This window comes from Urocitellus parryii, unplaced genomic scaffold (genome assembly GCF_045843805.1).
Source record: "Urocitellus parryii isolate mUroPar1 unplaced genomic scaffold, mUroPar1.hap1 Scaffold_48, whole genome shotgun sequence".
Lineage (NCBI taxonomy): Eukaryota > Metazoa > Chordata > Mammalia > Rodentia > Sciuridae > Urocitellus > Urocitellus parryii.
In genome coordinates this window covers 3,342,098-3,404,025 of record NW_027554049.1, presented here as the reverse complement: position 1 = coordinate 3,404,025, position 61,928 = coordinate 3,342,098, and the positions used below count along the sequence as shown (strand labels likewise).

At 36.3% G+C, this 61,928-nt stretch overlaps 1 protein-coding gene and 1 pseudogene across 1 annotated transcript; one reads left to right on the top strand and one right to left on the bottom strand.

Moving 5' to 3' along the window:
• Window positions 1-1,481: 1,481 nt before the first annotated feature.
• LOC144252587 (1-phosphatidylinositol 3-phosphate 5-kinase-like) lies at window positions 1,482-29,822 on the bottom strand. The gene is given in 13 exon segments (XM_077794820.1): window positions 1,482-1,660; window positions 2,198-2,345; window positions 3,704-3,815; window positions 4,179-4,336; window positions 6,625-6,763; window positions 14,401-14,490; window positions 15,795-15,966; window positions 15,969-16,001; window positions 22,441-22,612; window positions 23,535-23,653; window positions 28,170-28,321; window positions 29,654-29,735; window positions 29,738-29,822. Coding segments are annotated over 13 exon segments (1,641 nt in total).
• A 12,234-nt stretch (window positions 29,823-42,056) lies between these two features.
• On the top strand, window positions 42,057-58,213 carry LOC144252588 (isocitrate dehydrogenase [NADP] cytoplasmic-like; annotated as a pseudogene).
• Window positions 58,214-61,928: the final 3,715 nt, after the last annotated feature.

The window sequence follows — 61,928 nt, the reverse complement described above, 5'->3', positions numbered from 1 at the left end:
AGCAAGTCACAAATGTATTTTATATTCTGCTTTTAGTGAAATGAAACTGCCAATACATATGTCCAGAACAGATGTCCTCTGTCATGGTATACTCTGCCTCTGATCCACATCTGTAAATTAATACTCAAAAGCATCACAATATCCTCCAGGTGACAGTTAATTCTCACAAAAGTGTCATGTCTGCTTCACTGTCCTTTCATGCACACCCATATTTTCTCCATCATTCATCCAATTTCTGTTTTGAGGGTTTCCATAAAGATGTATACCTTACTTATGTTCCTTGCTAGTCAAATCTTCTCCTATCCCACACTCTCTAAATTTCTTATTTTTAAATAAAATACAGCTTATTATTTTAACTCTTAAAGACATTCTACCACATCTTGATAATAACTTACATTGACAATTAAGAGAAATTTGGTTTAGAAATGTAAATTTCTTTCAAATTATTTTAATAAAGATATTTAAGTTCAAAATCTTCCCATTTGTTACATTTTTCTTAAGCTCAAAACAGAGAGGAACAAAGAATTAGGAAAGCAGTCCAGATCTAAGTTCAGAGACAATCTGACCTGAGAAAACTAAATGCTTAAAATTCAAACTTCAGGTAAAATCATACAATAAAATACTTTATAATAATGACTTTTCAGTTATTATGACATAATAAACTACCATAATTATTCATTTAATCATTCATTTTTTTTTCATTTATGTACTTTTACATAATGCCATGTTAGGGCTATAATTTAAATTGGTTTTGATTATATCCAATAATGTAAATCTCACCATTCATTTTTTTTAAAGGCATTTTATTTTTTATGTACTGCTATCTTAGATTTTAAAAATGATTTATCTAATTTTTCCTTTTACATCAAATGCAATTTGGATATGGCTATTATTATTATTATTATTATTATTATTATTATTATTATTATATAAGTAGACTAATATCAACATAACTAAAAATAACAAATTAATTCACTTTTTATTAGAGAAGAATTTTTTAGTAAATATACTATATGTATAATAGGCCTTTTAAACTCCAGTAGAAAGATGTTTTAAATGTGTGAATAATTTCCCCCAATTTAATTCAATCATCTGAACAGGTTTAAATAAATGTTATTATAAAATAGCATAGGTGAATAGGCTTTAAAATGTTAAACAAAGAGAAAAGAATAGAGCAGAACATCCATGTTATAAATGCAAAGAAATGCCACCTTGGAAGTTGCACATTATGGGAAAAGCAGTCAGATGTAGGTCCTTTTAAAAGACTACAAGCTTTAAACTGGGCATGGTGATACTGAGGGAGAAAACAAGAAATAAAAAGAACCAACCAAAACGATGTAGGGAGGAGGTATGGGGAAAATGAGAAAGGGTGAAACAAAACCCACATCAAATCCCCTCAGCCATACTGGAACAGAGGAAGCCAGAAGGACAAGCTGGCATGAGAGCCCAGCTCTCCAGCCTATTTGGATTCCAGATGGTGACTACCTCCTACCTTTTTGGTCAGCAGGGTGAGGGGGCACATGTGGGTACTTGGAGGGCTTCTTGATATGGAAGTTGACGTTGTCCAGCTCCACGTTCAGGCTGATAGACGCAGCTGAGTCACTGTCCACTGTGGACTGGAAACTGCTGACTGAGGTGCGCTTGCTAGGACTGGCAGAATCTTTTAGTGTTGGGGAGGGGAAAGAAATATAGGGAGAGGAGGGGAGTAAAAATGGGTTTTATCAGGGTATTAGAGGAAAGTAGAAAAATGTTTTTAATATACAAGCCCAATGTGCAATACCAAAATGGATACAGTATTTTCATGTACTTCTGTGTAGACTTAATAAAATTTGAACAAATTTAAATATAAAATCAATTTTTAAAATGAATAAGTATATTGGAGGTTCTGCAGAAAGAAAGTCTGATATCATAGGGAAGAGGTGAGAAAGTTATCTGCTATGATATTATTTGCTCAGAGTTATTTTTAAGCTGCTGCAAACTATAGACTACGGTAAAATCTGAAAACATACGTTGCCTAACAAGTTAGTATCTCAAGAAAATACTGTATCTAAGACAAGGATTGCTACTAGATGTTTACATCCGGTTGAAGCCATAAATTTTAAAGCAGATTTTTTTTCAACGAAATAAGTAATGCACTCATTTTACCATACACACATAATGATCCATAAAAACTAAAATGTTAGAAAGTAAAACTCACTAGCCAAATTATCGTCACCTTCTTCAGCTATCTGTTCTGTGTCGCTGTCATCAAACTTTATGTCTTTAAACCAGGATGGCTCAGAGTGTCCTTCCACAGAGTTCACAGAGTCACTGTCCGGAGAAGGTGTCTCAGAAAATTCTGTACTCTGAAAGTATCAAGACAGGATCCAAGCAACTGACCCTCAATGTCAACGATGCTGGGGGTATCACACAAGAAATAAATTGTACCCAATATTTTTATAAACATAACTGAGTAAATTTATTTAGAAAAATAAACAAATTAACAAGAACTAAGCTATAAAATATTATCATACAGGCAATTCCATTGTTAAACTGTAATTTTAATTAACTAGAAGTCTTAGGTTAGCATGTTACAAACACAATATTTCTTTGATATAGATTTTACAGGGTTTTATGTCATCCTTTAGTTATCAGAAAAGACTACACAGCATCTAGTCTAACCCTAAACAAACTCTGGGTCACATCCTGAAAAAATAACTGTCATACTTTAACAAATATACACCAGTCTTCAGGGTCATTTCTAACTACTGAGTTTCTCATTTTAGGTGCTAGGGATGTGCCTCAATGGTAGAACACTTGCCTGGCAGGGGTCAGGAAAGACATGCATTTAATCACTAATACCTCAAAAAAATTTTTTTAAAGTTATTTAGTAAACATACACACACAACATATATATTTAGTGTGTGTATGTACTTTATATATATATATATATATATAAATATACATATATGGTTATATAAATATTTTTAAAATTTTCTATCTTTAAGTAATTTTCATTTCCCTTGAGTTAGAAAAAGATATTATTTTATCATCAGTGCACAGTTTAATAGTACTAAAGAGTCAAAATCTGTTTCTATTTACTTTCCATTTTTCAATCATTTTGTTATACATGCAACTTTTAGTTATAAAAACATAAACAGTAAAAGTGAAAGCTATTAAATGACAAACTATAAGTTAACTATAAAACTAAGCCAAGTTTAAGCAAAACCACACCAAATAAAGTATTTAATCCTAATAGCAGGTTTTCATCTTTATTACCTTACTTTAAAAAAAAATATTTTGGGCTGGGGATGTGGCTCAAGCGGTAGCGCGATCACCTGGCATGCGTGCGGCCCGGGTTCGATCCTCAGCACCACATACAAACAACGATGTTGTGTCCGCCGAGAAATGGAAAATAAATATTAATTCTCTCTCTCTCTCTCTCTCTCTCTCTCTTTCTCTAAAAAAAAAAAAAAAAAAAAACTTAAAAAAATAAAATAAAATAAAAATTAAAAAAAATATATTTAAAAAGGAGAAAACAGCATTGGGACTAGTGGTATAGCTCAATAAAAAAAAAAGTTGTAACTTTCCTCAAACAGCAAGGAAAATCTATTAGAAAAAAAGTTTCTTTGGTTAATTCAATTACTTTTTATTCTCACTGATGAAGAAAGACTTCAAAACAAGCTTGTTACATTCTCATTAGGAGTAAAAAAATGAAGATTACCTGCAGTGGTCTGTAGAGTGCATACTCATCCCTGAAAAGCTGGTCATGATGACTAACACAATCCAGCCAACGTCCATCAACCATTGCTTGTCCAATTGCTATAGCTTGTGCCCTGAATTAAGAGCAAGAAACATGAAATATTTTAAAAGTCAGTCAGAATAATTTTATAGTATGACATAATCTTTTTTTTTCCAGTTCAGAGTTCGAATTTCAAATTATCCTTGGACAGATAAGGAATAAAACAAGAGACTGGGGAGACTGGATGCAAATTAAAAAATTCGTCTAGATACCATAGTAAAGGATGAGAACCTATGGTAAGGCAGTCCTAAAAACCTTATTTTAATTACAGGAAATACTCAATGCATGCACACACCCCTCTCCATAACGGAAGAGTAAAAACATGCTAAAAACAGCATGCCTCCTACAAAGAACTTACAGTCTTGATGAAAAAACCTCTTTCTTAAGATCACAATACCTGGTAGCAGTATGACCATTTCGGATTAGCCAGTTAACCAATTCCTTTCCTACAATGCAATTGGGATGGGTTCTCAGCCAGTACCGGTGATCCTGAAACTCCATTCCACTACTGTCATGGCAGATTTTTTTCAACAGGTCCTTTAACTGAACACTGTCCTGCAATACATTGAGAGCAAGTGTTACTCATAAGAATGCTATTTACCTGTACAGATGCTTTCCTGTGATTTTCACATTCATAAAAGGAACTTTGATTTGCATTTCTTTAGAGCAACTAATTTTTTTAAAGATTCTTTTTTTATTGGTTGTTCAAAACATTACAAATCTCATGATACATCATCTTTCATACATTTGACTCAATTGGGTTATGAACTCCCATTTTTACCCCAAATACAAATTGCAGAATCACATTGGTTACACACTCACACTTTTACATAATGGCATATTAGTGACTATTGTATTCTGCTACCTTTCCTATCCCCTACTATCCCCCCTCCCCTCCCCTCCCATCTTCCCTCTCTACCTCCTCTGTGTTGTTCAATTCTCTCCCTTGTTTCCCTCACCCTTTCCCCTCACGACCTCCTATATGTAATTTTGTGTAACATTGAGGGTCTCCTACCATTTCCATATGCTTTCCCTTCTCTCCCCCTTTCTCTCCCCCCACTCGTCTTTGTTTAATATTAATCTTTTCCTCATACTCTTCCTCCCTGTTCTGTTCTTAGTTGCTCTCTTTATATCAAAGAAGACATTTGGCATTTGTTTTTTAGGGATTGGCTGGCTTCACTTAGCATACTCTGCTCTAATGCCATCCATTTCCCTGCAAATTCTATGATTTTGTCATTTTTTAGTGCTGCGTAATACTCCATTGTGTATAGATGCCATATTTTTTTTATCCATTCATCTATTGAAGGGCATCTAGGTTGGTTCCACAGTCTAGCTATTGTGAGTTGTGCCGCTATGATCATTGATGCGGCAGTACCCCTATAGTACACTCTTTTAAGATCCTCAGGGAATAGTCCGAGAAGGGCAATAGCTGGGTCAAATGGTGGATCCATTCCCAGCTTTCCCAGGAATCTCCATACTGCTTTCCAAATTGGCCTCACCAATTTAGAGCAACTAATTTATATGATTTAATATAAATGATGCATACATGAGGAACAACTTGAACTAATTCCAAGCATGACTTTTCTGTTAAAAATCAATGATCCCAAGTACTATATTTTTGGATCAATGGCACATATTATCCATCTCCTAGTTAAGTACAAAATATATTCTTCTTTTTTGGAAACTGGATAACGGTAGAAGATGTGACAACAGGCAAATCACAATAATCTAAGGTAACTGTTCCTGGTAGCCTTTATGCCACCATATTCATTCCACCCTTTTCAGCACCACCCAACTGCTAGATAAATCTTCAAAAAAAAAAAAAAACTTTATCCATTGCTCAGCAACTACAGATTCAAATCTAAACTTGAGTGACCAAATTCATTGCCTTTCACTGGATAGTCCCAAATAACTGCACTCTCAATGCCCACACTCTCCAACTTAAATTTTCTCCCAATTAATAAATCCTACTTTATTCCATGGAAATGCCATGCTTATTCTTATCTCTATACCTTTCCTTACATCTATATATAAGATTCACTTTCTTTACTACTTATCCAAATCCATTTCGTCCTTCAAAACATAGAGCTCAATACCTTTTCTGACACCCTAATTAATGATCAATTTTTTAAATTTTATATCATTCGTGACGCTTTTTAGTATTAAGACATATATGTATTTATTTTACCGTTAAAAACATTTCTATTGATTTGATTTCTACCTCCTGAATTAAAAGTTGAGGATAGAAGCCATATCTTTCATTTCTTTGAATCACTCTGTGGATTGAACACATGATTTTATATATAAGCAAATGGAAGAAACTAAATATTATCTCACATAAACTGAATAAACTGTCTCAAAGGCTTCTCCATGTGTATAAGAAACTTGTTTCAGGGGGCTGGGGATGTGGCTCAAGCGGTAACGTGCTCACCTGGCATGTGCAGGGCGCTGGGTTCAATCCTCAGCACCACATAAAAATAAAAGATGTTGTGTCCACCGAAAACTGAAAAATAAATATTAAAAGAAATTCTCTCTATAAAAAAAAGTTAAAAAAATAATGCTTCAAATTTTAAACAGCAAGCTTAACCTAAGAGTTAAGCTCTCTTATATTATGTAGGAAACTGAATTCTGATCTTGCCAGAAGAAAGGGGTAAAAAAAATATTAATGCAATAAGTAGAGAAAGAATACTGACCAGTTTCTCAGGTGATCTGAGTAAAAAGTTAAGCTAATCATTTCTGTTTAACTGATATGCTATTTCATTTATGTTTCTTTAAAAAAAATCAATGAAATAGACATCCTTATGATCAAAACTAGCAATGGGTCAAAGACAGTGTACTAGTACCAGAAGAATTTTGCGTTCATCCTCAGTGGTCTCTGTCCTAACATATGTTCGGTTAGCCTGGGGACTGACAGATGTCTCATATGAAGGTACCATAGGAGAACCAGATCGATCCAATGACAGGTTAGTAATGCTGGCTGATCTGGAAACAAACAAACAAACAAACAAAAAGTAAAATAGCAGTTGTAAATTCATCTATAAATAGAATACAGTAAACATTCATATTTAAATAAATGCTTACTTGCCAATGTTAAGGGCAATTTCATTTTTTTATTGATTCTTTTTAGTTATGTATACAAGACAGTAGAATTTATATTGATATAATTATACAAGCATGGAATATATCTTGTTCTAATTAGGACCCCATTCTTATGGATGTACATAATGTGAGATTCACTGTGGTATGGTCATATACGTATATAATAAAGTTATGTCAGATTCATTCCACTGTCTTTCTTTTTCCTATCCTTCATTCCTCTTTGTCTAATCCAATGAAATTCTATTCTTCCCCTACTCTCTCCTTGTTGTGGCTTATCATCCACATATCAAAGAACTTTGGTTTTGGGGAATAGGTTATTTCAATTAGCATGATAGTGACCAGATGAATCCATTTACTGGCAAATGTCATAAAGTCATTCTTCTTTATGGCTGAGTAATATTCCATTATGTACATGTATCATATTTTCTTTATCCATTCATCTGTTGAAGAGCACATAGGTCGGCTCCATAACTTATCTATTGTGAACTGTGCTTCTATAAACATTAATGTAGCTGCGTCACTATAGTATGCTGATTTTAAGTCCTTTGGGTATAAACCAAGGAGTGAAATAACTGGGTCAAATGATGGTTCCATTTCTGAGGAATCTTCACACTGCTTTCCAGAGTGTGTGCACCAATTTGCAGTTCCACCATCAATGTGGGAGTATATCCTTTTCCCACACCGTTGTCAACATTCATTGTTACTTGAATTCTTGATAACTGCCATTCTTCCTAGAGTTTACTGTATTCTCAGTGTAGTTTTAAGGTGCTAGAGATGTTAAACATTTTTTTCATATATTTGTTGACCATTCATATTTCTTCTTCTGTGAAATGTCTATTCAGTTTTTTGCCCATTTATTAATTGGGTTATTTGATTTTTTGGTATTAAGTTTTTTTGAATTCTTTGTATATCCTGGAAATTAACACCCTGAGGTGCAGGTGACAAAGATTTTCTCCCATTCTATACGCTCCCTCTTCATGCTCTTGATTGTTTCCTTTGCTGTGAAGAAGCTTTTTAGTTTGATTCCATCTCATTTATGGGTGTGAGGACAATCCAGCTGTGACATCTGTTAACCCATTGATTGCCAGAGCTGATTCAGCTGATTTGGCTGCCTAGGTGGGTGCCCCCTTACTCGCTCACCACTTCTTGTATGTCCTCCCACTGTGTGCTCAATTGAAGAGGATGACCTTCTCCAATAGTGGAGGACTGTTCTTTAGTCAAGGGTATATTAGTAGCTGCATTGCCCTCCTAGAACCTCCAAATAAGCTCTCAAAGGCACTTTTAAAAGTAGTTATGATGATTATGTACAATGTCATTATTGGGAAAAACTAGGTGAAAGATACTCAGAAATTGTACTATCTGTGCAATTTCTATGTGAGTCTAAAATCATTTAGAAGTAAGTTTAAAAGAAAGTAGAAAGTAATTATGGAAATATTACAGAAAAATAATTATATAGTTATATATCAGTAATATTTCAAAGGAAGTAGATATAAACACTTGTTAAAAATATTAAAAATTAGGGGGTTTTATAGAGAAATATAAAAAATGGTAAATAAACATAGAAATAATATTACAAATCAGGAAGGAAAAAACTATAGTTCAGAGGTCAAATCCATCCTGTTTTTGTATAGCTCAAGGAACACCAATTCTGAACCCCAACTAAGTGAAATGTTATGTTCAAAAAAAGAATTCCTCTTTTCTTATTAGCAGACCTACATTTAAAATATTGTCCCCAGTTATTATTAAATTTTCATTTCATGAGTTAAAAAAACTAGTGAATATTTGTTTCTTCTGATGACAAAAGTACTTATACATGATTTACTTAAATGATTTATAAGTGTATTATCAACAGCATCAAGCAAGCTATTTAAAAAAAAATATGTAGCTAAAAATTTACTTTGCTTCTACCTAGGAAAAATGAAACCGAATTTTAGCTTCCAAACAAAGGATAAAAGGCAGAAGCATCTCTGTGTTAGATACTATGAAACCCATTCATTAGGGCAACACACACACACACATACCTTATTTAATCCTCACTGTATTCTTTAGAGTAGGTATTTATAGTTCCATGTTATAGATAATGAAAGCCAGAATTAGAGCTTTAGTTAATTTTAGGGCAACTCAGTTAATAAGCATGAGGGCTGCCATTCAAAATTAGGTTTCAGCCGGGTACAGTGGCACACTCCTGTAATCCCAGCAGCTCAGGAGGCTGAGACAGGAGGATCGTGAGTTCAAAGCCAGCCTCAGAAAAAAGTGAGGTGCTAAACAACTCAGTGTAGACCCTGTCTCCAAATAAAATACAAAAAATAGGGCTGGGAATGTGACTTAGTGGTTCAGTGCCCCTGAGTACAATTCCTGGAACCCGCCCCCCCCCCAACCAAAAAAAGAAACTAGGTCTCAAATGAAAATCATCTTCTTTCCAATATAAAGATTTAAAAATATTTTTAAATAATTTAAGAAATTATTCAGAGATTTAGCAGAAAGTCACTATTAATGATTAATATATCAAATAACCTTTAAGCAATATTTTTAAAAATAATCAGCTATTCATTTCTTGGCATATTCTTTCAGTTCAAAGATTGCCACTATGTCTTACTCAATTAAAATCTCTTTTCCAGTTGGAGCATTAGTTCATGCATTCTGCTTTGTCTAATGTTCTAACCATCCTGCATTTATGCTATTACAGTGGCAGTAAGAAAAAAGCAAATTGGTTAATTTTGTTGTCAAAAGCGCTAATGAATATGCTAGTGGCAAGAATGCTGATGAAAATTATAAGCATAGGGCTGCCATTCATTGAATAAATTACATCTCTCCTAAAGACCTTCATCAATCTTAGAATTACTTGAAAACACATGAAGATATATTGTAAACACAGCTATCTCTTTGAGTACATGCCCACAGGAATACTACAATTTATCTTATTTTTTAAAAACTTTCCACATCCCTCTGCTGTATTTCCTTCCTTCTCTTTATAGCAAAACTCCCATTTCCAATTATTCCTCCATCCTATTTTAAACCCCAACCAACCCACTGAAATTACCTAGTATGCTTTAACTCATCTTACTTAACATTTCAGCATTTTAATTCCATGAAAACCTTTCTTCACTTGTCTAGTAAGGCAAACACACCTGGCCTGGTTGGCCCCTCCATCTCCTTCTTTATTGGGTCCTCTTCACTTCCCCAATCTCAGTCCTTGGTCCTATCTCCTCTTTTCACACTCACTCTGCTGACGATCCCCATCCAGGTTTATAACCTTAAATACCATTCACATAATAATGAAACCCAAGTTTATATTTCTAGCCTGTACCTCTTCCCTAAATTCTGGACTCATATATCCAACTGTCTATTTGACATCTTCCTTGGATCTCTAGAAGGTGTCTAATTCAGCTTGACACCTGTTAGTCAGAACTGCATATGCCTATAATCCCAGCAACTCCAGAGGCTAAGGTAGAAAGATCACAAGTCCAAGGTCAGCCTCAGCAATTTAGTGAGACCATGTCTCAAAATAAAAAGGGCTAGGAATGCAGCTCAGTGGTAAAGTACCCCTGGGTTCAATCCCCAGTACCAAAATAAATAAATAAAATCAAACTGTTACTCCCTGTCTTCCTCCATCTCAATTAATGGTGATTGCAATTGCTCAAGTCAAAAACCTGAGTCATCTTTGAATTCTCTTCCTGTTGTGGCCTACATTCAATTGACTAGCAAATGTCATTATGTCTATACTCAAAATGTATACAAAGATCATTATTAGGAACATTGATAAAAACAGAATACATACAACACATCAGATGACAGAAATTTCTTACCATTATAATTTCCAGAATTTATACATGATTATGTAAGGGACCTTAATTTTTTGTTCTAAGGGAACACACTTAAATATTAATAAGTAAAAAATAAGACTTCCTGTTTCTGGCCTGACATGTAAGAATCTTAGAAATTTTTACTCTGTCCTAACAACCAAAAAGCTAAAAAAACTGAAAAGTCAGCAATTCTTCATAGATCTGTCAGACAAATGAGATCACAGGACAAACTGCTACTTCAATCATAAGAATGAGACAGGTGTGTACAAAGAATAACAATTTACTGGAGCAGAAACTCACAAGTAGAAACCTCCCTGAAAAACAACTCATTTTAGGTAGAAAAACCTGAACTATAATTGACAAATTACAGATAGCTCAGTGTGAATAAGCCTGAAAACTCTAGGTGGGCCAAGTATTGGGGAGTGGGGCATGTATTTGTGAGTTTCATTTTCAGGAGTGCTACCAGGTCCTATTGGTGAATGTCAAAGAAAAAGGCCCTCCAGCTCCCCACCAAGGGAGGAAAAAAATATAATTTTGAATATGCCAGATCTTTTTAATAAGGCCTTCCCCGAGAAGAAACTATTTTATTAGAGCCTAACCTAGTAAAATAGCAGAGCTAAACACTCCCCCCTCCCCAGGGGAAGAGAAATACCCAATACCAGCCCCCTCTAAACCAACCATGTAGGGGAAGAGAAATACACAACTCTAGCCTCTTCCAACCATCCTGTCCCACCTAAGGAGGGCAAAGGAGTGGGGACAAGGACAGAGGGATAGGGAAGTACTTAAAAAGTTTATAGTCCCATGGCACAGGCTCACCAAAAAACTGAGACTTAACCAAAGGAGTCTGAAGATACTTCCCCTCATCCATGCCTTATCATTACATGACTAAAGAAAGGCCCATTTACTGCAGTTTCTTTCACCTACTATATCATGTCTAGTTACCAACCCAGAAGGCATACTAAAAGGAAAAAAACAGTTTGGAGATATAGAACAAATATAAGAAAAAATTGGGTACAGCACAAATGTTGGAATTAACAGTGCAAGAATGTTTAACAAAACTTGTATGAGATCTAAATGAGGAAAACTACAACACATGAATAAAATAAAGAATAAATAGATATTTCATGAATAGGAAAACTCAATATTGTCAAGATGTCAAGTTTCTCCAAACTTGATCTGATTCATTGCAATACCAATCAAAAACCAGCAAGTTACTTTGTAGACATCAAAAAAGTAACTCTAAAGAATATAAGAGGCAGCAAAACATCCCAAATAGTCAACACACTATAAAAGGAGAAAAAGTTGGGGAACTGATACAACCTGACTTTAAGATTTACTATAAAGTCACAATAATCAAGGCAATGGTATTGGTAAAAGAATAGCCAAATACGTCAACAAAACATAAAAGAGCCCAGGAATAGACTCACATAAATTGTCAACTGACCTTTGACAAAGGAATAAAAGTAAAACAAAGGAGCAATTAATCTTTCCAAATAAGTTTCCAATCTGAAAACTCAACTGTCCATCCACATATTAAAAAATAAATAAATCTAGAAAAGAACTGATACCCTTCACAAATTAACTCAAAATGGATCATAGACATAATTGTAAAAGGCAAAACTCCTAGAAAATAACATAACAGAAAATCTAGATGATCCTGGATATGGTAATGAGTTTAAAAATATGACACTCAGGTCACAGTGCATGAAAGAAATAATTGATCATCTGGACTTCATTAAATTCTTCTGCTCTGCAAAAGACAATGTCAAGAAAATGAAAAGACAAACCATACACTGGGAGAGAATATTTGCAAAAGACACATCTGATAAAGGACTATGATCTAAAACACAACAATATGCTAGGTGTGGTAGTACATGCCTCTAATTCCACCAACACAGGAGGCTGAGGCAGGAGGACACACGTTAGTGAGACTGTCTCAAAATAAAGAATGGAAAAACAGTGGGCATGGGGGCTGATATTATAACTCAGCAGGAAGGCACCTCAGGAGTCAATGTTCAATGTGAGTAATGCCAAAAAAAATGTTTTTTAATTAACAATGAGAATTAAAAACAATAAAGTTTTTTGCTGTATTTAAAAAAAAATAAAACAAAAGTTTTTAAAACTCAATGATGAGAAAATAAACAAACTGATTACAGATGATTAAAGATTTTGACATCTCACCAAAGAAGATATACAAACCACAAGGCAGATAAAAAAGATGTTCAACATCGTATGTCATTAAGAAATGGCAAATTAAAACAATAATGAGATACCAATATACATCTATAACATTGGCCCAAATCCAAAATACTGGAAACACCAATGCTGGTATCATGAGGAGCAAGAGAAACTCTTGCTGGTAGGAATGAAAAATGATATAGACACTTTGAAGAACAGTTTGAAAATATCTTACAAAAATGTTTCTTACCAAATGATCAAGCAATCATGCTCCTTGGTATTTATCTGAATAAAGTGAAAATTACTTGTACACAGGTATTTATAGTAATCTTACTCTTTCAATTGCTAAAACTTGGAAGCAATCAAGATGCCCTTCAGTAGGTAAACAGATACTGTACAACTGGACAATGGAACATTATTCTGCACTAAAAATATCAAGTCATAAAAGATAAAGTGAAAACTTTAATGCCCATTACCAAGTGAAAGAAGCCAATCTTAAAAATCTACATATATTCAGTGAATATAATTCTGGTAAAAAGGAAAACTACAGAGACAATTAAAAAAATCAATGATTATCATGGGTTAGAGGGAGGGATGAACAGACAAAACACAGCAGATTTTTAAGGCAGTGAAACTACTACTCTGTATAGTACAGTGGTAGATACATGTCATTTTGCATTTGTCCAAATCCATACAACCTACAATACCAGGAGACCCTAATGGAAACTACAAACTTTGAATGATAATGTGTCAGTGTAGGTTCTATAATAAATATACCACCATGGTCCCAGATATTCACAGTAGTGAAGGGTTGAGCATATGGAGAACAATGGAAAAGGGCCTCTGTACTTTCTCCTCAATTTTGTTATCACCCTAAAATTGCCATGTAAAATAAATCTGATGAACTAAAGAAATAAAAGATAACAATGCATGAAACATACTCTCAAATGGTTCAGGAAAAAATGTATGTGCATGTGTAAAATGACAGAATAAGCAAAAACATAAATAAGTAAATCTTAATGAATATATGGATACTTATTTTCCTATTCTTGCAAATCTTCTGCAAGTTTGAAAGTTTTTTAAAACAATTAAAAATTCAAGAAAAAAACACTCTCCCCATCTCATTCAGAGTAAAAGTCCTGACAATTAACTGTAAAACTGATCTACTTCAGACTCACAGGATTGTTTCTTATTAGTTGCTGGGAACTTGTCATTCCTGTTTTCTTGGTACACTCTTATACAAAAGGTCCACAAGGTTTCATTCTCTCACATCATTCTCTCACATCCTTCAGGTCTTTTTACTAAACTAGAAGACAGAGGATGGTGTAGGTACCAATATCTTAAGCCATTGATGAATACTGGAAAGAGCTACTCAAAGAATGAAAGCAAGAGCTGACCAACAAAAAGAAAATGATAGTTTAATTCAGCTTTTAGAACTGGGATTATAACAAGCAATCACCCTTTTTAATGCTTGTTGTTATTACCATGACAGGAAATAAAAAACAGACACAGAATACAGTGTTTCCATTTAGCATTTACCTATTTCGAGCGGGGGATTTCCCAGCATCCTCCTGAACAGATACAAGTCTTGTTGACAGAGTAGTGTTGGAGGAGTCTGGATGAATCAAACTACAAAGAAAATAGGAAAATATTGAGATCGCTTGGAACAGTAAAAGACAAACCCAATTCCAATGAGATATTTTAACATTTAAAAGCAAATTAAATCTTTTCCCCTGAAATTGGGGGATTATGGGTCACTTTTGCACTTGCTTGGATTAAGGTGAAAACTGTGTGATTATCATATCAAATGTCAAAAGAATGATAAAGTTTTTTAAGTGTACCAAACATTAAGAACACCAATAGTCAAACACGGTGGTGCATGCCGGTAATTCCAGCAACTCAGGAGGCTGTGACAGGAGGACTGTGAGTTCAAAGCCTCAGCAATAGTGAGAAGCTAAGCAATTTAATACAACCCTGCCTCTAAATAAAATATAAAAATAGGGCTGGGGATGCGATTCAGTGGCCATGTGCCCCTGAGTTCAATCCCAAGTACACCCCCCGCAAAATAACAATAAAATAATGAAATTGGTTGGATCAGTGACTTACATGATAATTTCCCAAATCACATATAAGATGGAAATGATTTGGGAAATATGAGTTCTAAAACTTTACTCTCTGTCCCCACAGCCCACTGGAATAGCAAAATAAAAAGCAAACCTAGGTCTAAGAGCAGGTTCCACCTCTTACTAGCTGTGTGACCAAATTCATTATTTAATCTTTCTGAACTTCAGCATCTGCATCTGTCAAAAGGAAAAAACAGTGCCTACCAAAGAGGTATAATGAATAAAAGAGAATGAATATTAAATAATTAGCACAAAGTCTAAAACTATTATTCTACCTTTGACATCTATCAAACACCTCTCAGGAAGCTATCATACCTGGTTTGTTTTATAAAATTTGTTTTATTAAATTGTACCTGCCAATTAAGGGCTCATATAGCCAGATCATACACAATTAAAAGATATTACTAATTAAAATAAAAAATCTAATTTCATTTAGAAATATGAATACAAATCTCATTAGTATTATCCCTAAAAAGACTTCATTAGGAATTATTAATCTCAGTGACTTCTATTGCCTATTCATCAAATATCATGAAGTTTATATACATGCCATGTGCTATTCTTGGTGCCAACAGTAAAACAGTGAGTGAACAATAAAGATATAGTCTCTCGTCTTACTGAGATTATACTCTAATTGGTCAATAACCTCACTACCCATAAACATCTATGATCCTGCTGGAGGTGAACCAAAGAGAAAGGAGAAAATGGTGAATTTGAAATAATTTGAATAAAAGTCAACCGAAAGCACTTATAAGTCAAGAAACTTAGTATTTCTCAAGTTTAAATAAAATTATATTCAAGTGCCAGTACCTTTGCCAGGCCAAATCATCCTCTAAGAATATGTTACGGCTGGCTTTTCTACTCCCAACAGGTGTTCGGGGTTCACTGGGATCAAGTACAGACACAGAGCAAGCAGAATCTGAAAGAGCACTCAAATCTTCCCCAATGGAATTACTGTCTGTGGAATGAGCATAACTTAAGCTATTTTTCTACAAAAGGTGCAAGCTCGGAGGTCTCCTGGGAGGAAAAAAAATTCAATAAGTAAATAAACCAATGTAAATGTAAACAACACAATTTCCCTAGGCAACAAGTGAGGAAATTAAAGTTTCTATTATGAAGCCCTGAAGAGTGGCCTCTAGAAGGGTACACAATTTTGAAATAAACTAATAAAATGGCCTAAACACAATATGATATATTGAGATAAACTTTGCTGAAATTCTTATAACGAACAGTTAAAATAGAAATGAAATGTACTTGGGAGAACAAACAAGATTACTTAATACTTCTATTTTTTTTTTTTTTTTAGGATGTAGTCCTGCGCAAAAATAAGTGTTAATTTCTACCTTGTTTTTCTAAAACATTGGTTTGTGATTCCGTAACAATTTGGTGTATTAAAAATGGAGGTGAAATAGTCATATGCCACATAATGTTTTGGTTAACAAGATCACATAATACAATAATTGTCACATAATGGAGCCGAAAAACTCCATTTTGTTCCCCCCACCTGCAGTACTGCGGATCAAACCCAGGGCCTCACACTTCTGAGGCAAGAATACTACCACTTATCTGTAGCTCTGGCCCTTGAAAAATTCTTATCACCTGGTGATGTTGTAGCCATCATAATGTTGTAGGGCAACACATTTCTAATGTTTGTGATGCTGTTATAAATAAATCTACTACTCTGTAGATCTTATAAAAGCATAGCACATACAATTACATATATTACATAAAAGTTGGTAATGATGATAAATGACTATGTCACTGACTTATGTCATTATGATCTACACTTTTTATCATTATTTTAGAATGAACAACCTTTTACTTATAAAAAATTTTACCATAAAACAGTATACCATGTTGGATCAGTAGCAGTCTCTCAATTGTTCAAAATGCTATGTTGATACCCAGAAGGCTAGATAGAAGGAACACCTGAGGCCAGAAGTTCAAAACCAGCCTGGGCAACTGCAAGACCCCAAAAACCCAATCCACCCTACCAAAAAAAAAAGGGGGGCCATAGGGATCTATTAACCAGCACCATCCAGGTTGGTTTAAGTATATTCCATAATGTTCACACAAAGATAAACTCACCTAAGTGATGCACTTCTCAGAACTTACCCATCATTAAGCAACACAAGACTATATTTAACTTTACATGTAATTTAACAATTCTACCTTAATTATTTATTACCACTACTACTAAAAATCTGAAGTGACAGAAAAGATTTCTAAAAGTTCACTGTACTGCTTTTGCCATAATTTCACCAACTATAATAATACCTCTGTTTTATTTTAAAACTACTATTATATAATACTTAATTTTATTAAACTATACATGTATCTTAATCAAAATAAAATGTCAGTTGTTGATATACTAATTTCTGTCATCACAATTTAAAAGATAAAATCTATTAAAACTATTAAGAAAAATAGATCTGCATCCACTTCAATCAGGACCCCAGAAAACAGTAACAACAAAGTGAACACCAGTCTAGGATAATCAAAGCACTAGGATAATTATCATCAACTGACCAAGGCAGAATTTCAGTGAGGATGTGAAATTACTTCCTTCCTGAAAGACCTACAGTTTACCATTACAAAAGCGGGTTTGTTTCTTACACTATTAAAGGAAATCTCCCTGAACCAGTCAGCTCTCAAAACTAAAGTTATCAAACCAATAAAGACAGTCAAGCCTGACCAGGAAAGTTTCATTTCATTAGAGCATTCATCAGCAAAGGCCACTACACATATAAGTGTATTATATGATGGAAAAATTAAGGCTGATGAGACACAGTCCTGCCACCAGAGAACTCACAGTATACTGGAGATGATGGACATATATAATTTAAAATGCTGCATGATGAATGCATAGATATTACTTTTACTATTACCATAATAATTGCTTAATATTCATGGATCCTTTGATATGTGCCAGACATTGTTCCAGGTATTCTACATTTATTCAGCATCTCAATGTGCAATTGTGCACTAAATATATTATTCCCATTTGTGATGGTTAATCTCGGGTCAACTTGGCTAGACAAGGGGTTTGGTCAAGTAATCTAAACAGTTATCTGGGGTTGAGGGGTGCAGGGAGTATGATTAATATTTACAAATACTGAAGTAAAGCAAATTATTCTCCACAAGGTAGTGAGTCTCATCCAATCAGTTAAAGGTCTGAGGAGGTAAGACTAAAGTTTCCAGAATAAAAAGGAAATACTGCAAGGCAGAAATCCTATAGAAGTTTTCAGCCTGCTAGCCTCCTTGAGAATTTCAGACTTGCCAGCCCTTCACAATCATTAAATCACTTGAGCTGATTCCTTAAAATACAGATAAACTTCTCTCACTCATTTGCTCAGTGTGTGTGCATAACTCCATTCATTCTGTTTCTTTAAAGAATTCTCACTAATGCAGATTTTGGTACTGTTATATTTGAATATGAGATGTCCCTCAAAAGATCCTGTAGTAATGCAGTAATAAGGTGAAATGACTGGATTGTGAGAGCTGTAACCTGATCAGTCTAGCCTAGTTTAAATGGACCTCCTGGTATCTGTAGGTAACTTGTATGTGGCTGAAGGAGGTGGGTCATTAGGTTCATGTCTTTCCTCTCTGCTTCCTGACCCCACCATAAACTAAGCAGCTTTCCTTCACCACTCCCTTCTGCCATGAAGCTCCATCTCATCTCAGGCCCAGAGCAGTGGACTCAATTGACCATGGATTAAACTTCTGGAACCAGGAGCCAAAATAAACTTTCCCTCCTCTATATTGTTTTTGTCAGGTATTTTTTGTCACCAGACACACAAACATAACTAAAACTGGTAAAAAGAATGGTTCCAAAGGAAAAGAATTTTAAGGATAAGGTTCCTGAATGGGCTTTCATGTTTCTAGAACTGGTTCTCTGATTGGACTGAAAGGCACTAATGATTTTATTTCTAACAGCAAAGAGAATATTGATAATCTATGGTGTGCTTAGCAATACAAACATGCAAAATATCACCTATGTATGGATACTCCTAATCAAATACTTATAAGAAGCAAGATTATGAGTTACTATGTATTTAATCTTTGAACATTTTTGTCAAACTAATAAGTATATTAAGATAAACTTATTGTTCCTAATTGCACTACACAAAGTAGAGAAATAAAAGAATAACCTCAGGATTCAAATTCCCAGTTCAAGAACTGAGCTAATTAAAAGTTTCTGTCTTCCCTGAAAGAATCCCTTATCTCCTATGGCCTCAGTGCTAAGATTGCTGAATATCTAACCAATTCTCAAAATACAAGTGGCTGAATTAATACACATAACAACAAAGACAGAGACAGGAGTGATGGTTCTGTTCACAAGCCAAAGAACATGAAGAACTACCAGCAACCACCGGAAAATAGGAGAGAAGCCTGGATGAATTCTCCCTTGGAGCCTCCAGAAGGAAGTAAGACTGCCAACACTTTGATTCCAAGCTTTTGGCCCCCAGAAATGCAGAAACGGGAGAACAAATTTCAGTTGTTTAAAAAAAATACCAAACCCATAACTTCAATTACCAATCTTGCAGTATGTCTGCTAATAAAGTGAGGACACTGATTAGGAAGAAATGGGATCCTGAAAATTAGAATGAAGATATATGGGAAAAGCCAAAAGAAGCTAAGGATATTAAACCCCCAAATCTGAACCTCCTGTCGGAAGTAGCCTTTCCAAGTCATCCGAAATTAACTCTGCTTTGCTTCAGGAATTTGTAATGCCCTCCCTCGAGTTAGGTGCCTTGCAAGACACTTCTAATTCCCCTCAAGATCTATTCCTAGTACCTCCAACCCATAGTCAAGTCCTGTCAGGTCTTAAAGGTAAGGTACAAAGTAAGACCAATGAGGATGTATGTGGTATACCCGAAGAACCAAATGACTATTCCAATTAATATAGACAAAAACCCAAGGAATGTGTGAGATGGCTATTGAGGGTATAGGATAAGAGTGGATAGAAAATTGGCCCAAGTTGAATTTACTGATATGGGTCCATTAAATAGAGATTCCATATTTAATCTTGCAGCTTGAGAAGTTAAAAGAAGCTCTTAAGTCTATTTAGTTGACTGGCTAAAAAATATGAATCTTTAAAAGGTGGCTTATATTAAAAATGAAGATAAAATGCCTGAACTCCCCTAATATACTACAGAGCAAGGAATACATGAGCTTAGGAAACAGGAATGAGTCAATTTTGCACATACATAACCACACTCCCTCTCTCTTATTATGTGATGCTCTGCATGACCTTTGGGCTCTGCTAGCAAGAAATACATCACCAGAGGAGTACCCTAGACCTTGTACCTCTACAATCAACAAAAACAGGTATTTGGTTTTTTTTCCTGATGCCAATTATGAAACAGGGATTGGTATGTACTGGTTTGGCTAACGTAGCCAAACCTGCAGAGGAATTCAGTACAGCTCAATTCATTGTTCAACAGCTACTGGGTTTATTTGGTCAAGATACTCGTAATATGGAAGCAGAAGCTTCTCATACTTGTTGTATTTGGAGCTATCACCAGGAACTAAAAGCTAAAGTAAACAAAAGATTTTCTTCCTGATAACTTGAATAATCTGGATGTAGACAAAACCACTGGGACCTAGTTATGATTTGATTATTTATAAAGTAATGCTAATTGTGCTAATACTTGGAAAGCATAAAAAATCTAGTTGTAAGTGATAGTAGTGTTTGATTTGACAGAAAACTAAAGTAAACTTTTAATAATAGTCTCTCTTTACATATGACTTAAGGAATTTATCTATGGATATTAGTAACCTTTTTCTATGATTTGCCTATAATAAATCATACTTGGTCACACACATAAAATAGAGTGGATTTGCCATATAAAACCTGCTCCCTTATCCCTGAAAGATATACCATTCAGCACAACCATGAAACATAAATTTGTGAGGGGAGACTCAGAATCCCTGAAGGGCTCTGGCTGCTATTGCTTTTCTTTTTAGATAAGAAATTACTGCTACCACTGAACCAGGAAAACCAAATGCAATTGGGATAACTGGATCCTCAGGTATCAGGGGCCAAAGGGATTTATGGCCTTTGAATACTGTGACTATACAATTAAAGCAAGGAAACAGTCAACTTTTTCAGGGATTACCAGCACTAACTCTAAACTGAAACTAATTCCAAGGACTCAAACATCACTGTTGTTCACCAGTCACAGCAGAGGCTTAGGGAGGCATGGCAACTGATGGGAGTTTTAGCTCAGGTACATGTGACAGTGAGTTTAGTGGATCCCCAAAGCCCATTCTGTGGTTATTTCATCAGTTCTAGAATATATAATTGATATAGACATATTCAGCAACTGGTAAAATCCATACATTGATTCCTTAACCTCTATTATGGTGCTTCTGGCCTCCAGAACTGTAAGACAATAAATTTCTATTGTTCTAAGCCATTCAGCCAGTACTTTGTTATGGTAGTCCTAAGAGACTAAAATGCCAGCCAGGCATGGAACACACACCTAAAATCCCAGTGACACAGGAGGCTGAGGCAGGATGATCACAAGTTCAAGGCCAGCCTCAGCAATTCAGCAAGTCCCTCTTTCAAAATTAAAAAAAAAAAAGACCAGGGATCTAGCTCAGTGGTTAAGTGCCTCAATAAAAAGGAAAGAAATCAATCCTAACCGTATGAGATAGATTTTATCCTAAGGGTAATGGTAGCTCTGAAAAGGTATTTATCCTAAGAGTACTAAGCAGGGAAATAACCTGACATGATCAATTGGCATTCTACAAATACTGACTTGAATATGAAAAATGAATTCAAGATAGGGAAAAACTAGGAGTAAGAAAATCTCTTAAAAGCTCTAGTCAATCTGGATGAAAGATAATGAACTCTGTAGCAATTTTAGTTTCTTTTTTTTTTTCAAGTGAATGAAAGCAAAAGGAAAATCTATACAATAACAAAAATAACATGAAAGAAGTCAAGAGCATTTTCTTGAGTAATTTTGGTCCACCTTCCACTCCAAATCACTGCATAAATCCACACACCATTGTCAGCTTTCTTCTGTTTCAACAAATAACTTGAATTTTCAGTATTGCTAAAATTTGACTATGTTCCTTATGGAAGAATAAGAGTAAGATACAATTTGCCAAAACATAGTGTCATATAAGTCAAGAAAAAACTTTAAAAATAAGAACTCTCATAATAATATAAATTAGAAATCTACCCTAACCATCTTGTCTGATAACTTTTAACATCCCTAGAGCTTTCTACTAGTATCTATGATACACTGTCTTTTATTCTAGTTATTTTTTAACTTTCCATCTACTTTATCACTTGACTGTGAAGTGCTGTCGCCCTCACTATTGCATCCCCACGCCTTACACACAAGGCCCAAAATAAAAATTGGCTTATTGTTGGTCCTGTATTATAATTATTTTATACTTATGACCTTTAAAAATTGTAATACTGTCAATAAAATGCATTTACCTGTATAGCCCATAAATTTTCCAGGGATTTCTTGATTACAGCAATGACTGCAGAAAATCTGCCCACATAGTTGGCAATGGTGTCTGCGCCTAAAGGTTGTGAATTTTTCACTACAGTCACAGCACTCTTTACATTGGCTATCTGGCATCCAGTATTGCTTCAGGTCACTATCCTATAACAATAAAAATGTGTGAAGACTTCTTGAAAATACTGATTTTTATATTGTAATGGCAAATAAAATCCTTGAAGATTTTTTTTACAGAAATGAGAAGTTAATTCTAAAATTCATAATAAATGCAAAAGACCAAAATGACCAAGAACAATCCTGAAGAATAAAACAGGATTTACATTACCATCCTTCAAGACTTATTCAAAAGCTATATAATTTTAAATAGTACTGGTGCAAGGACAAAAAAAATGGAGATATGGAACAGAAAAAAGTAGCTTAGCATACACTAATGTGTACATGATTTTTGTGATAAGATTTACAGCACAATCAATGACAGATGGTCTTTCAAAAACTATGGTGCTATCCTCATGTCCATTATATCCAAATAGACATGAAAATAAAAGGAAACTTGACCCTATTTATTCACACAAATAATAAAGCTTCTTAAAAAGAATCATAGGGGTATATCTACAGATCCTGGCCTGAAACTAGCCTTAAAAGGAGAAAAAAACACTAGCCTTAAAAGGAGAAAAAAAAACTGATACAATTAACCACATTAAAGTTAAGAACTTACGTTAAAAAAATTGTGGTTTTCACAACTGAAATAAATAATAAATATACTATCATTTTATTCTTTATTTTTGGTACCAGGGATTGAAACCATGGCACTCAACCTCTGAACCACATCCCCAGCCCTTTCTTATATTTCATTTAGAGATAGAGTCTCACTAAGTTGCTGAGGCTGGCTTTGAACTCAAGATTCTACTGCCTCAGCCTCCCAAGCCTCTGGTATTACAGGTCTGCACCACCACACCCAGCTTAACAAATACATTTTCTTTCAAGTCATATTATGTCATTTTTCAGTGGGAATGGTATGATCCCAAAAAGTATGTAAGAAGAAATCTTCCAAAGCACTAATTATTACCTGGCTTTTTCCCTCCATGATTTCTTTGAGACGTTTTAATACTGTGCTGAGGCTTCGAAGCTGAACAGCTGTACGAGGATCATGACCTCCAAAGGTAGGTTCTGCCTTCCTTCTTGTATCTGAGTCATATTAAAAAAAAAAGAGAGAACAACAAAGGCAATCTTGTTAACGGTTCCTTGTGTCTATATAAAACACTGCATCTATGTGATGTGAAGTGCTTTTATTACTTGTATTCTCCCAACCAGTGACATAGGTTGAGAGTTAAGGGTGGTCTTTATAAGGGTAACAGACTGTTGAAAGTATTTCTTATTGCCATGTAAAATACTATTTCACAAGCAAGTAAAAGCCATCTAAGACAAGAACTATCTGAGCTGATGGTTTGGAGGCCTAAAACAGCAGCATTATCTACATGGTCAGAATTCAGTAATGATTTCTTTTGCTCTTTGGTCCCAGCCTATAATAAATACCTGCTGGACATTTAACAGAAGAAAAAGCAACTCCAGAGGATTAAACACTAGCCATAAAAGGAGCAAAAAAAAAAAAAAACTAATAAACCACATTAAAGTTAAGAATTTAGGTTAAAAAAATGTGGTTAGTTTAGCTTAGTCTCTATAGTCAAATAGGTAAGCAATAGGATCAAATGGTTCACTTCTGGGGCTAATCATCAAAAAGAAATAACTCACCCCTAAAGATTCTGATAGAGGGCTGGGGTTGTGGGTCATCGATAGAGCACTCACCTAGCATGTTTGATCCTCAGCACCACATAAAAATAAATAAAACAAAGGTATTGTGTCTAGCTACAACTAAAAAATAAATATATTTTTTAAAAAAGATTCTGATAGAATTCAAAACATCTAAGAGAGTAGATTTGACCATGATAAAATCTGACAAATGTCCAAGCATATTATAACTGCCAAAGAATTGCTAAAACTCTAGTCCTATCCTTCTCTATTGCACCCAACCCAATCCTGTAGTTCCAAACTGAAAGGGTCAGGTATTTTGGTCATAGTGACAAAAAGTTAAGATACTCCAGCTGTTTCAAAACCTAAGCGTGAACAGGAGGTGATCTGACAAAAAAGATGAGTTATCTAACTATGGACTGACAACTCTGTAACCATGAACCCAAAATAAACTTTTCTTACAAGTTGTTCCTCTCAGGTATTTTGGTCATACTGACAAAAAGTTAAGACACTCCAGCTGTTTCACTGAAATGGCAATACTAAACATAAATCTATCTATAATAAAACAAGCCCAGATTCTAGCTTTGTAACCAGAATGGTAGATGCCCACCAAAAGTGCCACTAGTAGGTAACTGTACTTTTCTTGTGGACCAAAACTACTGCAGTTTCTATTCCTGGATTAGTGTTATGGTTTTGATATGAGGTGTTCCTGAAAAACTCAAATTAGTTAATACACGAATATTCAGAGATGAAATGTTTAGGCTATGGACACTATAATCTTATCAGTGAATCAATCAATTTAATGGATTAATAATCTGAGTGGATTACTGGGTGGTAATTATAGGCAGCTGGGACATGACTGGAAGAAGGAGGCCAGTAGGGGTATATCCTTAGGCCTTATATTTTGTTCCTAGCTACTCACTCTCTCTACTTCCTAACTGCCAAGAGCTGAGCAGCTTTCCTCTACCATGTCCTTCTATTCTAACATTCTGCCTTGCCTCAGGCCCAGTGTAATGGAGTTGGCTGACTATGGAGTGAAACTTCTGAAACCATGAACCCAAAGTAAACTTTTCTTAAAAGTTGTTCCTATCAGGTATTTTGGTCATAGTGACAAAAAGTTAAGACACTCCAGCTGTTTCAAAATCTAAGGGTGAATAGGAGGTGATTTGACAAAAAAGATGAACATCCAATTAGCTTAAACACTCTAGTCTTATAACCCATGGAGCTCCCACTAACCTAAAGAGACTGCAGTTATTTCCAAGGTTTCAAGTACCCACAGGCAACTGCAGTCTAAAATTTTAACATTTGTCTTCATTCTTTCAAGAGAAAGAGACAACAATCACATGATTTTTAACATATTTATTGTCATATTTATTTTTGTTACTCTCTTTCTATGCCTAATTTACAAGTTAAACTTTATCACAGATGTGTACATATGGGGATAAAAAACATAGGGTCTGGTACTATCTGTGTTTTCAAGCCTCTACTGGTACAGAAAAGAAAGGAGGTTTAGAGTATATCCCTGCAGATAATGGGAACTACTATAAAATGGAAAATCTGGGGCTGGGGTTGTAGCTCAGTGGTAAAGCACTTGCCTAGCATGCATCAGACACTGAGCTCGATTCTGAGCACCACAAACAGATAAATAAAATAAAGGTCCATCAACAACAACAACAACAAAATAATAATGATTTAAAAAATAAAATGGAAAATCTGCCTCAAACTCACTATTTGCCAGATTTATATTAGGTGTGCTTTGTTTTAGTTGGGTGGGAAATAAAAGATTGCAAAGAAATGAGAGGTTGATATCTAAATCCAAATTTACAAAGAATTACCTAAAACAATTTAATGAAATAATCACTGTATCTAAACTGCACTTATTTTTAAACACTTTGAAAACTTTTTATCTTAATTTAGCATTAGTAATACCTCAGAGGTGGTACTAAAATGTAAGTATTAGAACGACCAAATTATTCTTGAGTCTCAAAATATAAAGCAACTATCCATGAATTATAAGTTGAAAAAGGAGACAAAGCTGTGAGAATTACAATGGGAATGCTCCGCATACTGGCAATAACAAACTGTGAAGCCCCTTGCATTTAGCTACTTAGAAATACAAGATAGTATTAATAACATCATCCACTGGAAAAGGATGAGTGAGGCTCTTCCTAGAACCATGAGCACTAGTGCCCTTGAATTAAGATGAACAGACACTGAGAAAATCTAGTCTAGCTCTTTGCTCTTAGGCAAATAATCTTAGCTGCTTCTTATAAAAGAGATACCAGGAAATTAAATTATTTTCCTAAGGTCTAAAGCCAGTACATAATTACAGTTCTTTAGTGAAGAAAGGAACTTATTTGGCCAAACAGTCCCAGGCTTTTGAAGTTCGAATGCATCTAAGGTAGAATCCAAGAATAAAGACAATAAAAAAAGGTAGAGGGGCTGGGGTTGTAGCTCAGTGGTAGAGCACTTGCCTGGCACATGTGGGACACTGGGTTCGATCTTTAGCACCACATAAAAAAAAACTAAATTAGTAAAATAAAGATATTTAAAAATTTTTTTTTAATATAGAAACTGCAACAAATGAGACATTAGAAGCTCCATCTAAAAATATTTAAATTCAATTGTATCATAACATGACAGGCAAAGTTAGGCAGTCTGTCACTACTAAAAGATGAGTTTCTACTCCAACTCCTCAACTGAACAAGTGAGGAAATCCTATGCTTAAAATGGAGACTGCTGCTCTCCTTGGTCTCCTTTTCTTCTTTCTGTAGCTAAGGAAAGCGTGGTATTTTGAAAAACTAAGATCAATAATTCTGCAAAGAAAAGGTGGTAGGTGAAATTTTCAGACAATAATGTCTTCATTCAATATTATTTAGTCAGAAGGGCTCCCTCAACAAAAACAGGCTGTTGGCCATGGGCCAGGTATAAGAGCTAAGGTTAAAGGTTAAAGTGGAGATGTTTTAAAATAAAAGGAGAGCTCCTTTATTTCTCTTCCCTTGCCCAACTTCCAATTCTTAACCAGGGGTTAAAGATCACTGCCTTAGAAGTCCTGTAAAGATGACACAGCCAGCTCTGATCCAGTTCTTCAGCAGTACTTCTTCTTGATTTCTCTTGCCTCTTCCAATAAACCAAATCTCAGCTAGAAATAAAATATCCTTCTGCCAAACACCATTGCTTTCATCTATTTTTCATTCTCATGGGGAAGACTGGCCAGGGCCCACAGGATCTGGTATTCAGGGACACTTGATTTCTCAATGCTGTATCCCTTTGCCTCTATTACACCACTTCCCACTGCCTTCTTCTATCACCTTGATAGATGGTTGGGCAAACCATTCTACTGAGTTTAGCAATCTACCAGAAATAAAGCATAAAATATTTACTCTCTCCAGTTTCTTCACTTCACTGATCCCTAGCACGCACTCATTAGAAGAGCATGAAAATGAAGGAGGTGACTGTGTAATAAACCAGGATGGAGAATAAACAGGCAAGAAGAGCTCCGCTTATACAGCCACACTGATAGTTTGCACCCCACAAAGGACACAGGCCAAGAGCAAGTGGCAGCCCAGCAATGGAGTTGAAGAATTCTGCAGCCAGAGGCATGCACATCACATTTCACTAGCACCCAAATACAGACACAGAATTCATTCACAAGACTGAAACTAACCTGTGTTCTCCTGGGGATGCTGCAAATTGTTCTCTGCTGAAACTCAAGCAAGTAATTAATCAAAAAGCAGCCAAGAGGTCTGTTGTTTGCCTAAATCAAAGTTTAGTGACATGTTTAAGAGCTTTTATTCAGATATCAACAAATTCTTTCACTAATTAAGTAATAGTTTTATTTATTCTGGAGAGTACCTGACTATTCCAAACAACAAGAAAGTTAAGTCAGTAAATAACTTGGGAAACAATGACTGTGGAAAAATCTTAGAAGAATGAAATAAGAACACTCTTTTACCTAACACTGAAGAGCGTCGCTGAAGTTCCTCATTAAGCTGTTTTTTATAAGGAACAGGTGACCTCACTGATTGTGTCCTTGAAGGGAGCTGAGGGCTGGACCAAATTCCACTGGGAGAAGGGTGCTCTCCTTGGCTCCCTTCTCCTCTCTCTGTAGAGCAAAAGAAAGGTTGACATTATTTGAAAAATTGAGACACAAGAATTCAGCAAAGAGAAAACATGAAATTTTCCAGACAACTATATTATATATATACATACATACACACACACATACATATATATACTTATATATATGTATGTATATATTACATGCATAATTTAAAATTAGGCTTTTGGATTTTTTTTAAAAGAAAGAAATCCAAAGAGTAGAGCAAAATTATAAGCCAATAATCACACCCTTGGTATATGTGATTTTCTGTTTTACTTTTCATTTGAAGTTTGAGGAAACAGAATGCAAGCTTTTTACACAAAGGCCCAGATTTTTTGCTGTGTTTATGGAAGAGATTCCTTGTACTATTGAAACAGCACCCAATATAGTAGCTGCTCAATAAACGTTTACTAAATAAATAGAGTATTATCTTATAAAGAGACTACATAATATAATATCTTAGATGGAATCTTATAACAATAAAAGGACATTATGTAAAAATTTTAAAACTCTGAATAAAATACATACAGTAGTTAGTGAAAATTGTAAAATCTTTACATTAGTGCAGTAATACTGATAGTATAGTAATACTAACCTAAGATGTTAATAATAGCAGAAACTGAATGTAGGGGTAAACTAAGTGCTCTGCATTATCTTTCCAATTTTTCTATAAATCTAATAAAACTGTTTTAAAAATTAAAGCTTATTTTTTAAAAATTATCATCTTAAAAATGTACCAAGTTTTTACAGTACTTTAAACCTAACCATTAATAAACTTAATTAGAACTATCAAAATTTCTACTGAGGGGCTGGGGTTGTGGCTCAGTGATAAAGTGTTTGCCTCCCACATGTGAGGCACTGGGTTCGATCCTCAGCACTACATAAAAACAAGTTAAACAAAATAAAGGTGTTGTATCCACCTACAACTAAAAACAATATTTAAAAAAAAATTCTACCTAGTCTGGGCTCAATGGCACACAATCCCAGCAGCTCAGGAGGCTGACACAGGAAGATCACAAGTTCAAAGCCAGCCTCAGGAAATTAGTGACACTATAAGCAACTCAGCAAGACAAGCTCTTGCCCTGTCTTTAAATAAAATATAAAACAGGGCTGGGGATGTGTTCACTGGTTAAGCACCCCTGGGTTCAACAGTACCCCCCCCCAAAAAAAAAAGAAATCTAGCTTTTTCTTCTTAAGCAGAAAAATCTGGTGATATATGAATTAAGCATCTTATTAATATTTCACTTTTTCACAAAGATACAACATGAAAGTTGAATAAGGGAACTATAAAGAATCAAAACTGTAAGTTTTCTGATGCTTAAGAGTAAGTCTTCCCTTTGTTAAATCGAAAAAGATTTACAAAAGAACTATATGCTGATTTAAAAGAAGGTTCATCCTGGTCAGGAGTCAAAGGTTTAAGTGTATAAGATGAGAATGACTGGTAGGAGGTCGAGGCAAATCATTAGCAGAGTCCAGTGTTGAGGAAGTCTTATCATCTGTGGCCATTTCATGAGTCTGCAAAAGAAAAAAAAAAGTTACTGTTTCAGAAGCCAAAAGTTAATTTCAAACAATATGCATACATCTGGAAGATCCTATTCTGTGAGAGTTTTTACCTATGAAAACCAAAGAGTCAGTGAATTTAGCTTAGCATACTCAAGTGAAGGTTTAAAAACACTGCTGTCTAAATCAAACCTCAACACCTAAAACTGATGGTCAACCTAATTTCAAACATTACTATTAAAATCATTTTAAAATTTTTAAATTAAAAAATTTGCAGGTAAGGCATAAATGTGAGCAGGCAAAGAAGAAAAATATTTTCGTATCTGTAAAAATTTTGGGAAAAAAGGTACTTAATATTTTTTTAAAGTTATAGGGGGAAACTGGTTTTATGCCAACATATAAATTCCTCCATCTTACTTATTTCAGCTTTTCCCTCTAAAAATATAACAAAAAATTATCTACCTAAAGAAAGGAAATAAAATAAGTCATCCTTTAAACATTTCTATATAAACTCAATAATTAGCTCAAGTTACACCTTATTTGAATATTGACAACTATTCAAATCAATAAGCTATGCTCCATCATGTTTCCTCCCAGGAACATGAACTTGCTATTTTCCCCTTTAACCCTATATAAATATTAAGATAAAGATCTTCCTAAAGGACTTTTTCCCCTAAATTACCAAAAATCATAATTCAGCCAAAGCAGTAAATCTCCACATCAGAGTTTACCAAAAAAGCACCGATTTATATTTTGCTATTCGGAGTTATAGTTCAACCAGAAGAACCATGCATACCTCTAGTTAGTCATTAAAATGCTTTAGTTTCTAATATAATTTACACTTTTAAAAAGAGGACATTACACTCTTGTAAATGCTTTGCTTCTCTGAAATCATATGCACCATCTCATTTTATTTTTACAATCCTGGAAGGTACATAAAGCAGTCCTCATTACATTTTTATCTTCAAGGCAACCAAGGTACTCTGAATCTAAAATAACTTTCCTGGGGGGAGGTCACAAAGATAGTTTGGGAACCTGCATCTAATCTCACCACAAAATTCTTTAGATTGAAATTATTTTTGTAGCTTTTCACAGACCTCCAAGTCTAGCCTATAAGCTATTTTCTAGCTACTCAAGACTACTCAAGACTTTGCTTTATTTATAATTTAATTGACTTTTAATTAAAGCACAAATGAAACCACTAACTTAAACAGAATTTTGGCAATAAATATTTATTAGAAGCTGGGGCAGGGAGGAAAAGAAAAAGAGTAAGGGGGGAAAGTGAGAGAAGAGGAGGAGGAAGGAAAAAGGGAAAAGTCTTTAATATCATCTTCTATTGGGGAAAGTAGTTAATAATCCTTCCAAAGTATCATGACACTCCATATTCCAGCTTCAAGACTTAGAAAATAAGATGGTGACTGATTAAGTACAAACTCAAATTTTTGTCCTGTATTTTTTAAAAGAGTACTAGAGATGAAGGACATGATGACAATAGCAACCTCAGACCTCAGAAAACAACTTATATTCTACTTTCACAAAAGTAATATCAGAAGCAGAGTTAAAAACCTGCATAAAGAGCCTTAGAATTAGCTTGAATTACTTCTAAAGATCAACTAAACATGAAACTTTTATTAGGTTTTGGAGATATGAAGATAAAAAATTACAATATTAAAATATAGCAAGTATTGTCTCTACAACATAAATACAATCACATGGAGTTATCAATAATAATTACATGATATTGGGATCCTGAAAAAACTACATTACAACTCTAATTTTTTGACAACTCAATAACTGCTTATTATAAAAACTAGGACTCCTTCCTGACAGGTAATTAGAAGTATTTATCTACTTAATCAAAGACCTCTGATGTATCACCAGCACTCCACCTCTTTCCATTTCAAGGTTAGTGTAGTATACGCATATTACCTTGTTAGTAAAGCTAATCAGTAGGCTATGGGGTATTAAACGTAGGAAATAAGTTGCTCTATCAGCCAATATCAAAATTTTAGTTAGAATATCCAAGTATCAGCCTAGTCATCTCTAAGTAGTTTTTTTTAAAAAAAAATACTCAAATTTTATCTAATAATGCAGGACAGTTTAATACTAGTAGTGTTGGCTTCCACCAACAAAGAGTTTTGTTGTTGTTGTTGTTCAATTTTTGCCAACAAAAATACTAAAGGAATACCAAAACTGATCCATATTACTCTTTCCAGAAAGAAAGAGGCAGTTCCCAGGAAATTAGTCTTGCCTCTCAGAGGAGTCAACCTGCCCAAACTCAAGAAAAATAAAACTAAGAATATTTTTTGTAAGAATGACAGAGTAGGACCTTTTGGAGAGGCAGAAAATGAGATTCAAATAAATCCGAAATAAAATACTGCAAATATGCCAAAATACTATCTGTATTGTCATTGTACTAATTTTTACTAAATGAATGCACGGAATTAACATCTTAATAATTTAACATATTATACACAGATACACAGAAATAACCGATTCTGCTTGATACAGAATTCTAGCATTTTTCATATTTCTTGAATGTCTTAATAACAACAAACTCTAGGCAGAAGACCCCATATTCCTAAAAGTATCCACCCACTTCATTCTCATCCTTTTGTTGAGAACATTCTTTAAGAAAGGGAAGTACTAATTTGGAAACCAAGTCTTCCCAAAACACTTTGAGTTGAAATAAAATCGCCTTTAATGGCAGAAACAAGCTTTTAAGGAGATATACGCATATTTGAAAGCCCAATGTTGTTACCAGTTCTGTAGCTTATGAACTTTCTTTTCCAGCCTAATGATGTACCTCTGACACATGGACCAGAGCTCGTCCACTCAAAGGGAAGAGGAGTGGGCATTCCTCCTCCTAAATAAGTTCGGGCATGAAGGTTAAAAGAGGTGCAAGGGAACTTCAAATGTTTCAAGGAACCCTCTTCAAGAAGTGCCCTACTCGGCTCCCGTTCCACTCGCCAGACTTAGGGCAGCCTGGAATTAGGAAGACCAGCTAATGCTTGGGACAGGTTCTTGGCCTTTCCTGGCCCAGCCCAGCGAAGGAGCCCCATCTCTCGCCCTCACCTCAGCTTTCCCCCACTGCTCTGGCCCGCACAGCACCCAAGCCGGCCTTCTTCCCACTATCAGCCCCAGCTGGCCACACCCCAGGCCTCTCCTTTATCTGGGCCTCCCGCCCCGGCCCCGCCGGCCTCCCTCCACCCCAACCCCAGCTTCACCCCGCTCAGGTGCAGGGAGCCCGCCCCGGAGCGCAGCGAAGGAGTACTCCAACGCTGGCTGTTGTGGCAGGAAGCGAAGATGCTTACACGGTAGATGCGGTGTCTCCCTTCCCTCCAAGGCTCCGCCCCCCCCCCGTTCCTCCTCCCCACCAATCCGCAATCTTTCCTGGGGGCCGACTCCGCCCCCTCCTCCCCGCCCGCACGACGTTGGGATCAGACGCTCAGGCAGTAAGAGTCCAGCCCAGAGAGTGTCGTCTGGGACCACTTGGCCAAAGGTAGGCCTCCTCCGCCTTTTTTGAGGAAGCCAGGATCACGGCGCACTTGAGCGTCACGCGTGTGGGTCACTGGATGCGTGCTTGGTGTCCTGGGCACCGGACGGGTGCTGGCTGGGCCACGGTTACCGTATGTGTTCGACACCGTGAGCACTCTTAATGGGTTACAGTGCTCGGCGTTCTCGTGACCCGGACTTTGACTTATGTAGCGCTGATCAGTGGGTGAGAGCAAAGACTCCGGTGTCAGACTTGCAGGACTCCGACCATAGCTAGGCATATTCCTGTAGAAAAATTGCTAACTTCTTCAGGCCTCAGACCTCTGGTGTGTAAAATGGAGTTAATAATAGCAGTACCCACTTCACATACTTCTTTTTTTTTAAGATTATGTAAAACAGTTCATGAAAAGCGGTTGGCAGAGTGCCTGACCCAGAGTTAGTGATGTTGGCTCTAAGCTTTTCATTCAGGTTTTGAGTTGCAGATGCTAAGGCTAGCTGGATCGTCACTTTGGTTCGGTAGAAAACATACCAAAACCTGCTGACTGAAATTGTGGGGCTTGGCAGAGGAGCACAGAAAGGAAAGAAATATAAAGGGAGGTTCTATTTTTATTCAATTCTGGGGATTCTTTTCCTCAGAGAGTTTTGGCAAATCCTCATTCAAGCTTTCTTTGAGATGGTCTTTTCAGCTGCTAGAGAGTACCACAGAAATCTGTCCTAGTACAAAACCTGGTCACTACCCTCAACTGGGCCCTTCAGCAATCATTCTAGAGAGTATATTCAGCTTCCCCTTGTCATTCTTCATTACTGCGGTGCCACACACACACACACACACACACACACACATTACCTTGACTAGCATTCTTTAGAGAATCTTATCTAACCAAGTGAAAAAGCCAAGGTTACTTTGGGTGCAATCCTTAACAACCTAACCTCCCCTGCCACAGCTTTTTCCTGCATCCACATATCCACTTCTACCCTGGCCTACCTGGATCCCTCCTCTCTGGTAGAGAGAGGTCTGCTCTTTCCCAGTTCAATCCTCCTGGCACCCAATCTACTCTCCTGTTCCTGGTATCTTGCACTGTATCTTCAACCAATCTTTTCCCAGTGACTCTTTGTTCTCAGCCTATGAACATGCTCAAGTCTCTGCCTTCTAGGAAGAAAAACAAAAAAACTTTCTTAAATCAGTCCACCATATATTAATATTTCATAAACCTAAAATAAAGTACAAAATAGACCCAGAGAGCATATGAATAAAGTAGTCATTCTAGACAAGAACACCTTAATGTATATAGAAACTCCATGTATGATTAAAAAAAAATAATAAAACATCTATTCAACAAACTGTTTTTCCCCAGCATAGGGGTGCTTTACCACTGAGCTACACCCCCAGTCTTTTAATGTGTTTTTTTTTTTTTTTTTTTTTTTTTTTTTTTTTTTTTTTTAATTCTGAGATAGGAGCTCACTAAGTTGCCCAGGCTGGACTCATTTTCCATCCTTCCACCTCAGCCTCCCAAATACCTAGAATTCTAGGCATGTGCCTCCAGACCCTGTAACAAACATTTTTGAGTCACCAACAATGTGTGTTGTTAAGTAGGCACTACTCTAGGGATCAAACTATGAACATGATTATAGTCCATGACCTCAATAAGTTTTTCAGTCCAATATCTGTATTCACTTACAGTTTAATCTGTGGGGAAAAAAAGATGAAAAACTGGTTACCATTTGGTGGTGGGGAGAGAAATCAGTTTAGATTCTGACCTCATACTAAACATCCAAAGTCATTCCAGATGAATTTTATCTGTAGAGAGATGATTTGTGTAAATATCCTCCCAGAAAACTCATCTGAGCCTCCATTTATAATTCTTGCAAAATTGACTATTGTTATAGTACTATATTTATATTTCTCCCCATATATTAGTTGCATTTTGCTGAAAATACCTTTTTCTTTATATTGATTACTATCAATATGGATGCTAATCAATTTTCTGTGCCTGACTCATTCCACTTAATGTCCTCCAGGTTCATCTTTATTATCACAAAGATTTTTTTAAGACTCACTGATATTCCATTATGCATATATACCACATTTTTTCTTTATCCATCCCTGCCTGATGAACACTTGGATTGATATCAATTTGGGTCATTGTAAATCATGCTACAGTTAACATAGGAATGCAGATATATCTTTGATACACTGATTTCATATACCCCAAAGTGGGGTTGCTGAATCATATGGTAGTTCTATGTTAAATTTTTTGAAGTACTTCCATACTGTTTTCCATAATGAGTGTACTAATTTGCATTCACATTAGTAATATGCAAGCTTCCCTTTTTTACTCATACTCTGCAATGCTTCTTATCTTTTGATAATAGTCATTCTAACAGGTGCAAGGTGGTATCTCTCACTGTGGTTATAATTTGTATTTTTTCTGATAGCTAGTTATATTGAGCATTTTTTTAAAGATTTTATTAGTTGTTGATGTCCCTTTATTTATTTTTATGTGGTGCTGAGAATCAAACCTAGTGCCTCACACATGATAGGCAAGTGCTCTACCACTGAGCCACATCCCCAGCCCCAATATTGAGCATTTTTCATATCTATGGGCCATTTGTATGCTATCTTAGGAAAATTCTATTCACATACATTCCCCATTTTATAGTTGTGTTTTTTATTTTTTTATTATTAAGTTGTTTAAGTTCCTTGTATATTTTGGATAATAGCACCTTATTGGATGCAAGGTTGCAAATATCCTCTCATTCCGTAGCTTGTCTTTTTGTTCTGTTGATTGTTTGCCTAGCTTTGCAGAAGCATTTTGGTTTCATATGTTGCTCATTTGTCTATGTTGCTTTTGTTGCCTAAACTTTGAGGTCATAACCAAAAAACAATATTGCCCAGGCCAATGACATGGACCTTTTCCCATACATTTACTGCTAGTAGTTTTACATTTTCAGATCTTATATTTGGATATTTAATCCACTTGGCCTACTTTCATTCTTGTGCATATGGACCTCCAGTTTTCCCAATACCATTTATTGAAGACACTGCCCTTTTCCCATAGTGTGTTCTTGGTAACTTTCTGAATAACCCATTTACCATAAATAATACTAAACATCCAAAGTCCTATATTTCTGGTCTACCTATTCTGTTCCATTGGTCTTGTGTCTGCTCCTTTGCCAGTATTATGCTGTTTTGTTACTGCAACTCTGTAGTGTATTTTGAAGTCAGGTAGTGTGAAGCTTCCAGTTTTGTTCTTTTTGCTCAAGATGACTGGCTATTCAGAGCCTTTATGGTTCCATGTTCAATACAAATTTTAGCATTGCTTTGTTTTTCTATTTTTGTTTTTTAAAAAAAGTCATCAAAATTTTGACTGATATAGATTGACTCTATAGATCACTTTAAGTAATATGCACATTTTAACAATATTAAAATCTTTCAATCCATGAACATGGAATGTCTTTCCATTTATTTGTGTCTTCTTTAATTTCTTTCATCAATGTTTTGTAGTTTTCAGTGTGCAGGCCCTTCATCTTCTTAAGTAAATTCATTCCTAAGTATTTAATTTTTTGTAGCTGTCATAAATGAGACTATTTAAATTTTCTTTTCAGGAGGGTTTGTTGTTAGTAAATAGAAATGCTAATGATCATTGTATGTTGATGTATCCTACAATATTGTCAAATTTGTTCATAATTCCTAACAGTTTTTTAATGTCATCTTTAGGGTTTTCTACATGTAAAATCAAGTCATCTGCAAAGAAGGACAATTTAAGTCTTCATTTCCAATTTGGGTGCCTTTTATTCCTTTTTCTTGCCTAATTGCTCTATCATATTATGTTGAATAGAAGTGGCAAGAGTAGGCATTCTTGCTTGATCTTAGAAGAAAAGGTTTGAACTTTCCACCATTGAGTATGATGTCAGCTGTTGTTTGTCATTGAAAGCACTTCCTAATTTTTGACCAGTAGGCTTATCTTGAACTTCCCTGTCCAGTGGCCTGGAGTCGGTCAGTTCTGTACAAAGAGCTCTAACTCACTTCAATAGGTAATGCAAAGATGTTTTTGTTGGTTTTTTGCAGTACTAGGGGTTGAACCTGGAGCCTTGTGCATGCCGGGGAAGTGCAATCATTGAGCTACATCCCCAGCTCCATTTATAATATTTATTTGTTTGTTTGTTTGTTTGTTTTGGGGAGGGCTGAGAAAGGAGAATTGCAAGTTCAAACCCAGCCTCAGCAAAAAGCAAGGCACTAAGCAATTCAATGGGACCCTGTCTCTTTTTATTTTTTTAAATTTTGAGATAGGGTCCCCATAAATTGCAGAGACTGATCTCAAACTTGGGATCCTCCTTCCTCAGCCTCCCAAGTCACTGGAATCACAGGCATGCACCATGGCACCTAGCTGCAAAGATGTTTTTTTTTAAAATTATGAAATTCAGTTCTGGCTAGGATATAATAAAATTAGCTCCCTTTTACCCTTTATATAACTGTATAAATTGTTATATCCCTCCTATAGAATGATTTGGTAGATCTAACAAGCCTTAAAAATTCCTTTATCCATTCATTCCAATTCTAGCAATGTAGCCTAAAGAAATGATTCAACTGTTTTTAAAAAGGTAAGTTAAAGATATCTGTCATAGTTATTTAAACAATAAAATGAAGAAATAAAAGGAAACAACACAACTAACATAAATGACAAGAAATTAAGATGATCTAATCTGTTCTAACCAAGACAAATGATATGTAAGTAATATAGGTAACAGAAAATTATGTTTACTAAAACTTTATAAAGCATTTTGAATAGAAGTGGCACAATCAACTTCCTTGAAAAGTTTTTTGTGTCTCCTTTTTTATACCTCCCATTCATACTTTAAACTCTTTTATTATGATTTCTATCTAAATGTGCATTCATGAGGTCCTTCTGCTTGCCAAAATTATTCTCAGACTGTCTTATCTCTTTGTGGTATTTCCTGCTTTTTGCAAACATTGCATGACATGAAAACTCTGCTGATTCTCTTACTGCCCCCCAGATTTTTCTTCCCATTTACTTTGGGAACTCCTTTTCTTCTATATGGCCCTTAAAAATGTGAGTATTCCTCACAGTTCTCACTGAGATAGGCTTTCTTCTGATTCTGTACTCCTGAATGATCTCATATGCTGTTTTCAGCTATTATCAGTATATGCTAAAGATTACCAGATTTCCTTCCCTCTTCAACTCAGACATCCCTCCTGAACTCCAGATACAGATGACTGCCTCCTAGACATCAACATGTTGCTGTCCCACAGGCATTTCAAATTCAAGAAACTTTAAACTTAACTCATTATATTGGTCATCAAATCTGTAACTCTATCTTTATTTCTTCCTTGTTGAAGGGTATCCTGTCACCCAAACTCTAAATCAGGAAGTCACCTTCACTGTTGTCTCTCCCTTAATCTTCATGAATAAGCAGTGATCAAGCCCTACTCATATTCAGATTCTCTAAGATCAGCAAAATGAAAAAATAACAGCTTTTGAATATTTACGAGAATCTCATTATCTTAATGATAGTCTCATAACCAAATCCTAACAGAGATTTCATGACGCAGATTTCAGTTTGTATTTATGACAGTATTTGGCGTTAGATATTATTAAAAGATTTAGATTCTTTTATTGACCAAATGAAAGGCAAATGATGTCAAAGTATGCAATAATAACCAAATTGGGGAAAGTGGTGGGTTAAATTAATCATAATGTGGCATCCAATAGAATAGGCCAGTTCAATTCAAAAGAGCCTGCATGTAAGCAGGGAGCTTCAAATTCACATTTCTATCAGCAATCTAATTTCAGTCAAACATCCATTGTTAAATTTAATTGATTTTATTAATGGTAATTTATTGTTTCATAGTTTTATTTCTAACCATTTTGTCTATAGATTTATTATTTTAAAGTTGTGTAAGAATTATCAGCATATGGTGCATTACATTTAATTTTTTTCAATATATATTTAATAATATTTTAATGTAAGTCAAACTGAAATCTACAAGAAAATAATATTTAAAGTCAACCTGAAATCTACTCATTCCTATATTAGTGGCCTAAGAAACACTGTTTTATGAGATTCCCATGTCATCTTTCCTATCACATTGACTTTGAGACAAATTTGCAGCCCTTCTCTAGCAAATGTTTATGATTTAATGGAATATTTTTATGATTAAACTCATCGTGGTTTTGAATAATATCCTATATTTATTTTATTTTTACCTCATTTTTCTCATATGTTACCAACATTTTTTTAGATACCTTTATTTTTATTTATTTATTTTAAAGAGAGAGAGAGAGAGAGGATTTTTTAATATTTATTTTTCATTTTTCGGTGGACACAACATTTAATTTTTTTATGTGGTGCTGAGGATGAACCCAGGGCCCCACTCATGCCAGGAGAGCGCATTACCGCTTGAGCCACATCCCCAGCCCTGTTTATTTTTATGTGGTGCTGAGGATGGAACCCAGGGCTTCATGCGTGAGAGGCAAGCACTCTACCACTAAGCCACAACCCCAGCCCATTACCAACATTTTTTATGAAACTATATTTTAGGTAACTTGAAGGATGCCCTGAATAAGAATGGGTATGATTGCTTACTTTTAATAATCAGCAAGGGATAATAAACCACGTGAACCAGATGTGATATGGAGTAAAATTTACAATCTCAGGTGACCAAAGACCTGAGATTTGAGATGCAGATACACCCTTACACTCTTCTATAACCATTTTTTTCAGGAATAAGTAGACGTGGATGCTAATATCCGTTAATCCATATTAAAAAACTAATAAATTGGCTGGGTTTTTGTTTCTTCTCCCTTTTCTCGTGGGAAAAATGCTAGTGCCCTCTAGCGTCCAAAATGCACCTTGAGCATTTTGCCCTGCTTGTCAATTATAATCCAATGAAAGATTATTTTAAAAAATAAAATTTCGAACATTGACTCTTGATCATGCTATTATCCTACAAATAGCAATATAAAATACTGTTTTCCCATGTTTTCTAGACTAAGAAATACACATACAAAAATGAATCTCTGGAGGAAATGGAATTTTTAAAAAAATCCACTGTTTTCTAAGGCTTCACATCTTTAGAGCAGCTACCTTGGAACCCGGATAATCATCTTTTTCATTATGTTTTAATGCAAATTGTAAATGCGGCTTATTATAGTATATGATAATAACTGAAATTATAGGTGCATAAAACCCTAAAGATCTCGTTATTGGTTGTGGTGGAAATTATTTACTGAGGCAGGCAGGGTTGCTTTTATATCTGTTGCATCCTTTGCATTCTGGCATCCCCAAAGCAACCCCATGTTGGCTGGAACACTCTCCTTCCAAAGGCACATTACAATCTACAGACCAACCGGCAGCAGCGGGTAGGGAACCCGCCAAGGTGCTGGTCTGGGTGCCTTTACTGCGGACCTGAAAACACGCTTCACAGTGCTCAAGATTGGTACATGGCCGGGCTGCTGCAGCCTCAGCGCGGCCAGCTCCCCCGACTGCAGGTGGCATTCACGTTCCTCGGCAGCTGGGCTTGGAGAGGAATCCCAGATGCAAGGAAGCCCCTTCCCCCACCAGGAGGACACGGAGGTCGCCCCAAGTACTGAGCCCCAGCTTCTCTGGGCCCGCCCCTAGGCCCTGGCCCCGCCAAACCCGAGGAGTCGGCGGCGATTGGAGACAGGGGCGGGGCCCCGGGAGGTGAGCTGAGGAGGTGGGGCTTGGGAGGGGACAAAAGTCGGGAAGAGGAAAAGCCCTGACCCGCCCACTGGTCCCTGGATCTGTACAGAGGTGGTGTCACAGGCTGAAACAGCTGGGCCCAGTGAGGATTACCTGTGTGTGAGTGTGAGTTTGAGCGTGTGAATAACTGTGGCGCCTCCGGCTGCTCGCCAACGTACCTTCCCCTTCAGGTAACCTCAGGCTTTGAGGGGCGGCCCAGGTCCCTGGGTGCTGTGGGAGGCTTTAATTCATAAAAGGCTGGAATGTGGAAAAGAAAGAAAGCTCGGGTCTTGGCTATGGAGGGAGTAACTTAGCGGCAAGGCCTAAGTTCAAGTAGGGACAAATCCAGGTATTCAGCATGGGAAAGGGAAAAAAGGAAGAAGAGGGTGCTGGAGGTAGGGAAACCTGCTCTTGGGCATGGGAGAAAGAAATTGGGCGCTGAGGAAGTTGGATGCAGTGACAAGTGGAAGACCAGATCTGCATACGGAAAGGAAAATCTTGCTGTAGGAGGTTTCAAAGATGCTTAGAAGACCGTCTTGGATATAATAGGAAGAAAACATGCGACAGTGGGGAACTGGGTGCAAAGAAGGGTGTAAGCTGAGGACTTGGGCGTGGACAGCGAACTCAGGCTGCGAGGGACTGGCAGTGGCACATAGGCTGCGTCCGCCTGGGGGCGCGAGGGGGCGGAGCTCTGGTTTGAATTCAAAGACTGTTCCCTAGGACACCCCGGGGCGCGGTGGGGGTCGGGAAAGCATTCCTCCCTTGAGACGGGATTTCAAGTTCTAGGAGGGCGTTACTCCGCCAGCTCCAAGTGTCTGGGTGTTAAGGTCCGGGCACCCGATAGGGAACATCAAGAGTGGAAATCTGGAAAGAGGAACCCGTCCAGATTCCTTTGGAGCCATCTTGCACAATGTCCACAGGGACATCTGCAAGCTCACAGCGTCACCCGAGGACTTACAAACCCCTAGGCCAGCTAACAGACTACGGACCAGGGACACACCCTCGGACGCATCCTCAGATGTGTGCACGTAGAAAGATTTGTACTCCCTCGACCTTTATTTGGAAGGTGGACGTGGACCCAAAGCTGCCCTTTGCTCCTCTGGATACTCAGCACTGTACTTTAAACCAGATAAATCAGGCAGCCTGACTGGTATTAAAAACAGCTAAATCCACCTGACGTGTGTGTGTGTGTGTGTGTGTGTGTGTGTGTGTGTGTGTGTGTTTGTTTTAAGACTTTCTATTCCCGGTTTTGTTGTGTTTTAGGAGATAAACTGCAGTTGAGTCCACAAGATTGAGAGGAGTTGGTGTGACTAGAAGTCCGTTCACTGTAAAGGTGAGAATTCATAATTTCTCTTCTTCTGTACTTTCTTTGATGTGGCGATCCTGCCTTTAATTAGTTTTGAGGGCAAGCTAAGATACTGCAATGGAATGAGTCAAGAATATTTCCAATGATAAATTGAAACCGCTTTATTTCTTTTAGCCTAGCGTCTTCTCTGATCTGCAAGAGACTATATTTGGCCAGCAATTATTGTAGTTCTTAAACATAGCCTTTAAAAATTGGCTAAAAATTTGAGGTTAACAAAAATAAAATAGAGCAAGTGGCTCTTTTTACTTGAACTACCCTGTATTATTATTCCAAGTTTGTTTTCTGGAATTACACCAGTATGTCAGGAGATTGGAATTCAACTACCTTCAGATTCAATAAATGAACTGGTGGCTGTTCATTTATTGGGCTTGAAACAGCCCTTCTTTCAGAAGTTGGGGTTGGATGGAGACAGAAAACCAGAGAGGTATAAGAATTCAGTGAATCCAGTGAGATCTAAAGCCCAGGGCATTAAAATCAAATCCAGAAGAAACACACTAATGCCTTACATTGTAGTAACAATAATTCTTTGTTGTTGTTGTTGTTGTTGTTGTTGAAAGATGGTAAAAATTTAATAGATAATTAATGCAGGGAAAACTTAAATTGTTCAGTAATGCATTATAACACATAGAAAAATTATTGCAGAGAGTATGTTTGCATTCACTGAGAAGGAAACTAAAAAAAAAAAAACTGTTACTTAGTTTTGACATTTTAAGAACAGAGTCTGATCTATTAACTGTATTTGCCATTAAGGAAAAATAGCCCAGTCTTAACTATTGCATAATACTGTGTAAGATCATGGCCATGAAAATGTACTATCAAGACCAAGATAAGCTTGCCGCTGCTTTTATTTGTTATGTTTTAAAGCAAAGACAGGTATGAAAGTAGGATTAAGCATGACAGATTCATACACTTAAAGCTATACTATAAAATGTTCTTGAAATTACTGATAGAAGTAATTAACTCATCCTCAAGTTTGCTCATTTCTTTTATTCTAGTTGAGTTCTAAGTTCCCTGGTAAGATATAGGGAGCCTCCTGAATACTAATAAACAGGAATCTAGAACTACAAATTTGAGAAGTGAAAGTGCGCCTGGGGTTGGGATTATATCCTCATTTATCACAAGAAACTAAGGTTTACAGCTTACTAAGTATTAAAATTTTTTATTTAAAGGCCAGAATGCTTTAGCTCAACTGTTCAAGAGAGACTGTTTTTCAGCTTCTGATCTAATCTTCTTATTTATTTTTGTATTTTTTTTTTTTCAATTGATTTCTCCTGACTTTTCAGTTCTCATTCTAACTTAAGGGGTTAAAAGTAATTTGCAGTTGTGTTGCTGGGCAAAGTTTCTATTAAAGTGTCATGAGAAGGAACAGATTCTTTTAGCAGGCTCAAGGCCTGTGTCTCTTCGGGAATAAGCGTAAACCATGGTCTTCTTTGAAGGCTCACAGTTTCATTTCTTCCAAAGGATCCAGCTTTGTTCTTTATGGAATTAGATTAATTGGTATTTTGTACCCCCACATGTCATTTTTTAAAGGGCCATGCCTCCCTAAAACAATGCTGTTTCCCCCATCCCACCCACTAGTAGCTTATCCTCGCCTGTGAAGGGCTAGAGGAACCATGGAGGAGTTAGGATACTGAAGAACAAGACAGGGACATGCTTGGATCCTAGGCAGGGGACCTTTCCTATTCAGATTTCTCTAATTGAGAAGTCACTTTTGTATTTAGCTTCACATCTCTGAAGCCTGTGTTGTCTCTAGGAAAGCAGAGTTCTACCAGGAATTCTTTATCTTGCACAGTTCCACCAGGAATTCTTTGTCTTGCACTTCTGAAGTTATCTGGAATATGGGTCATAAGAACCAGTTGAATCTCCTCAATGGTATTTTCACCAAAATAGCCTTTTAGGAGAAATACTAGCACTTGCTGTTCTGCTCATCTTATGGGCCCAATAAAATGAGGAATTGAATTGGATAAATATGTTCAACTAGGATGATATTGTGAAAATAATCTCATTTCATAAGACAAACCAATAGTTGAGAATAGTGATTGCATTATTAAGGACATGTACAAGGTCAGACACCCCTACCCTTTAGCAAGGTGGCCTTGGGCAAAGCTAGTTTTCTCTAAAGGTAAAATGGTTAAACAATTTCCATCTTATAGGGCTAATAGGGCTGACACAAACCACATATAAAGAACACAACACAATGCTTTATACAGAGAAAATTCTCGATTCTGATGGTAAATATAATTGTTATTTGCTTTGCATGTAAGAACTATTATGAACTGTTTTTTTAGTAGTCACGTGATTGTTTATATTTCATTTCCACTTTATAATGAAATAATGACAAGGCATATATCCAATCTGTTCTTCTTTTTAGATTTATTGAAGTAAAAATGTCCCAAAAAATCCATGATGGTTCTGTGGTAGAGATGCAAGGAGATGAAATGACACGAATCATTTGGGAACTGATTAAAAAAAACTCATTTTTCCTTATGTGGAATTGGATCTGCATAGGTAAATGAATTATTCGTCCATGAAGCTAGCAGATTCAGAAAGTTTAATCTAAGTTATTTCAGGGTACAATTGGCTTTTAAAAATAGATGTAGCCATGTTTTGTGATCAGGCTTAAATATACCTAATGAACCTTCTAATTTAACATTCTAGTAGAAAAACTGGATTTATCATTATCTAGAACTCAAGAATCATAAGGGGAACAAATTTTGAGGGCTTTCTTACCTTGATTCCAGTGATGGTTTTATTTGTAATAAATCAGTGCCCATGAGTAGCACAATGTATTACTTGTGGAAGAGAAAAAAACGAGAGGATGTAAAAAATAGTAAAGTAAATTTTATCCTTTCAATCTCAATTTTCTATCATTCTCTTAATCAGTCAGTGGATGTTTCCTTTTCATTCTTGACCTTTCACCCTTTCATACAGCTGCTGCACTGAAAGAACCCTCATGGTTCTCTGAGACACCCACCTCAAGCCCCAGTTCCCTTAGGTCATCTTTGTCTCTTTGCCCCGTCTTTACAGTGTTTGGGGGCAGATGTGAAAGTATGTTCGTAATTCTCTCATTTTTTCCTTGTGTCTTTTATAAGCAGCTCTTGTTTTTGAGCATTCAAACTAAGTAGAGGCAGAATGTTTAAAAAGGTGAAGTGGCTGAAGCCTGGTAGAGTACAATATAGAGCAACACGTTTCAGACAAATTGTTGGCAACAATTAAGTGTCTGCCTCCATCCAGAAGTATTCAGAATGTGTCCTGAGGACCCGTTAACTTGCTTTGGTTTAGACTTTCAGTTCTCATGCTGTCATTAGACGCCCTTTTTAATTGTTCTAAAATTAAGGTGCTGATAATGTCTGTATTGCAGCCACCATGTGGTGTAAAGACTGTGCTTGTAGGAGTCCACAAAACATACAGGGAACAGAGCATAAAAACAGTTTCCAAGTGGGTTGAAGAAGCATTTCACAAACTCTCTCCTTTTTCAGAACTTTGCATGACATTATGTGAACTTGCAGGGGTTTACAGGGTCCAGAATAATAATGCTAGCCTCTTTAGTATAGACTCATAAGGCCTTTTAAAGGGGTGTCTTTATGCCTAGGCAGAAAAAAAAGTCAGTGGCTACAAACTAAAGAATTCTTGCAAGTTCAAATAAGTTTTAAGTTGTTCCAAACTTGCTGTTATTTCTGCTTCTTTTTGAAAGAAGTGTAGTGATTGATTGTTTTTGATTTTGTTTTTTTATTTTTGGTTTTGTTTTTGTTGTTGTTGTTTTTATGAAGACTCAGTAGTGGTCCTGGCTATTTATTTCTTCTTTTCTTTTAGAAATGTTAAGGGAAGCAGGAAATCCACTAATTTTCTGGTAGATTCTTCTGATGAGAATCATACTTAGGAACATGAAAACTGTGGCCATCCATCTTGTGGAGTTGGGATTAGACGTTGTCTATATTCAGCATTTTCTATGCAGGAAGATAAGAAAGTATGTGGCTTTGTTAGATTTATGTGAATTATCTAAAGTTGAAGCATTAGACATTTTTTTTTATTTGCGAATCAATCAAGATTGCTATTTCTGTGTTTGCATCAGCAATTGGGATATCTAAGGAAAGAAGATGTGAAAACTAAGAACAGAAATCTAGCGACTATTTGGCTTAGCAATTTTTGAGAGCTGAAAAACTTTAAATTCTTAGAGAACAAAATAAGTTATTCTATTATTTTGTTTTTACTACTTTCCATAAAATCATGTTTTTGTGTTCCATGAACAGCCAACATTCATTCAGCTCGGCATGACCTGCAGTATGGGTGTTGGTGTACGTTGAGCTAAAACTTTCTGGTGCATATGAAACTGTTGATGGGTTCTACTACTTATCCAATAAACTGCAGGCTTGTTTCCAGAACATAGAGACTTGCCCAAGAATTAGGGGAAGGTTCACCTTATGACTAACTGGCATAAATGAAGCAGTCATTAGTATTTTTTGCACAACAGTAATCTCTATACCCTTCACCACTTTAATGTCAGAATACAAAACATCCTTTAAGCCTTCCACCCCTTTATTTTTCAAGCACAATATTTACTAAGGGAAAATTAGGTAGTGCTTAGGTTTAACTTGTATGCTAATTATATAGAGGGAAGCCATGCCAAAGGGTTGTTCATGTGTTGTTATTGCCTCAAGATGGTGAAAAATAGGGGGCAATTTGGCAGAGTTCATTGTTTTCCATTCAATTTCTAGATAGACAGCTGCCCACTAGCCTAGTTCTCTTGACTCTTTACTTCCTTCTTGAATTGTCAGTCATCTTCTATGTTTAGGATACATCAGTGCTAAAACTTGACAGATTTAGGTGTATTTGAGGCCTTTATGTTCTGCATAGCAACCTCTGACTGTCACCAGTGGGGTCATGGATTATAACTTATTTATTTTCCTGAAGTATTGATACATTTTTCCCTTTCTAGCTATGACTTAGGCATAGAGAATCGTGATGCCACCAATGACCAGGTCACCAAGGATGCTGCAGAAGCTATAAAGAAGTATAATGTTGGCATCAAATGTGCTACTATCACCCCTGACGAGAAGAGGGTTGAGGAGTTCAAGTTGAAGCAAATGTGGAAATCACCAAATGGCACTATCCGAAATATTCTGGGTGGCACTGTCTTCAGGGAAGCAATTATCTGCAAAAATATCCCACGACTTGTGAGTGGAATGGATAAAACCCATCATCATAGGCCGTCATGCTTATGGGGACCAAGTAAGTCATTTGGGCATAATTTTCCATATATTTTTACATGACCCAGCAATTCTGATTTATATGGGTTTTTATCCTTATCTTTTGGTGTCTACACCCATTAAGCAAAGTTGCAAAATTTAGAAATTCTAATATGTATAGCTGTATATTTACCCACATTTAGGTAGAGGTAAATACAGATAAACTTACTGTAGATACCCATCTCAACACATGATTTTTGCCAAACATGTTTTTTTCTTTCTTTATCCTTTTGTTAGTTATATCACACAAATGGCCAATTGTTTTTTATTTTTTTTATTTTTTAGTAGTATCATATGATCCAACCAGATCAGTGGTTTTCAATGCTGGCTGCATAATAAGATCCACTTATGAATGATTCATTGGTTTGGTTAGGTTTAGCTTTACCTTTTTGGTTTTTGTCTAATATCTGAGTCCCATCTCCACCAGCTGAAATCTGAATTCAGGCTTTTGAATCAGTTCCACAAGTGATTCTAATGTACAGATAGGGTTGAGAACCACCAAATATGATATTAAACATGATAACTGGCTTAGTATTCAAAAGCAATCTAGTTAGAACATTTTTTCCTACTTGAAAACCAAAAATGGATTCTGTATTTCTATACAAATAGACTCATTGCCAAGTTAAGCAGAAAAGCTGGCAATTAAACAAATTCCAAATTGTGCTGAGGCAGGTTTCAGATTTTCATAGAAAGAAGCTTATGTCTTACAAGAACCTTAAAAACAGGAATTCCCTAATGCTAAAATCCAAAATCCGCACTTCTATGTAGTCATCCCTGTAAACGGTGTGGCCAGGGAAGATATTTCTGGGGACAGGGTTGCCAGCTCAGTCCCCAAGGAGTTGGTTAACTTTGTTCCACCCTGTGGTTCATACTGTCCCTTCATCCTGGCCAGGCCCCACACAGGTACCAGAGTCCCAAGCAAGGATGCATAGGTGGCAGTTCTTACCAATTCAGTCTGTCTTTTTTTTTAATTGTAGCATCAGTCATTTGTAATAATGGACATTCTGTTGTTTAAAGTCAAGATTAAAATTTTCAAATGCCAGGTTGATTTGCTGTGTAAATGTGCATAAACCCTATGCAAAGCATTTATAGTGCCTTGATGTCTCAGTTCTTCCTTTTGAGAAATGGAAACAAATCAGCAACCCATAGTGAATGACTTTATATGTCATAAGTGTTCTTTGTAGAATAGATATTTAATCTTTTTTTGTTATCTGAATGCTCTTTTACCTACTGTTAGTATTACTATAAACCTATAGGTGTGGCTGGTGCTTGTTAATTCCTAACTCCAAGTCTCCCAATTAACCCAAGTCTTTGAGTAAGTTTCGGTGCACGAATGACTTGTGAACACCTCATGTGTACCAGGCACATTTCTCCACTGGAATGGCTTATGCTCATGAGGGAGGTGAATAGGATTTGGGGGGGGGGGTCATCAACTGTCACAGCAGCTTCCAGATGATTTTTTTTTCATGTGGACAAGTGATAACTGGAACGACTGAGCCCTGAAAGTCTAAGTAATGATCCCAAGTCTCTGGACTCAGGATGCATTATTTTCATTATATCACACTGACATCTTTGTAAGATTGATGTGAGAATCAAATGACATCATCTTAAAGCATTTGATACATAGTAAGGACAAAGCATCAGCTCTATCATCATTTTCAGCACAAGTAGTATTATAATCCTCCCTGCAGCACAGCTTCCTCAGCCCATGGGCCAGGTAGTATCTCTTCATCACCCTGCAGCGTTTTTATTGATTTATAGGTTTATGACTCTTTCTGACATTTGAAAACTCTCTGTCACTTCTCACTTAGTATTGTCTTTATTAGGTTGGTAAGCTTCCTAAAGAAAGAATCTTGTGTTATTCTCTGTGTTCTCTGTATCAGTGCCCATAAAACTGTCACATACATGGTAACCTTCTAATAAATACTGACTGACTTTTTAATGTGCATTACCACTAACTAGAGGAACTCTGGACTATCTTCGTTTCTATCTCTTTAAAGATCTGCCAGATGTGGTAGCCTGTAATCCCAGCAACTCAGGAAGCTAAGGCAGGAGGATCCCAAGTTCAAGGCCAGCCTCAGCAACTTGGGAGACCCTGTCTCAGAGTAATTAAATAAAAAAGACTGGGAATGTAGTTCAGTGGTTATGCACCCTGAATTCAATCCCTAATAACAACAAAAAAAAAAGGACAAGCTATATTCTCTTGTTTATCTTGGTGTGCTCTTGTGCTCATGTGTGTTTCTCTATCTCTCTGTCTCTCTCTCAGATATATATATATATATATATATATATATATATATATATATATTTCCTTATAATTCCTATTGGGATATTTTTCTTTTCTTAATACCTTTTTCCTACTTATATAGTACAGAGCAACTGATTTTGTCATTCCTGGGCCTGGAAAAGTAGAGATAACCTACACACCAAGTGATGGAACCCAGAAGGTGACATACCTGGTACATAACTTTGAAGGTATGTATGAGTCCATCATAAGCTACATCTTCTTTTTTTAAAAAACAAATGATTTAGAAACATTATTACTGTTTTTTTTTTCAAAATTAGTATGTGACTGCCTAAAAATATAACCCAATTCTACACTTCTACGGACCAAAAATCTAACTTAAAAAGTAGTTGGTTCCATACCCTCCCATGCCATGAATAAGGCATGAAGGGGTTAGTCACTTAACTGGAAATGCATATAGGCAATGACAAGGAGACATTTATGCATTTGTCTTAAAATATGGAGGGAAGATTTGCAGGAATATCTTATGCACAAATGGTATAAATTAAACATTAATAGCCCCAAATCATCTGTCATGCAATCCTGCCCTTTGCTCTGGTGGGGTTTGTATTTAGAAATGGTTGCATTATTTGCTAAGATTTTCTCCTTGCCCTTCTGGGAATTTATCCTGTGAAAGTGAAACATTTGTTTTTGTTTTTTTTTTTTCTTCCCTGGCAGCTTCAAAGTTTCATTAGGGCAATCCCACCCAAAGGTTGCTGAAAGTACTCATTGAAACAAACAAATTTAAAAAATTTAAACAAACAAATTTTTAAAAAAGATAACACCTATATATCTTTTTTTTTCCTTACCTCCTTTAAATAATGTCATCTTAATAGAATCTACTTCTGTGAGTTTCAGCACCCTGGGAGTTGGTATGGGTTCAAGTTTCAGTAATAACAGAGTTCAACTAATAAAAGTTGTGAAACATGAATAATTACATGTAGCGTAATTATTTCCACCAATTGCAGTAGGCATGCTCAGTATCCTTCTGGAAATTACAAGAATTTTCATTTCGTATTTAAAATGCAAATCTTTCTCAATAATTATGGGCTGAGTACACCCTTAAGTTCAAAATACATGTTGGAAATTGTTAAAGTACATAAAAAACAAATTCAAAATTATTTGCCCATTTGTGAGTATATTTCTGTCACATTAGCAGGTTTTTTAAAATATATTTTTAGTTGTTGTTAGACTTTTATTTTATGTATTTTTATATGCAGTGTTGAGAATCGAACCCAGTGTCTCACACATGCCAGGCAAGTGTGCTACCGCTGAGCCATAGCCACAGCCTCCATATTAGTAGTTTTTGGTATTTCAGTATCTTTGGGATCCTGAAGACCATATGTTTTTCTTATTTCCGTGGTCCTTCCAAAACAAGTTAGACTATTCTTATCTAGAACTGATTTTCATCCTATCCTGTCCCTTGAAAACTCCTGAACTGTTCAGTTTGGAAGACTGCCAGGGACTTGAAGTCTAGGCTCAGCCAGGGGAGCCAAGAATTGGTATTTTGGTTGTGGAGATTCCTTTAACCTCGTTCCAGCTATCCCACGTTTACTTTCTTTTTTTCTCTCATTGCTCCCTGCAGTGGGTGGTGGAGTTGCCATGGGAATGTACAATGAAGACAAGTCAATTGAAGATTTTGCACACAGTTCCTTCCAAATGGCTCTGTCTAAGGGTTGGCCTTTGTATCTGAGCACCAAAAACACTATTCTGAAGAAATATGATGGGTGCTTTAAAGACATCTTTCAGGAGATATATGTCAAGTAACTGCCATTCTTTATTCCTTTTTCTTTCTTTTGTTTCCAAGTAAGCTGGCATTTGTGGTATAGAATTTGCATTTCCTTATCCCTTTGATTCTGTGACAAATCAAGTGAAAATCTTCAATAATCCTTAAATTAGATAAGAGCAAAACTAAGATTTAGCAGGAGTGAAATAAAACCACTCTAAATTGCTTTTGGAAAATAAACATGTTCTAAAACAGGGCCCATCCTTAATTTTTCACAGAGCCAGGATTGTTTAGTATTTGACTAAAGAACCCTGTTAGTGATAGAAAGTTCTGATTTGACAAATATGTCAGTTTATGAGTCAGGCCCATTTTCGTCCTTCTAAAAATCATTGTAATGATTGAAACTCTACCTTACATGGTCTTTTGAACTTAAGTATAAATTTATAACAACCTCGGGCCCAACAACCTGTGAGGTGAGCCTGTGTTAACTCTTCAGTTCAGATGCAGTTTTTCTGGATAAAAAAAATCTTTCCAAAGGCATTTTGATTCCCTCTTCCAACTATCCATCTGTACTAAGCCTAGAAACTGTCCCATAGTACATCTAGTTTCCTGAATGATATCATGTCATTGGAATATCTTTTATTCCCTTTGTTATATTATTTTTTCTTTTCAGCACCAAGATTGAACCCAAGGGTGCTTTACTAATAACCTATACCCCAGCCCTTTTTATTTTTTATTTTGAGACAAGGTCTTGCTAAGTTGCTGAGGGTCTTGCTAAATTGCTGAGAAGTTGCAATCCTCCTGCCTAAGCCTCCTGGGTTGCTAGAATTATAGGAATAGACCACTATACTCAGCTTCCTTTGCTACATTCTTAAAAGACTCTAAGTCTCAAGAATATGATCAGTACTATATTGAAAATTAGAAATTAAAGCAATAGTTGGGTCAGCCTACTGTATCACACCTTTCCTGCAAGGTGTGACAGGTGGCCAAATTGGGGTTTCATAGCCAGAGAATGCTTGAGCAGAGATTTAGCCTGTGTTAGAGTCCCACATTTGTGCTCTGTCTACTGAAAAGGCTGCTCCCTGTCCCCTTCTAAGCCTTTGGGAGAAGCAGATGACAGCCCTGAAAAGCCAACTTCTTTTTTAATTGTTCTAATTTTTCTCTTTTTTCTTAGGCAGTACAAATCCCAATTTGAAACCCAAAAGATCTGGTATGAGCATAGGCTCATCGATGACATGGTGGCTCAAGCTATGAAATCAGAGGGAGGCTTCATCTGAGCCTGTAAAAACTATGATGGTGATGTGCAGTCAGACTCCGTGGCCCAAGGTAAGGAGCCAGAGCAGCAGGTGAAGGTAGATGGAGCCTGCTAGCCCTGAGGTCATTCCATGGTAGATCTATAGTTTGGGAAGAGGGATTTCGTAGTCCTTAGTTGTAAAACTATGAAATGGTAGTGCTACAAAGCACCCAGATCCATCATTCATTTTCTGACACATAAAGAAATTAAGTTTAGATGGGGAAGTGGATTATTCAAGGTCACAGAGGAAATAAGCAGGGGTTTAACACTGCTGGCTCCAGTCTTAGGTTAAACTCACCTCATCCTTTTTTTCCTTGAAGTTTTAAAATGTCCAACAGGTAGCCAACTACCTGGTCCAGAAGTCACCCCCTTTTCCTGCATTCATTTTCCCTCCGGTGATATTATGAAAACCGAGTGTACTCAGGCAAGAAGGAACAATAAAGTGAGTGGCCTGGGTTGTCGGGCAACTGTGAGCAGTATCTCCAGGAGCTCATTCACCTGGCAACAGGTCCTGATCATGCCCCTACTGCCAGCCTTGAATCAGGCTGCTTTGTTACTGTGTGTGTGTGTGTGTGTATAAATATATATGTGTATGTGTTTATGTCTCTGTGTGTGTGTGTGTGTGTGTGTGTATATATATATATATATATATATATATATATATATATATATATATATTTTTTAATTTAAGCTTACTGCTTAGCTTTTAACAAAGGGGATTGTACAAAGAAATATTGAGCAAAGAAGTCCAGGGCCATTCACAGAAATTCCAGGAACCAGGTACTTCATGCCAGGGGAATTGGCCAAATCAACAGAAATTCCCCTTTCCCTGTTTTCCTCAGCACCAAGTTGCTGCTCAGTTTCAGTTACTCTTGGTAGCTGTAGGAACTTGATTCTCCCCAGATGAATTTTTGCATAGGCTTTAATTATGTTTACTTTCTCTCAGGAAGTACTACTTTTTCTCTTTGAAAGTTAAACATCTCTAATCAGTTTGAAAATCAGTAGACCAGACCCAAGATTACTTTTATATCAGATAACTGAATTACACAACTCTTTACCACCACCACTCCCACCTCCTCTGTCTCCAGATCCTTGGTGGTTTGTACTAAGTACATACAGAAAGGTGCACTGCTTAGTGGTGACTCCACAGAAGATGAGGAGAGCTATTCCTTGTCATCGGAGTTCTGGGAGAAGGACCCAAAGTTATTCCATGTTTAAAGGTTCTCATGGCAATAAAAAGAGAGTATCAAAAGAAATATTTCAGATGTAAATGACAAGTTATAAAAGTTTAAAGGACTATGAAGCAAGAGATCTGAAGTACCATGGGCCCTGATAAGAGACCTACTCAAGACCAGAGTCTGGTAGATCAGGTGATCTCAGCTAAATGGATGAAAACCAGCCCAGCTATCTTTTTGTTCATTCTTCTCTAGAGACACAAACTACTTCAGACTCAGGCCATTTCATTTATGTCCTCAGTTTTGACAATGGCATAAGCTTATATCCTAATATTAATAAATAGACAAATTCCCCATGGTCGGGTCCTGAATTCTCTAATCAACTTAATTTGAGTATCTATGAAGCCTCAAAGAAATACAGGGATATGGAAGAAACTATTAATTCCACACAGAAATTTCTTAACTGGGCTTAAAGATGACCAAAAACTAAAATGAAATTAGAGTAGATCCACTTGATCTCTGCCCACACAAAAGTAGCCATTTGTTTATTTATTGGAAGTTTACATTATTAACTTAATGAGAACTCATAGGTGGTGGCACAAATGTGGAAAGGGTCCCTTGAATTCAAGTGAAAAAGTGTACATTAAAAAAAATAAGTGAATTAACTTAACTGCTAGAATATGGTTCTCTGAATAGGAAACCATGGAAAAGAGTTGTTTTGTTGAGGGTATTACAGAGAACAAGGAAGAGCAATTAGAATGTTCTTGGATCTAACCCATCCTGTATTTATGAGCCTTTTTCCCATCCCCATGAGTTTATAGTAAATTGAAGGCAGGAGACAACTCTTTAATCCTTATTCCCTCAGAATAGCAGAGTATCTGCATATAATAACAACAAGATATTGAGCTCTTACTGTGCAGATATTTTTCTAAGAAATATGAATATATATTCACAAATTATATGTATATTCATCTAATCCCACAACAACACAGTAAAGTAGGTCCTTTTATTATTCTCATTTTATAGGTAGGAAAACTGAGTCACAGCAGATATGAAGTCACAGAATAGGGTGAAAAACAGGCAGTCAGACCCCAAACCCTCCATCATGAAGCAGGTACCAGAGATAAATGAGAAACAGCTCAGGTTCTCAAGATCCTTTGACTCTGAGATCTGGATACTTCATTTTCTGAAATGCAGAGGAGCTACCAATGACTTCATGTGCTCATGCTTACTTTGCTTACCAAGACCTGACAAGATTGAGTCTTTTGCTCTCAATGCTGAGAGACCAGTCTTCTCGCAGATGGACCAGTACTTAATGCTCTGCCACCTACAGGTTATGGCTCCCTTGGCATGATGACTAGTGTGCTGATTTGTCCAGATGGCAAGACAGTAGAAGCAGAGGCTGCCCATGGGACAGTAACACGCCACTACCGCATGTACCAGAAAGGACAGGAGACGTCCACCAATCCTATTGGTAAGATGGTGTCTACTCCTACATCGATTTCTGACAAGAGTGTTCTCCAAAGGAGATCTCCAGAGGAACTCAGGCACATTCCTTAGGCTACTCAGTGTTTTGTGTGAAAAGTCATCAGCAAGTAGCTAATGAATTCTACTAATAGGAGCTATTTTAACATGCTTAATAATGTTCTCAAAATGTGCTTTTCTATTTTGTAGAAGAGTATACATTACAGAAAAGAATATTATCAACAAGTGTATCAACTGTCCCTAGAGCAGTGAAATGTCACTGGAGGCTACACATCTAAAAGTCACATGGATAGATGCCTCCAACAAGGTGTCAAGGTCAGCACTTTAAAAAGAGATAGCAGCCTAAAAAGAGGAGACCAATGTAGACATGTAGACAAAAGATATAGAGACCTTTTCTAAGACAGAAATGCCTTAAACATCAAGCTCTAGTACCATACCATTAAAATGTAGGTGTTTTTACCCACACTTTTTCTTAGTGCATTATAGTTGCATAATGGTGGGGTTTGTTGTTACATATTGTACGTGCACAAAATATAACAACAAAACTTGGCCAATATCACTTCATAGTACATTCCCCCTCTCTCCTCCCACCACCCCCTGGTCCCTTTCCTCTGGGGTTTGGGGTATTGGGGGGGGTAGTTTCTATTTGGGAAAGTATTTCCAGCTTTCCTAAAACTTCTGCCCTATATGGATATCATCTAATAAAACCCACAACCTAATTTTTTTAAATGTTCTGTTTGGGGGAATTGTGAAAGATTTGGGAATTCTTAGACCTGGGATGGCTGTTTCTCTTTTTTAGCTTCCATTTTTGCTTGGACCAGAGGGTTAGCCCACAGGGCAAAGCTGGATAACAATAATGAACTTGGCATCTTTGCAAAGGTTTTGGAAGAAGTCTGCATTGAGACCATTGAGGCTGGCTTTATGACCAAGGACTTGGCTGCTTGCATTAAAGGTCTACCCAAGTAAGTATAAGATGCCCTGAACTCTGTGGTCAGATTGCCATTTACCCTCACCAGCATCAAAACACCAGTGTTTTTTGTAATTATGTAAATTGATATTCATCATCCTTTTTAGGGGTCACTAGACATTATCTATGTAGTGTCAGACAGTAAACATTTCAGATTGTGTATGTGTGTGTGGGGGTTCTGGTGATTGAACTCAAGAATGCTCCATCATTGAGCTATATCTTTAGGATTTTTTTTTTTGGCAGGGTCTTACTAAGTTGCCCAGGCTAGCCTTGAATTTGTGATCCTCCTGCCTCAATCTTCTGGTAGCTGGGCTTACAAGCTTATGCCACCAAGCCCAGCTACATTTTAGCTTGTGGGACATACAGTCTTTTGGGAACTATGCAAATACTAAACTTGGCATCTACTGTTGTGGCAGGAAGGTGGTCATAGATAATACAAAGATGCATAGATACAGCAACTTGCCAATTATACTTTTGTGTACAAAACCAGACTACAGGCTAAATTTATTCTATGGCTGGGCTATAATTTGCTGATCTAGTTAACAGTAATTGAATGAACAACTTATTTAATTTTAAGAAAATGATAGTCAATTAGGAAAAAAGGGAACTCAGAGTCTAGCTAATTCCATCCCATTATTTTCTTTAATTTACAAATGAGACAAATAAGTAGCGCAAGTATAAGATGTTCATTGATTACTATCACTTCCTTAAGTTCCACTAACCTTCAGTACAGTGGAACTTACTGTGCATTGATTGCCTTGGGCTTTTCTGAGGACATGGTAACCAGTATTCCATTGCATTAGCTGCTAATCAGATAACTCTCTCAAAGTCAGAGTTAGTTACCAGGACTCATCTTAAGAAATTTTAGAAAAAATTAACACTAATACCAAGTCCCAACTGGTATATCCTCAGAGATTTCAGTACACCCAAATAAAGTGCATATACTCAATCACTGCAAATTTCTTAACTTGAATTTCCATCGAGAATACAATGTTTGAAATGTTCCAATCTGTATAGTGTATGTAGTATCTATAGGATCTTTGCAGCCTATTTGATGGGCATGTACCAGCAGGATTATGTCAGTTAATCCATTCTTTTTTGTTTTTCTTAAATAAAACACTGATAGAAACAAGAGAATTTAAGCTTTTTTAAGAACATGTAACGGTGAATGAGAATGTAGGTAAAGGCATGGCTATACTCTCAACAGGTTTTATTATTTCTAAGAATTAAGGAGTAGGATGAGTCTGCTCTCATTGGATTAGTCTAAACTGAAACTTTTGATAGTTTCAACCTCAAAGCTACATGGCATGGAACCTACTGTGAATGTTTTTGAGCCTCCACTGCAGGATGCCCAAGACTGGGTCAGCCCTATGAACTGGAAACATAGCCATTGTCAGTATTCTTGTAGCTTGGTAATATTAATCGGTTGACTTCTAGAAATAGATAGAATACTATGTTAAATAGTGTTTTTAGGAATTTTTTCTCTACCTCCTACAATATTAGAAAAAAACTAAATTTCCATCTTTCCTTTTTTCTCTCCTTTTAGCGTACAGCGTTCTGACTACTTGAATACCTTTGAGTTCATGGACAAACTTGGAGAAAACTTGAAGATAATACTAGCTCAAGCCAAACTTTAATTTCATGTCTGGGCTTAGGAGGATAAGTGGTCTTGGTAACTAGGTCCACAAGTTTACATTTTTTTTTTGTATCACACTCACAGGTTAAAACAAAATCAATTTTATAATTTGTTTGTAAGCTGGAGTTGATCTTTTCTATAAGTATACACCCTTTTTCCTATATATACAGTAATTGCCACCTTCCTGAACGTGGCAGGGAACTCTTTTTAAATTGTGTTTTATTTTCTAGAAGCAGCCTAGGAGTTACTTTCATATTCAATGTTATTCCTTCACATGTTCCAATATAAATGACCAAAATCAAGAGTGCTCAAAAGGGTTAACAATAGCCACAGTATTGTTCCCTAAAATCTGTATAATATAGTACTTTACTCCCTTCCCCTATTGTCCATGACTGTGGGCACTGGGAATTTTGGTGTTACAGATGTCCCAGTATATGAGGTAGCTACACATTGAACGTGCACATGTCTAGAACAAAGAATGTAAGTGTAACTAAAACATGTTGAAGTCACTGCAGTCATTTTATTTCAAGAGCATAGTGAATGTGTCCAAAGTGCTAAATACTTTTGAGGACACTGGAGAGTTCAGAATGCAAAATAAATACTTCCTAGAGGTTTATCTTCTGTATTTGTCTTTTCTTCCTCCTCTTCTGGCCTGAGGATTTTGCTACCCTAAATAGCATTTTATCCACGTGCAATAATGTAAACTGTACCTTTTTTGGACTTCTCCTGGCCTGTTTCATTTGTTTTATATAAATGTGATTTCTCAGAGGTTGATATTAAACACTATTCTAGTCCAGTCTTCATCTGAACTGTTAATTTTAATTAAAATCAAGTGCTAATGACTCTTTTCTGGGTTTTTATTTATGCTTATGCCCAGCACATTCTGCCTCCTTGCCATAGGGATTTGATCTGGGGTTGGGGGGTGGGGAAAATCTCTGCTCTCAAGAATTAACTGGGGGGGAGGGGGGATGGATAAGTAAACAGTGAGAGGTGGATCCCACTACATCGAGAGGAATGAGAATGGCCAAAGGTCATTACTAAAGGAGTAATTAGACAATAGATTCTGTCCATGCACCGCTGAGGAGTTCAGGCATTATCTTAAAGGTTAGTAGCTAGCCAATTAAGCCTTTTAAGAAGGAAGGGACATGATTATATTTTCATTTTTAAAAGTAGCACTTAGGGCAGCTCTTTAAAAAAATAGGTGATGAGGGGTAGAATGGTGAATGAGGGGTAGAAGTCTTAAGAGATTGTACAACTGTTTTTAATTAGAAACCAGAAAATTAGACTGATTAACTTAGAGTTGGAGCTGATATTCCCTTAAAGCCCCTTGATGTCCAAAAAACTGGTGAAACTTAAGTTCCTTCATATTATTGAACCTTTGGCCTTTCAAATTACTTCAACATTTAAAGTTTACATCTAAAAAAATTGTCAAATAAAATATATTTTCACTCTTCTCATCTAAGCCATCATAACTATTAGAGGACCCAGTTCCCCTTCCACTGATATGATTTGAATTAATTTAAAAAGCAGGACTGGGGATGCAACTTAATGGTACAGAGGTTGCCTAGCTTGCATGATGCTTGGGTTTGATCCTCTATTATCCCTTTGCTCTACATAGCAGCCCATGTTTGTTCAGCGTTTCATGGGGAAGGTAAATGGGGCCTTTGATCAAGATTGCAAAATACATTGATATCCACTAGTGCTCAGGAATCTATAACAGATCGGGCTCTTTCCACCATCTGCCTGTTTCAGGTTTGGGTAAAAGAAGAAAATATCGAATGTTTTCTTTTGCCAACAAATGATAGCATGGGATTGGATGATCTTTAAGTCCCTCCATCACTCACAGATCCTGGGAGTTCATGAGTGCTGCTCCATTGGCCACCAGGATCAGCATCTTCCAAAAATACTTAATGTTCTAAAATAATCAGATGAGCAGATGCTGACCAATACCTCCACAGGGTAATGGTTTATTCTGAAACAACTAGAGAGTCCAAATAGTTGACCTGGAAAATGTGCTCTTTAGCAAAACATTGATGGTAGGAAGATCCAGGGACAGAAATGAAGAGAGTTCCAGACTTTGAAATTCTCTAAATGTTGCAGATACTGTTCCTTAGGAGGAATTTTTTACTGAAAATATTTAAGTGTTAATCTTAACAATTAGAATCACAGCTATCCCCTGTGTTCTACATGAAATTTTTCTAAGACACCAACTCATGACTTCCTATTTCCCACTTCAACATTTTTATATAATAAAAATTTCCCTGAAATTAAGAGTTTGGATAAAGAGAGAGGATTAGAAGCTAATCTAAAAATAATAATGAAATCTTGATATTATGTCAACACTCAGTAAAATTGCTATAGACCTATCACTCCTCTCATATTGGAGGTTTTATTCCATAGTCCCTATTTTTTTAATGTTAAGGAAAATAACTTCTGAATTGCTGATTGCTCTGGAAAAAGAAACAACTTTGAATTTCCATGATATCTCAGGCTCTGCAGGAGTAGAAATTCGCAGGCATTGTAGCATTGTTTATAACTTTTAGTTTTGATGCTGTTCCAAACTTACAGAAAAATTCCAAGAATAGTATGAGGACATTTTTACTATTCCACCATTTGATATATCATATTCCCTCCACTGCCCCATGCATGCAAATATGCTCTCCCCCTCCTCCCCCACACTCCCTGAGCTACTTTAGAGTAGTTTGAAGATATTTTAATCATTTGCTCCTAAATACTTCAGTGTGTATTTTTTTTAAAAAAACACAAGGATATTCTCTTATACAAACACAGTGAAATTATCCAAATTAGGAAATCTAACATTAATACAATGCAATACAGTATTAATACAATATTAAAATCTCAACAACTGCCCCAGTGATATTTCTGGCTTCCCCTGTTCACCTTCAGGATCATACGTTGCATGTAGTTGTCATGCTTCTAGTCTATCAATTCAAAACCAGAAACTAAAGAATACTTTATTTTGGATCTTAGAATCTGCAATTTGGAAAACAGCTCAGACAGTTCTAAATCATGGTTTCAAAGAAGTAGGGGAAGCAAGGAGCTTTCCTGGGCAAACAGTTCTGAATTATGACACAATGGCAAAAAAATTTTACACAGGAAACTTCTATTGAATACTGGGAAAGAACGGGCGCTGTTAGATAGGTAGAAGATAGAGAAAAGAACATATGTGCTTAGTAAGAATATCTGTGAAACTAGAGCTCAATAACCTCTTAACCCACATCTTGAGTCTCTGAACATGATATAATTATCTGGTCATTTCAGATGCCTGCACTCAAAGAGTGGAGGTGGCCAAAATTGACATTCCCAGGTTCTCAGGCATAATCTGGAGATGCACATGAGTGCTACTTCCTTAATGGTGTGTGCAAACTCGTGTGTTTTGCAGTACTCGGGACTGAACCCTGGACTTCCCATGCTAGGCAAGCTCTACTACTAAGCTACAACCCCAGCCTTCCCTCCACTCCATTTTCAAAAACTCTTCTGGTGTTGCTTTCACCTGATTTTCCTTTTTATTTTCACACTCCACTTGTCTTAAATAGGTCCTCAGCCTTTCTTTGTCTTCCTAAACCTTGACATTTTTTTAATAACATAGGCTAGTGTAAGGTGAAGGAAAATTTTCTCTCTCCTCTTTGAAATTTCACTGAAATAAACAGAAAAAGACAGATTAAATAGGAGAAAAGGCATGCAAACTTGTTAAC